The sequence below is a fragment of the Amia ocellicauda genome, chromosome 11, assembly GCF_036373705.1.
Source record: "Amia ocellicauda isolate fAmiCal2 chromosome 11, fAmiCal2.hap1, whole genome shotgun sequence".
Taxonomy (NCBI): Eukaryota; Metazoa; Chordata; class Actinopteri; order Amiiformes; family Amiidae; genus Amia; species Amia ocellicauda.
In genome coordinates, this window is record NC_089860.1 from 25,115,725 (window position 1) to 25,183,176 (window position 67,452).

Consider the following 67,452-nt stretch of genomic DNA (forward strand, 5'->3'; position numbering starts at 1 on the left):
AGTGAAGTATCATGGTATTAACACAGTAACGTGTTTTGTAGAATTCCCTACCTCTGCTTACAATTCCATAGAAACCACAATCTGTGTTGACCTCAAACTGCAAGAATACAACATTAATCGCAAATGGGTTTATTTTAAATATTGCACTTTACGATGATTTGACAATGTTTTACCATGTTTTACCACATTTTACCATAATCTTACTATGCTATTACCATGATTTTACCACATTTTTACAACAATTTTATCAACTTTTTACCTATGTTTTTATCATGCTACACCATGTTTTTATCCTGCTACTAATATATCATGGTGCACCACTATAAGGAATCCACATTACAGCAGTGAATCAATAAGATGTTTATTAGACAATGATAAGAATAAAATAATAGAGAAACAGGTGACAGAGATACAGAGGTAACTGAGAAAAACAGCTGCGGTCATTTACAAGTGACCTTGAGACAACAAGGAAAAAGTTATAATTTAAAACATTAAATGTTGATTAATATGCAAGTGTAACATATTATATTAGCTACTTAATCATTGAAATATGGTATATAGGTAATTCCACCAAACCACTTCTGTAACCTGGTGGACAACTCATAGAAACAATAGGATTTTTTTTTTTTTTTGGGGGGGGGGGGTGTTTATAAATGTAACCATATTTACCTCATCCCCTGAAAACATCAGGCCAGAAACATTAAATATCTGTCGGCTACAGACTTTTCTAGACACAAAAAAGAAAGGCATGTACACACAGGCCCTGAATAAACTCAATTATTTGGATAAGTTCTATATAATTGCTGATCAATACCAGCAATTCTCACAACACACTACACTTTACCATTTTTGCCCTTGATAAACTATACTTTATCACGTGTTTAGCATGCCTATACCTTACTGTATTTTTACCACAGTGCACCACACTACAGTCCTGTAGGAGACAAAAGTGCCACAGCCTCATATTTGGCCCATGGTCCAGGTTTGACATTTCCTATTGCTTTATGGCCAGCATATAGCACTCGCATTTTGACTGGTATTGACACATTAAAATAGGTATTAACAGCAGCGTGTCGCGACCAGGCAGGCAGACTAGTGAAGATGCTGTCTAATAATGGTCACAGAGGGATTTTGCTAACTGAGCCATGTCCTCCTCCCTGTTCGCTGATTGGACAGCGCCGCGCTGCCGCTGGCCAATCCCAGGCTGTGTTGGTCGGAAGCGCGGCGTTCAGAGACGGGCGGGGAGACGCGGCGCACTGGCGGCGCAGCGCTGTTGTTGTGTGGACGGGAAAATGGCGGCGCTCAGCAGCGAGTTTAGCGACTTGGTGGGAATCAAGAAGCAGCTCATCTCCATTACAGCCCTGTGTAAGGAGAGGGGGCTCGTCCACAGCGTGAAATGGTGAGACGCGCAGTCGCTGTTCCGCTTAGGGGCCTGTAGACAACGGCTGTAGTGCGTGTGTTTCTCTCTGCGTTCGCGCGTCTGTGGTTTGTATCCACACATAAACACAACCACCGGTCAGAAAGTCTGTAAAGTGAAGTGATTTTAAAGTATTGAATAGGACTCTTCTGGCTTCAGTGGCAGAGAAAGGACCTTTATCTGTGCGTGTCGTACGGGACATTTATAAGCCCCTCAGTGTCTATTCCCGTGTGCTGACATTTATATAGCGCCTTGTCTAAACACTCCCCGTGTGTGTCACACATCCAGAAAACAGCATCATTCATAACATTTATTTTGCACTTACTGTAACATGGCCTACCTTAATGAAAGTGTGTTTTTTGGGACCTATATCAGATATAAGTAATACTCATTCATTAATGAAAATGTGTCAACAAATGTTTGATACTTTCAATCTCTCTCCCTTCCTCCCCCTCTGTGTGTGTGGTGTGGTGTTGCAGGGCATCTGAGCTGGCGTTCTCCCTGAGCCCTCTCCCCATGAGTGAGCTGCCCCCGCCCCCCCCCTTCACAGAGGTAGGTGTGAGAGTGTGCGCCTCAGGCGTGTTTTTGGTGTGTGTCAGTTTGTGTGTGTGTCTCAGGTGTGTGTGTGTGTGTGCTTGCAGGAGGATGCCCAGGACTTGGATGCTGTGACTCTGGCTCAGTCCTACTTTGACCTGAAGGAGTATGACCGTGCCGCCTACTTCCTGCGGGACTGTTGCAGCCCGAAGGCCTACTTCCTGTACATGTACTCCCGCTACCTGGTGAGACTGGGCACCGCCACACCTGTCTGTCTTGGTTCATCTCTCTCTCTCTCTCTCAATCTATCTATCCGTCCATCTGTCATTTACTCCTTCCCTGTCTGCCCCCTCTCTTTCTCTCTGCCTGTCTGTCCCACACCCTTTCTCATTTAATCTGTAATTTTTCTCTCTGTTCACTCTTCCACTCTTGCTCTGTCATTAATGCCTTTATTCACTCAATTTTGCCCCCTTCTCCCCTGTTTACCACTTTTGATTAATAATTGTAAACTAATACTCATTCTTGTATATAGCAGATAGCTGATTTCTCTTGTCTCTGTCTTTCTCTCCCTCTCTCCCCCTCTCTCTGCAGTCTGGGGAGAAGAAGAAGGATGACGAGACAGTGGACAGTCTGGGTGAGACCCTGCCCCAAATTCAGATTCAACTGGTGCCTTATTTTTCATGGCAAACATTTGTAGTATTGCCAAAGCAATTACATATCTACACACGTCAACAGTAATGGACATCCCTGTGTTTGGATTGATGGAGCCCTCTGTCTTATGTGTATGCTGTGATTGGCTGACTGCACTATGGCCATGCTGTGATTGTCTGTAGGTTGTGTTTTTGTGGCCAGATTGGCCAGAGCCCAAGTATTCGAGCCCTGCTGATTGGCTGAGGCCTGTGTGTCTGTGCCGTGATTGCATGCAGGGCCGCTTGAGAAGGGACAGGTGCGGAACGAGGCTCTGAGGGAGCTGAGGGTGGAGCTGAGCAAGAAGCACAGAGCGGGAGAGCTGGACGGGTTCGCCCTGTACCTGTGAGTGTAATAACACTGGGATACACTACTACACTGTAATAACACTGGGATACACGGCACTCTAATGTAATAGTGTGTATTAACGTTGCGATACACTGATACAGTACTACACTACACTAATTGATTCCGTCTCCGAGGTATATTGTGTTTGGGTGTGTATTGACTATTGGTTATGTATTATTGATGTCTCTGAGGTATGGGGTTGTGCTGCGGAAGCTGGAGCTGCAGAGGGAGGCGGTGGAGGTGTTTGTGGAAGCGACACACTGCCTGCCACTGCACTGGGGCGCCTGGCTGGAGCTCTGCAACCTCATCACCAGCATAGACATGGTACTGCACACGCACTGCACAAAGACTGTGCCGCATTTACGCACTGCACAGCCACTGACCGCATTCTCCTTGCCCCGCTCTCCCAGCTGAAGTCCCTGTCCCTGCCGCAGTGCTGGCTGAAGGAGTTCTTCCTGGCCCACATGTACACCGAGCTGCAGATGATCAAGGAGGCGCTGCAGAAGTACCACAGCCTGATGGAGGCCGGCTTCTCCAAGAGCACCTACATCATCTCCCAGATCGCTGTGGCCTACCACAACATCCGCGGTGAGTGCCGGTGTGTCTGTGTGCGTGCGTGTTTCTCTGTCCATGTTTGTGTCCGTGTCATTCTGTATTTGTTTCTCTCTCTGTCTTGTTAGTATGGTGTAGCACCCTACCAGTTTGTGTATTTAATACACAACCCTTCTCTCCCCCTCCCAGACATTGACCAGGCTCTGTCAGTATTCAATGAGCTGAGGGAGCAGGACCCCTATCGCATAGAGAACATGGACACCTTCTCCAACCTCCTCTATGTCAGGGTGAGAGCGGTTGTGCACTCACACTGTAATGACACACACATACTGCACTACAATTACATGACAAACACACACATTGTAATACACACAGTACACACACTCGCATTGTAACGTTGCACTAATGCACACACATACTCACACACTGTAATACACACACACTTATACACACATGCACACATTGTAACACACATCCTGATACACACATGCACACAGGGAGCGGTGTTGAGGGTTTGAGTGCAGCTCATTGTTGTTATTGTGTGTGATTGTCATTGTTTGTTGTGTGTTTGTGTCAGAGCATGAAGCCTGAGCTGAGCTACCTGGCGCACAACCTGTGTGAGATCGACAAGTACCGAGTGGAGACCTGCTGCGTGATTGGTGAGTGTCTCCTTCTCTCTCTCCCTTTGCTGTCTCCATTTGCATCTCTCTCCCTCTCTCCCTGCCTGACCTCTCCCTGTGTGCTCAGGTAATTACTACAGCCTGCGCTCGCAGCATGAGAAGGCGGCGTTGTACTTCCAGAGAGCACTGAAGCTGAACCCGCGCTGCCTGGGCGCCTGGACACTCATGGGCCACGAGTACATGGAGATGAAGAATACGTCCGCGGCCATACAGGCCTACAGGTACCACACCTGCGCCGGGCACAGCGCACCTGGAGTATGGGCACTACACAGACACGCATGAACACTTCTGCTGCCCAGACTCTCTCTCTCTCTCTCTCTCTCTCACTCACTCTCAAACAGAAAACTGCATGTCATTTTGCCCACATTGTGTGTGTGCAGTAATGTGCTGTGTGTGTTGTGTGCAGGCACGCCATCGAGGTGAACAAGCGTGACTACAGAGCATGGTATGGGCTGGGCCAGACCTATGAGATCCTCAAGATGCCCTTCTACTGCCTGTACTACTACCGCAGAGCACACCAGCTCAGGTACCTGTGTGTTTGTCTGTCTCAATGTGTGTGTGTGTGGTAAATTGACAGAGTGGTTAATGGTGTGCAGCTAAAACTGTGTGTGTGTTTGTGTTAATGGGGTGTTGTCAATGGGTGTGTGGTTAAACGGCCCTCTCCCCTCAGACCCAATGACTCCCGGATGCTGGTGGCCCTGGGGGAATGCTATGAGAAACTGTCACAGCAGGTGGAGGCCAAGAAGGTATGGTAACTATTATTATTAATAGTAGTAATATAAGTAGATGTAGTATTGAATACTATTATTAAAGTATTTCTAGTAGTAGTAATCATATTAGATGCTTTTATTATTATTGTTTATGGTAGTACATGTAATAGTAGTGCTGTTGATATTGTGTAGTGGCAGTACTGTGCTGCTCAGTAGGAGCTCTGTGGTGGCACTGCTGTGAATGTCATGTACAGAGGTAAATGCTGCTGTTATTTCTAGTCTGTGAATATTGTCACTAGTGGGTAGGGCTGGTCAGTGCTGATCCCCCCGTCACTTGGCTAATGCCTCGTTCTACATTGCTATTATTATTGTTGTCTATTAATGTACTTATTAGCTAATAACCCAGCAGTCACAACATGTACACTGTGGAGTTCATGCTGCTTAGCTGTGATTGTGTGTTGGCAGTGTTACTGGAGGGCGTACTCTGTGGGAGACGTGGAAAGGATGGCTCTTCTCAAACTCGCAAAGTGAGTCTCTGTCTGTGGCCCAAACCTGCTCCTCTGTACCTCGAGTGTGAATTATCGGGGCAGTGGTGTAATCTCTCTCTCTCTCAGGTTACATGAGCAGTTGAATGAGTCAGACCAGGCCGCTCAGTGCTACATCATCTACATCCGGGACATTTACTCCTGTGGGGTGAGTCTGTGCTACAGTAACACTCTCACACTGTGCTGTGAGTGTGTGTGTGTGTGTGTGATCTCACGGTCATGTTGCTGTTCAGGAGCTGCTGGAGCAGGCGGAGCTGAGCACTGCATTCCGGTACCTGGGGCAGTATTACTTCAAGGGCAAACGATATGATGAGGCAGCACTGTGCGCCCAGCGCTGCTGTGACTACAACGACGTGAGTCTCTCCCTCCCTCAGAAACTTTTCTCTCACTCCCTCCCTCCTTCAGTACCTATCTCTCACTCACCCTCCAGCAGTACCTCTCTCTCTCTTCCTCCCTCTGTTCATTACTGTTATGAAGGTTGATGATATCTCCTCTCTCTCAGGCTCGTGAGGATGGGAAGGCTCTTCTGCGGCAGATCTCACAGGTCAGAGGGCAGGGGGAGGCTCCAGCCACGACCTCTGACCTCTCACTGCCCTTCGTGTTTGGGCCACTGTCCAACAATACCACGCCTGTGAGACACGTCTCTCCTCTCAACCTGTCCTCCGTCACGCCCTGACACGCCATCTCTCAAGTTTAATATTTTATTCCTCTCTCACCATGTCTCCTACCTTCCTCCATCATGCCTTGACACACTCTGCCTCTCCTCTCTCTCTCTATTCTTTGATAGTCCATCTTGTTTCCCTCCCTTCTTTATTTTACTGATGTGGCATGAGGGCAACAGGACATCTGAGGAAATGCCCAAGTTCTGTACAGACTCCAGCCCTGGTCCTGGACAGAGACAGTACAGCACAGAAGGGTCTCCAACCCTGAGGTGGGGGGGTATTAAGGTGCAGCCACAGGACCCAACTGTGCAGCCCTTGAATTCAAGTTTTGTTCTATTTTGTAATTATTGTATTATCTTATTGTATATTTGTAATTATTGTTGTAATGAATGATGGACAGCGTTGTGCTCAATAAACTGCATCTCTGTGACTGTGTTGTGATCAATAAACTGTCACGCTCAGCAGCTGCACAGATGTCATATGGCCACACTGCCCTCCTGTGTGGAGGATTTTATGTTTATACAACAGTGGAGTATAGACCAGTGTAGTGTAGTCTAGTCACTGTAGTAGACTGTGTAGTCCTGAGGCCAGGTGCATAAACTAAGTCTTTGCATTAATTATGTCATATTAAGGATAGACACTCACTTAAAACTGTTGCAATAAACCATCTTTCCTTAACTGGTCTTACTTTGTCAATCATGCAACACATTCTGGGAAGACACTTGGAGAAAACAAAACATGGCGGAAGCCTCTCTAAAACAGTGAAGATCCCAGTTCACCGTAGCTGAAAATGTATGCTAGTTATGAATAATATTGCATAAAAATATATAGTTTGGGTGGAATTTGGTGAACATTTGGTGAACACTCAAACACAAGGCATGGGATAAAATAAAGTTAATCGCATCAACCCACTTTGTATGCCGTCTGTAAAAGGTGAGAGGTGGTGCAGTTCAAATCCGTGTGTGGGCTCTGACTTGCACAGGCTACACACCAGTATGTGTATAGTCCAGTGTAGTGCAATAGCCCCGGTACAGTACAGTAGTGTAGTGTGGTAGCCTTGTAGAGTGTGGGCACTGTACACTGCTATATTTGTGGTGGCAGAACATTGTCCACAGAGGGAACGTCATTGGTCTTACTTTGTTCTTCAAATAAAATTATGTGAATAAGGCTTGTAAATCCAGTCCAACTCCTGCAGTCTGCAAGAACCAGGCCCGACAGCAGCGGTGAATAAAAGAAGGTATATTTCTGTACATGCCACACATACATATTGCACAGTGAAGGTAAACACAAAGACAGAGAAAGGGCCTCTGAAGCAAAACAGACAGGGCACACACTGCTGGAGATCAACATGCTTTTCCAGGATCAGTGTGATGGGCGGGATGTAGTCTGTTCACGGAGGCTGTAGCACAGGCTGCACCACCACCCTCCTGTGGGTGACCTGAGAAGCAGCAGCATCAACCCCCACTAGTCATTTTAGAATAGAGCTGGAGATAGGATTGACTCCATGGGAACTGGATATCAACTCTCGCGCCCTCTCTCCTCCATTTACACATCTCTCCCTCAGCCTTGCTTCAAGTCACTCTCACTCCCTCATTCTCCCACCCAGAACTGCAGTGAACAATTTCCCAAAATGACAGAAAAAAAAAAAATAACAGTAAGAAAATTAACATATATAGGATACTTTGCATAACACACCCACCCCTCACCTTCTCTCTTTAATATTGAGTGTATGAGAGTGAGTGTGTTCGTGTGTCCGCATTTGTAAACACACAATCTCTTTAACCCACCCCATCAATACAACCCACATGAACTGAGCTCATGGAAATCTGAACTCGTCTCTTTCAATACAGCAGGGTCTGTAGTGTCTCCTATAGTCTTCATCCATCCATCCATCCATCCATCCCACACACCTGCCACAACCACAACACATGGTCCAGTGCAGCCCCACCGGAGGGCAGGCGTCCGGCTCCGAGAGTCATGGCGAAGGTGTGGCGTCCCCGTGCCGGAGCCGGGGCTCACAGTAAGGCGGGGGGCTGTGGCTCGGGACTGGACTCAGAACTTGAGGGGGGCGGGGCCGGGCGAGCGCTGGCGGGATCTCAGGATGCGGCCGTAGGGGGTACTGCTGGGGGTGGCCGGGGCGGCGCGGGAGGGGAACAGCCCCCGTAGGAAGGGTTTCTTCTCGGGGTGCAGGTTCTCCGACTCGCCGCCTCCCCCGCAGCCCCTCTTCTTGCAGGAGCTGGAGGGGGGCAGGGGTGGCCGCTCGGGTCTCCTCTGCAGCTCCAAGCGCACCAGCAGCAGGTGGTTCTGCAGCTCTGACAGGGTCTGCTCCTGCAAGGGGGTGTGGACACGGCTCAGAACAGAGTGGTACGATACAGCACATTGGAGTGGAGTGGAGTACAGTAGTAGTGAAGTAATATGGTGCAGGGTAGTACAGTACATTGTGGTGAAATGCAGTAAAGTGGTATAGTACAGTGCAGCTCAGTACCTGCTTGGTCAGGATGTTGTGGCAGGTGCCCAGTGTGCCGCGCAGCCTCTCCCCCCCGGTGTTCCTGCAGCAGGCTCTCCCTGCAGCCTGCAGCCCCGCCCTCAGCCCAGACAGCTCGTCCCTCAGCAACCTGAGACTCTACACAACACCACACTGTCAGTACACACAGACACCCACATCAGCACCCCCTGACCCCTGACCCCACAGTGACCCTGTACTGACCTTCTGTCCCTCCTCCAGCTTGCGCTCAGCCCCGGTGATCAGTGTGCCCTCGGTCGGGGGGGGCCTCGCTAGCATGTGGCACTGTTCCAGCTCTGAGGGGGGGAGACAGTCAGTGTGCGTGTTTGTGTGCCTAAGTCTCTGCGTGTGCGTGTACGTGTGCGCATACATACATCTCTCATTCAGGTCTCTCCCTCCCACTCACCCTGAGTTTTCAGTCTCAGCTCCGCCCTGCAGCGCTCCAGCTCTGAGTGCACTCTGGCCAGCTCTTCTTCCAAAGAGAGAGAGATGGAAGTGGAAGAGGAAGAGGTGGAGGAGGAAGAGCAAGAGGAGGTGGACAAGGTGGCGAGGCGGTGAGAGCGACGAGGTCCTGAGGTGGAGGGGGCAGCAGTCTCGAGTGTCTCCGGGACTGAACTCTCTCTCTCCTTCCCTTCCTCTCTTTTTGGTTTCCCTCTCTCCTTCTCCTGTAGGGCAGCAGTCAGCTCCTCTATCTGTTCATCACGCTCCTGAGAGTGAGAGAGTGGGGGAGGGAAGAAGGATGTTAGGTACACAAAGACAACATCATGGCACTGACTGAAAGATACACATCCCAATCCTCTCTTCCACCCATCCCCCTCTTTACCTCAATCTCCTGGCTGTAGTATCTGCGGAGTGAGTTCTGCAGATTCTCGATCTTGTTCTCGTACCTCTCCTCCATCAGAGCTCTTTCACTCTCCAAGGTCTCACTGTGGGAGAGATGGAGGAATAAGTTTACTCTGGCTGCCCTTTATCCCCCCTTTCTACACTCCTCCCCCATCCCAGCTTCCTCCTTCAGCACCTGAAATCCTCCTCTCTCTGGGTGAGCAGCTCCATCATCTCTGTGCACACCTGCTCCCTCAGGGTGGCCTCCAGCTCCGCCCGCTCCCTCCTCTCCCTCACCACCATCTCCTTCAGCACCTCGATCGCCCGCAGGAGCGCCTGGGAGAAGTAAAAACAGAGAGCTTGTTAAAGAAGTGATTAAGAGAGAGAAAGAGGGAGATGTAGTTTAAACAGGAAGGGCAGACTGACCTCAGAGTCGAACATGGTGACATCACCCTCCTCATCGCTCTCGTCCCCCAGCTCGTCCTCCTGCACTTCACTCACGCTCTCATTGGTCTTCAGCCCGTGCTCCCTCAGCAGCGATTGGATGTAGGCCACTCTGGTCTTGGTGGGCGGGGCATGGACGAGCTGGGAGAGAGACCGACAGCATGGAGTCACGATGCGAGAGAGGACAGTGATGCAGTGACAGGGAGCGTGCTGGGCAACAGCTGTACCTGAGTGGCGATGGCAGAGAATTTGAGCGCCTGCAGCGTCTCGTCATAGGTGCCGGCACAGGGGCTGACGTTGACTATCATGCTGCAGTGGCCGCGCCCACAGAAGAAGGCCTGGAACACGCGTGTCAGCTTGCTGTCTCGGAAGGGCACCACCTGGGGGGGGCGGGACCTGGGGAGTGAGGAGGCGGAGTTACTACACCCGTACAGGACAGACAGTGGCGGTATTCCCTGCAGTCGTGTAATAGTGTGGTAGTGCAGCGTTGTGTAGTCTACTTGTGTATCTGTGCATGAGGCTATGCAGCAGTGTCGCTGGGTGGAGGCGTTTACCTGTGCGTCTGGTTGTGTCTCAGCGCACTGAGGCAGCGCCCCAGTGTGTGCAGAGAGGTGTTGATGCTGTTGGCCTCCTTCATGCGCTCCCCACAGCTCTGACCATTACTGCGCTCCGAGCCAGCCAGGTCACACAGGGACAGCCTGGGGGGAGGAGGCAGAGAGAGTTCAGGACTATGGCCTGCTGAGCTACTGAGCTCTACAACAAAGGGGCTGCTGCGCGGCACGCGATTGGGCGGGTCTGGGTGCGGCCGGCTTGCTCACTCACTCGCTGATCTTCACGCCCTGCCCGTCCCGCGCCTCGGGGTCGATGTGAAGAACCCGCATGGAGAATATACTGTGACTGCAGAGGGAGAGGGAGTGCGTCAGCGATAACGACAGTTACGATGTTTTAAATCGCTATATCTGAAGCATTACACCATTCGGCACTGTAGCCGTACCGCGCATCTGCAGTCTGAAGTGTGAGTTACCTGCGGCTGGAGGCCCGGTTCAGGTGAGTGCTGGCGAAGCTCTGGTTCCTGCGGCCCACCTGCAGCACACGCCATGCCTCCTCGGCACTGCGCACGTTCACCCACGTGAGGTCTGGCAGGGAGAGACGACAGCCAGTCAGAGAAGCAACGCGTACAGTGGGTGTGATGTGAATCAGTGCACTCAGGGTGCGTAGTATTGTGTACAGCCCATCAGTGCCATACCCTTGACGTAGGGATTGCCGTGCCGATCGTCGCACAGCCGCAGCGTGGCTCTCTTGTGTCCGTGGCCGGCGGGTGTGTCCAGCAGGTCGTACAGGAACTCGTTGTAGATCTCAAAGAACGACACCCAAACCGAGTAGGACTTGCCCCCGTCATCATGGACACTGCCCTGGGACAGCCCCTCCAGATCCACTGACACACTGTCGGAGTCTGAGGGAGAGAAAAGTGGGCAGAAATAGAGAGAGTGTTAAACTGTGAGACGGAGACAGAGAGACAAGTGCTCAGGGCTGGGCAGTTCCTCACCCTCCAGCTGGGTGGCACTGTAGCTGTGTGTGGACAGCCCCGCAATGCCGCTGTCGCTGCTTTGCCCCCAGCCCCCTCGAACCCGAGACCGCTGGGGCGTCTGGCACTCCTCCTGAGAGGCGGAGAAATATTTGTTAACGCTTATCTGTGAATATTTCCTGCTGCTCCCCCTCCCCCTCTCCGAGCAACGTCTCCTCTGGCCTCCCCCATCACTCACCTCTCTCAGCAGGGCCGCTCTCCGCAGCTCCTCGGCTCGGACCTCTCCACCGTCCAGCCAGCGCACCTCCTGGCTCAGCACAGGCTTGAGGTCAGGGGTGGGGTGCAGGTGCTCCCCCACCCCCCCGAACACTGCCACCAGCGCACGGGGCAGCAGCCCCCCCTCACTGCCCGAGCCTGGGGGGGAAGAGAGAGAGAGAGAGAGAGAGAGAGAGAGAAAAGTTATTGCTATAACTCTAAGCCACCCCACTCTCCTCACTCCTTCACCCTGTAGTGTCTGATAGACCGCCCCCTCACCCTGTATGGTGTATGTCTTGCCGGAATTGGTGACCCCGTAGGTGTAGAACAGTCTGCTGTGTCCCTGCAGCACCTCCCTGACCGCACCCCTCAGAGTGCGCTCGAAGAACTGGCTCTGAGATGTGTCCGGACCGCTGATCTGAGGGGAGAGGCAGGGGTTACTGTGCGTCCGTTACAGACATGAACAGGAATTACTAGTGCTGTGCCGAGAGAACAATTGCATGTAGAATTGTGATTATATTTCCCACAGTGTTGTATCGATACTGACATCTAGAATCAGTTTTACAATTTAGTTATTTATTATGCCCCTAATATGAGAAATAATAAGAAACATGAAGACAAAATAAATGCACACTTACAAATAAACAGAGGTAAAAACACATGAATTAAGTGAAAGAGAAAGAAGTGTCGATAATAGGATGGCTTGCCATTGGTGGAGGGACCATGAGTTGTGGGATCCTCTCTTGGCCAGATCAGCCCAGCGCTTCTCTGTATCCCAGGACTGACTGTTTCAGCTGAGAGTTCTCTCTGGAGCCAATACCGACCCCTAGCATGAACCTGTGCGCCCCGGTGAGGCAGCGCTTACCTGTGTGAAGGTGAACTTGTGCAGGCTCTGGCCCACGCCCCTCTCAGTGTTCCTCATGGTGAAGGAGTCCTTGGGAGCTCGGAGCAGCAGGGTGTCCTCACTCTCCACACACACACAACCCTGAGAGAGGGAGAGGGCGAGAGTTAACGACTGACAGGGGGAAAGAGACAACCAGCATAATTCCAGCTCGATTTCAATTTGTGGGTGAGACACTAGAGGAGAGAGAGAGAGGTCGACATGCAGACACTGACCTGGTCCTCTCCTTCTTCCTGCTCTTTCTTCGTCAGCGGACGAATGCGGAGGAACACCTGGACTCTCTCTGCCGCCTCCTGTGAGCATGATCGCCCCCCTGCACCCTGAGGGAGAGGGAGAGAGGGGTAAAAACAAAAAAACAAAAAAAATCAGTTCAACATTAGGAAAAGTATTCACTATCCATTCACTATCTCTTTCCCTTTCTCAGTCTGACAATGCCATTGCAGTGCTTCAATATCCATCCATCCCCTCTCACCAGTTTGGTGGTGTCCAAGGGGGGTGCGATGACAGACAGCTCGGGAATTTGGGGTCCGGCCCCCCCACGCTGCCCGCTCTCTGCAGCCGTAGACTCGAACACGCCAGCTTCCTCCTCGTCCGAGAAGATGCCCCCACGTGGCGAAAGCACACACGTTGCCATTGCCACACGCCCTGACACACAGGAGACAGCAAAGTGAGTCTCAGCACAGCACACTGCGCAACAACAGCACGCCAGAGTGAGTCTCTGTACAGCACAGCACAGCACAGCACAGCACAGCACACTACAAGCAATATGATTTAGATGTTCAGTGTACTCCACTCCAATGCAGGAGGCTACAGTGCAGGGCAGGTCCATACAGGGAGAACAACTGCCACCTGACTCACACTTACACAACAGACACACGAACTTGGAGACCTGCAGACAAACACATACCCGGCCATTTCTCACACTGACTTGTATCTGAATAACTAACACACACACACACACACACACCCCAGGTGAGAGGCGCTCGGGTATCTGCTCACACCTGGAGTGCAGGTTCCGAAACGCGGTCAAACCGGTCTGTGCGCACCCCCCCACCCCACCCCACCACACATCTCGATTTAAGTGTGAACCCTGTGTGCATCAGGGATATTTTAAAGACTTTGTTGTATAGGCTACTGCAGTCCGCGTGTAACCTATAAACACACATGTAACACACAAGACCGTGAGTATCTACTACCACACAGCTCGTATTGCAATAATAACCATCATAATATCAGACAGACGTTTAAGATTTTGTGTTTAAGAAATCGTTCTTACACAATTCTACATAATAATAATAATAATAATAATAATAATAATAATAATAATAATACATTGATATACACAGCAGAATCCTAATAAAGTTTAAAATGGCATTAACAACTCGCCCGGTGTCCTGTCCGGTATCCGTATCGCTTTTGGTCACAGTCACACAGGTCAAATGTTATGATCTGACCGGTGCTTTGGAAAGCACGTCTACGGGATTGTTGTGATCGCCTGCAGATTGAACTCGCTCACCTGAAAATGTATCTGCCGACGTCTCTGTAATCCTGAGCAGAGATCTGACGCTGTTCTTACACGGTATTACTATTATATGAACCGATATAGACGTATTTCGCCTGTCCAAGCTGGTTATACTGGGACCAGTTTAACCCCGTGATTCCTACAGAAACGAGCGCTATGACTATCTATGAGGAGCCTACTGTTCAAACCAACCAATTCAAACATCGCGCCCCACCTTGGCCAGCCAATCCCAGCCCAGGATTCTTTCCCCTGTCCAATAGCGACGCTCGGGGCGACTAAGAACCCCAGTGACAGCCAATCGCATCCGACGTTTACCCTAACCCCGCCCCCTAGCAGTCACAGGTTACTTCGCCTTTTCTCTGAAGGGGAACCAGGGAAAACGACCGCCATTTTGGATCGTATCACAGAAACCCTTGGTGCAGATTGAGCCAACATGGCGGAATGCTGCTCAAATATAGAAGAGTGAGATACAGCTGGTTTGCCTACCATTGGCTTTAACCTTCTTTCTCATTTTTAACAGATAGGGATGGAGGGATTTCGCAGATGCCATTAATGATGTATTGTTTATGTGAAGGCTTTTACAACGTCGTGGTTAGGGTTAACGCGTGGTAGGGACACGTCTAAACATTGACTACATGTGTTACAATCCAATCCAATGGCGTTATTTATCCAGTATTTATTATTGCATGGCTATGGTTTCCTAACCGTTTGATGGCCTGGTTTTGCACACAGAGGTGAAAATCGGCCAACTCTGTTTGTAGTGATTTAAGCCGCAAACAAGCACTATTATGATTATTATGCAAAAACTATTGCATTGAACGGAACCGGGACTGAATGGATGAGACATTTTACACGCAGCCCACCAGTGAGTCTCCATTCTCTGAATCCCTGTAATAAACTGCTGAGAAAGAAACGGGAAATGGCTGTGTAAACACTGCGCTGTGATAAGGCAGGCCTGTGTTTCTTGTGATATTTGCAGACAAGCGTGACGGGTCGGTTTGGACGTGTGTGATTTCAACCCCCCGGGATGCTGGAGTGAAACTGATGGCATTATTAATAAGTAATAATATTAATATAAATAATAACAGTGATAACAGACGTATTGAACTGTCATTTCTCGTTCCTCTCAATAGCTCCTCTGTTCCTCCCTGATGCGGCCGCAGGGCCACGAAACCAACACGGCAGCTGCCGGTGCCCAATGTGGCCACTAGGCCTCACTGTTGAGAGACACAATATTAAAAACATCCTTTTTGAGGATACAGTATTACACTCTTATTATATACATTATACATTCTTATTTTCTCAGTGTTGCTCGCTATACATAGTCTTTTATTTGACGCTCTTTTATTAAATAAAAAGTACATGCATAAAATATAAACGCTTAAAAGTGGAGGATGCGGGCATCGATCCCGCTACCTCTCGCATGCTAAGCGAGCGCTCTACCATTTGAGCTAATCCCCCGGACAAGTTTTGTGCCCCTGCGACTGCTTTTTGATGTTCATCTGCAATCCAAATGTCACTCCAAGTGTAGCAGGGATTTATTATATATAATTATTTTATGAATTCATTGGTCCACTTTTAAAGTGACTTAAGTATCTGTGTTTGAAACTACAATCCTCTAGTTGCAAGTCCAACACCTTAAACTCAAAATGTGTTAGACTGGTAGTTAGGTAGGTAGAGACTGACAGGCGATATCCAGGCCCAGCATACCAGCCCAGGCATGTGTGATTTTACTGTAATAGGGAGTACATTACAGTTGTAGGATACAATGGTTCCCAGGCCCAAGTCCTCTATCCTCACTGCATTTCCCAGGGTGCAATGGGGCGCCCCTCGCCGGACGCACTATGACCTGGAAGTAGACAGACAGAACCGGAAGAGTGAACGCAGCGGCAGAAAAGATGGCGACTACAGGGACGAGTGAGTTATTGTTTATGATTAAAATAAAATCCGAACAAAACAAGGAAAATGTAAAACAAAATAACAACATATTGTATATGTAATTCATAATATAAAATCAACATTTCAGAATTTTAGGGGACTATTACAATATCAATCGTGAAACGTGTACTGGGAGGGTCTGTTGTTGTTGCAGGCAGCAGAGAGATGTATATTTACTGTATGTGTTGTTCCCTTTGCCTGTGTGTCGCGGCTCTGGCAAGAGTGAAGGACTAAAGTCATGACAATAAAGTTTTTATGAACTGAAATGAGAGAGATCTGTGCCTGGGACTTTGATGATTAAAGACAGCCCGCTAGCGCACTGTCAGGCTGCCTCGGGCTCTGCGACTGCTGCTGATCTGTGATAATAACACAAGTGATGATGATGATGATGATGATGATAACAACAATAGTAAGGATAATGATTTAAGAATGATGCTGGTTGGTGAGAGCACAAAATTAAATGTTTATTCTCGCTCTTCCTCTGTCCAGAACACAAGCTGCTTGCTCTGGGCCCCACGGAGCCGTGGTCAGTGAAGGAGAAGTTGTGCCTGGCTTCTTCAGTCATGCGCAGTGGAGACCAGAACTGGTAACAACACAACACGCCGTGCCGCACCACAACACACAGCATTCCCTGCATTACTCTTTCTGCCTACCTCCCCGTTTATCTCCTGAGAGTTTGTGAGTGTTTATCGTGTGGGTGTGTGAGAGTGTTTCACTTCTGTCTCTCTCCCCTTTTGTGTGTTTTCATCTAATGTCTCTTAAATCTTCTATTTTCTTTGCTCACCTATCTCTTTCTCTCTCTCTCTCTCTCTCTCTCTCAGGGTGTCGGTCAGTCGTGCCATCAAGCCATTTTCAGAGCCAGGCCGCCCCCCTGACTGGTTCTCCCAGAAGGTAAGAGTGACTCTCTGACCCAACGCTGACTGACAGATGATCTGGATATCACAGCCACTGCGCTGAGGTCTACACTGACTACTGGACTTATCCACAGTGTCCACTCCACTGATTAATATGACAAAAACACCATTGAAAAGGTTCTAACTTAATATATAACTTTCCTTCTCCCTCTCTCTCTCTCTCTCTCTCTCTCAGCACTGTGCCTCTCAGTACTCAGAGCTGCTGGAGACAACAGAGACACCAAAGTGAGTGCTGCCCAGCGAGCCCCAGCAGGCCCGGAGTTTGTGCATAGGGTTTTGTAGTGAGTGGGTGGGATTGTGAGCACTGTGGTAGTGTGCGTGTGTCTCTGGGGTGGGGTGAGAAGGGGGTGGTGGTGGAGACGGGGCAGTTGTGTTGCACTGTGTTGTGTAACAGTGTGTTTGTTTCTCAGGCGTAAGCGCGGGGAGAAGGGCGAGGTGGTGGAGACGGTGGAGGACGTGATTGTGAGGAGACTGACGGCAGATCGGATAGAGGAGCTCAAGAGACTTATCAAAGACACACAAGAGAAACACAGGTACACACACACACTCACACACAACTTTACACTGACGAACTCACACACACACTTTGTTATACTATACAGTGTTTTATAACGTGTTGTTATAGACTGTACTGTGTAATACAATGCTTTAAAGCCTCTCTCTCACTTTCTCTACAGGAAGTTGAAGAAAGAGTCGGAGTTGATCCAGGCTGGACATCTGGACAGTAAATTGGAAGAGCTGTGGAATGATGCCCTACTGTAAGCCTGACTGACCACCACAACACATCGACTCGCCCCTGACCATTACATTGATTGAGCGACTGACCACTACACAGACTGGACCGTGTGATAGACAGTGTTATTGTCATGTGCAGTTGTGTAGGTGATGTGAGCGCACTGTTCTCCACCTCCTGCAGGAAAAAGAAGCAAGAAGAGGAAGAGGCGGAGCTAAAGAGGAAGGCCACAGATGCGGCCTATCAGGGTACAGCCTCCAGACACGCCCACTTACATGCCCTTTCACTAGACACGTTGATTGATACTCTCTTCTGGGCTCGTCTTACTCTCCCTCTCTCCTCCTCTCCCTCCCACCCACACTCTCTCTCCCCGTCTTGCCCATCCCCCTTTCTCCTTCTTTCCCTACCATTCTCCCAACCTATCTCTCCCTCTGCCTCTTCCCCCTCTCCTCTCTCTTTTCCACCCCTCTGTCTCTGCCTTCTACCCTCTACCCCCTTCCCCTCTCTCTCTCTCTCTCTCTCTTTCCCTCCCTCTCTCCCCTCACTTTCCCTCCCTCTCTGCAGCACGGCAGGCACTGAGGAATACCCCCAAGCGTGTGCCCAGTGTGACGGTGCGCTCCCCCCTGGGCTCCAGCTCCCCCAGCCTGGACTTTCCCCTGGCCGACGCTCCCCCCGCCCCTCCTGAGGAGCCGGGCAACAGCAGCAGCACTGTGAGCCTCTCCCTCTGCCCCTCCCAAGTCAAATTCAAATGCAGAAAAGCTTAACTAGCATGACTATGTCACACGAGCATCTGCAAAGCATTGGGGGTCAGGTCCAGCACCTCGCTCTCTCTTTCTCTGTTTTCCTCTATCTATGTCCAACTCTCCTACTCTCTGTCCTTCTCTTTCTGTCTCTGTCTTTTTCACTGTGTGTCTCTTTCATTGAGACTGTATTGACCTTTTCTCCCCTCTTTCTACCCCAGGCCCCTGCTCCTACAGTGTTCCTGCCTCTGTCTGAGGGGCCTGGGCCCAGCCCCCTGGAGCCCAGCCTGGGGACTCTCCTGGACGACTCCCCCCAGAAGAAGCTCCTGGGTCAAAAGGCTACTCCGCCACCCTCCCCCCTGCTCTCTGAGCTTCTGAAGAAAGGGAGCCTGCTGCCCACCAGCCCCAGACTGGTGAGGGAGGATTAAGAGAAGGGCAGAGGAGGATTGAGGGAGAGGGGCTTGAGAGAGAGAGATGGATGCAGACAGATGGGATGGGGGGTCGGTGATGTGGGAGAAGAGGAGGGAGAGATGGGGGGTGGAAGAAGGAGGGGAGATGAGGACAAAGAGGGAAGGGGAGGAGCAGGGCACTGAAGACAGATCTAGGCTGTATTACAGTAACAGACAGAGAGCCCTGCTCATTGTCGTTACCGTGATGCTGACACATTTGTGTTTGTCTCACAGGTGGGGGAGGGAGACGTGCCGGCGGGGCACATGGCTGGCGCACATGGGGTGGAGCTACAGCTCTCCGCCATCCCCGCATCACAGGCCACAGGTAACCTCGGCAGCGCTCCTCACACACACACACGCACACACACACACAGGCTACTGGTAAGCACTGCAACTTGCCTCACATAGACAAGCTACTGGTTAACATAAGACAGGCCATGCACACACACTCATTCATGTAAGGTCATTGGTGCTCACACACTGTCACACTCAATGACACACTTATTGTTTAGCTTGCTTCCTTGCTGTGCTGTGTGTGTGTGGAGCTGGCTTTCCTACTTGTGCTGGCTGTGTGCTTGTCAGTGTTAACGCTTCACTTTGTCTGTCAGTGAGTGTGTGTGTCTTCAGAATGTGTGTTGAGTTTGTGTGTGCACTCACGCCTCAGTGCCTCGCTGTGCTCTGTGTGTCAGGTGCTCCCACGCTGTCTCGGCTGCTGGAGGCTGGCCCCACCCACTTTGCCGCTCCCCTCGGCCCCGCCCTATCTGCCAGCACTGAGCCCCCTGCTGCCGCCACTGCTGCGCCAACGCTGGCCCCCACGGACGCCCCCCGCCGCGCTGACACCCCCGAGACTCACAACACAGGTTTCTCCTCTTCTCCCTCTCCCTCTCTCTTTCTCTCTCTCCTTCTCTCTGTGTGCTTCACACTCCTTCTGCCTCTCATTCCCTCCCTTTAGTGTTTAGTGTTTCCAATAAACTAATCTATTTGTGTGTGTAGGTGTGGACCCAGGTGCAAGTGCCCCAGGGCTGGGCAGTGCAGCCCCAACAGAGGTGAAGGGGGAGTTGGGGGAGGAGGAGGAGCTGGTGGCGGTGTCTTATATTGGGGACGAGCTGGACCTGGAGACTGTGGGGGACATCATTGCCATCATTGAGGAGAAGGTGAGAGAGTTCTACTGTGTGAGATGTGCTGTACTCACCTCACAGTTATATTCTCTATCTTACTCCCTCTCTTCTTCTCCGTCTCTCTCCCTCCACAGGTGGATGACAACGCGGAGGCCCTGGACGCAGCGGCCGTGGAGGCAGCTCTGTCCCTGTGTGAGGAAGCCACTGACCCCCACTCCCTGTCCGGCCCCTGGGAGCCCACCTCGTTCAAGCCCCCGGACACAGCCACAGCTCCCCCTCCTGGCCCTCCCGTGCACTGCAGTCTGGAAGTCAAGCAGGAGCAGCCCGAGGAGGAGCAGGCAGGGGCGAGGGAAGGGGCTGCAGCGCGGGAGCTAGGAACTGCCTCCTCCTCCTCCTCCTCCTCTGCTGCCCTGCCTGCTCCTGTCTCCAGGGACACAGCAGCCACACCCAGTAACCAACCCCCTGCCCCGTCCCTCCCTCCACACCCCCCTGTTGCCGGGAGTCACACGGCGCGCCCCACAACCGTCACACCCAGCAACGAGCAAGAGCATCTCCAGCCACTGCAGACAACCCCCACCAGATCCCACAGCCAGGAGAGCCAGGGAGAGAGGAACAGAGAGGAGGTACCTGAGAGAGAAATGCACACAGCACACCTGAGTGAGAGAGAGAGAGAGAGAGAGACACACACACACACACACACCTGAGAGAGAGAGAGACACACACACACACACAGCACACCTGAGAGAGAGACACACACACACACACAGCACACCTGAGAGAGAGGCACACACACAGCACACCTGAGAGAGAGAGAGAGACTCACACTCACACATCATAGGACATCACACCTGAGAGAGAGGGGGTGAAAGCTGATTTATTGTAACCCCTTTGTGTTTCTGTCTGTCTATCCCACAGGCCTCCCCCCATGGCCCCTCCCCCACAGTCACCATCAAGTGTGAGGGAGAGGACTGGACCCAGCCTGGCCCCGACACACACTGCACAGGTAACACACACGCACACACACACACTGCACAGGTAAGACACACACACACACACACGCACACTGCACAGGTTAGACACACACACTGCACAGGTAACACACACTCATTCTCTCTCATACAGATGCTGTGACGGAGGACAGTACTACTTCTGCGAAAGAGCACACACAGGTAACAAATCCGTCCCTCCCTCCATCTCTGCCTCCCTCTCTACCCATCTCTCCCTGCTCCTCTCTCTCTTCCCATCTCTCCCAATTCAGGGTTTGCCTACTGTTGTCTTTCCTTACCCTTACCCCTCGCTCTCTCTCCCTCTCTGCCCCCGCAGGAGGTGAAGGAGGAGGATGGAGGGAGTGAGGCAGAAGACAGCGTGTCAGAGATGAAGGAGTGCGAGGGGGGGGAAGGGGGAGAGGCGTACCTGTCGGAGGCGGAGCTCGAACCTGCAGCCAGTGAGAGCGAGGATGGCTACAGCGTCCACAACACCTCCCTGCAGCTGCACACCACCGCCGACTCCATCCCCAGCAGCCCCGCCTCCTCACAGTTGTGAGTCTGAGCCTCTGAGAATCCGACTCCCTGACGCACTGACTGAGTCGCTGACGTGCTGACTCTCTCTCCTTCTCCCTCTCTCCAGCTCTATGTGTAGTGAGGACCAGGAGGCCATTCAGGCGCAGAAGATCTGGAAGAAGGCCATCATGCTAGTGTGGAGGGCTGCGGCCAATCACAGGTGAGCCCCACCCACTCCTCTACTCCCACATCCTTCCCTCTGACCCTCTGATTGATTAATTGACTGAGTATCGATTAACTGATTATTGGTTGTATTGCCCAGGTATGCCAATGTGTTCCTGCAGCCGGTGACAGATGACATCGCACCAGGTTACCACAGCATCGTGCACAGGTGTGTCTGCCTGCCTCTCTCAGTTCAGTTCCCAGTGGCTCTGCTGGTCCACACCAGAAGCACAGATTCCAGAAACACCAGTTCATAAGTCGTGAAGAAATCAATACCATGAAAATAGGCTTAAGTGTAATCAACCCCTCCCCGCCAGACCCATGGACCTGTCGACCATTAAGAAGAACATCGAGACGGGCCTGATCAGGACCACGGCGGAGTTCCAGCGTGACATCATGCTGATGTTCCAGAACGCTGTGATGTATAACAGCTCGGACCACGACGTGTACCACATGGCCCTGGAGATGCAGAGGGACGTGCTGGAGCAGATACAGGTACGCAGGGCGGAGGGAGAGAGAGGGGCAGGGTGAGAGGGACGGGTACCAAGGGAAGCCTGCTGATTCTCTCTCCCTTTCCCCCCCGCCCTCTTCTCCTCCATTTCCCTCCCTCTCCCCCCCCTCCCCCCTTAGCAATTCCTGGCGACTCAGCTGATCATGCAGACGTCCGAGTCGGGGATCAGTGCCAAGAGCCTGAGGGGCAGAGACTCCACCCGCAAGCAGGACTGCAGTGAGAAGGTGAGGGAGTGGGAGGATGTGGGTAAGGGAGGCGGTATGGCAAAAGGTGGAGGAGAGAGCAGTGAGGAAGAGAGGGGTATTTGGAGAGTATCAAATCAATGAGTGTGTCACCATGTGCCAGTGTGCCAGTCAATGTGTGAGTGTGTGTGTCTGTCAGTGTGTGCGTGTGTGTGTGAATTGGCTTTGCATCATCATATGAATACATGACATACAATCTACGTCCTGTTTGTCCAGTGATGAGGAGCAACAGTCGACCCCTCTCTCTCTCCCTCTCCCTTACTGCACAGCACAGTCCGAATTACTACAGTACAATGTGCTGTGTCGGCTACAGTATAGTATAGTATGGTATAGTATAGGGGCCCAGACTGGAGCCAGCGCTGTGGGGACTATAGTATAACAGCAGTTCCCAAACTTTCTGGGTGGCGCCCCCCAAAAACATTTGAGTCACAGCTCACGCCCCCCCCATGTCTCACACGGTCTTATTTATATTTATATTTATATTTATTTTTTTGAAAGCCCTAGTGCTTAACAAGGATGAATACACTTTAATTTGGCCATTTACATTGGAATCTCTCTGCATGAACGTATTCTTACTCCATCTAGTGCTGCTCACTCGAATTAATGAGACGGATGAGCCTGAAGATACAGTAACACCCTCTTTCCATTTCATACGATTTGACCAATTTTATATATATTTTCGACTATTCGGTCTCATCCCTAATTATATATATATTTCTATGTTAATGCATTTCCACAATATTGTAGCAGAGTCCTGGTGAGCTCGTTTCCCACGACTCGTTGACATTTTGGAGCTGTAAGTTATTCTTATGTATTTATTTTACCGTCATTATCACCTCACATGCTGTGTATTTTGGTCTGAAACTACCAATTAGCGGCTTTCACAGATGCGGCTATCTGACAATCCACTATTCTCATTGGCCATGACTGGATATGGAATAATCCAATAACCGAGAACAGATTTACACTCTTATTATTCTGGACAGTAGTTTGTTTTTAATGTGTGCAAGTGTGGAAAAAGTCGTTTCATAGAAATCGTTGTCGTTGCAAAATAAATAAGATTATCCAATGCGATTTCAGTGGGGTGGCAATCAATGGTTGTCAGATCCCCTTCACGTTTTACCCTTTCAGCTCTTTCCCCGTGCCCCCCATAAAGGGTCTTGGGCCCAGACTGGAGCCAGCGCTGTGTAGACAGTGTCTCAGTGTGTCCCTCAGTTTGTGTGTCTGTGTTTCATTGTCTCTCTGTCTGTATATGTGTGTCTGTGTCTCAATGTACAGGTATGTCTTTGTGTGTCTTAGTGTCTGTATGTGTGTGTCTGTCTCAGTGTGTTTGTGTCTCACCATGTCTCAGCACATGTGTGTCTCAGTGTCTCCCAGTGTGTGTGCATGTATCTGCATCTCAGTTTGTCTCTGCGTGACACAGGGTATGTTTGAGTACGTGTCTCAGCGCGTCTTTGACTGTCCTGTCTGTCCTCTCACAGTGTGCATCTGCACGGCTCAATGTGCCTCTGGGTATGTCTCGGTGTGTCTCAGCCCCGCTGACTGTCCTGTTTGTCCTCTCACAGAGTGACTCCACACGCATCTCAGTGTGCCTCTGCGTGTGTCTCAGTCCCTCTGACTGTCCTGTTTGTCCTTTCACAATGTATCGCAGCATCTCTCTGCCTCTCTGACTGTCTTGTTTGTCCTCTCTCGGTGTGTCTCAGCGCGTGTCTCAGTGTGTCTCTGCCTCTCTGACTGTCTTGTTTGTCCTCTCACAGGACAGTGTTCCCATGGCCTCTCCTGCCTTCCTTCTCTCTCTCTTTGTAAGTATCGCACTGCAGCACTGCACTGCACTGGGCGACAAGCAAGTCTCACTCTCACTCTCACACTCTCTCTCACTCACTCTCACACTTTCACTCTCACATTCTCTCACTCGAACACACACACACACACAGACTTGTTGCTCTTTTCTCACTTGAAATGCAGTGTTTTTATCTGTCTGCCTGCCTGTGTCTGTGGTTTCTGTCTCTGTGTTGTGAAGATTGTTAATGACTGTGATGAATTGTGTATATATACAGTACAGTGTGTGTGCATGTGTACTTCAGGTGTATATATACAGTACAGTGTGTGTACTCCAGGTGTATATATACAGTACAGTGTGTGTACTCCAGATGTATATATACAGTACAGTGTGTGTACTCCAGATGTATATATACAGTACAGTGTGCGTGTGTGTAATCCAGGTGTATATATGTTGTACTGTGTATGTAGTACAGATGTGTATATATACAGTACAGTGTTTGTGTACTCCAGGTGTATACAGTTTTTCTGATGCTGGTATATTTCAGGTGGATATTTACAGTGTGTATATATTTATTAGGCAAATCGGTATTCTGATTATTATTTTCAAGCACAGTTTTCTAACTCCAAACCATGTCAACCTAGAACAATTTTCAGGTGATATTTGTTTCATGAAAGAGGGTGGGGCTTAAAGTGATAAATACCTCATATTCAGGTGTGCATAATTATTAGGCAGCTTTTTCACCACAGGTAAAATTGGCAGATGATCTAATTGATGCTGGAAAGAAAAACAAATTTCAAGAATTTTGCATCCTTCTGGCATTTTAGAAACTATTGATTTGTGATCACCACACAATCAAACCCTTTGTAAGTAATAGTTAGCTGGGTCGCAAAAACGTGTTGAGAAGAAAAGGCGCAAATGAACTGCAAAAGACTTGCGAAGAATGAAACATGAAGCCTCCAGGAACACTTTAGCCTCCAGTGCAACTATTTTGCAGAGCTGCAACCTTCCTGGAATCAGCCGAAGTACAAGGTGTCAAGTGCTTAAGGGCATTGCTAAGGTCAGGAAGGCAGAAACACAATCCCCACTGAAAAAAAAACATAACCTGAAGTATCAAGAATGGGCCAAGAAATACCTTAAGACTGATTTTTCAAAGGTTTTATGGACAGATTAGATGAGTGACTCTTGATGGACCAGGCGGGTGGGCCCGTGGTTGGATCAGTAATGGTCATGGCACCAGTTCGAGTCAGGCACCAGCAAGGTGGGGGTGGGGTAATGGTGTGGTCTGCTGTCATTAACGACGAGCTAGTAGGACCATTTCAGGTTGCAGATGGTCTGTAAATCAACTCCCAAAACTACTGTCAGTTTCTGGAAAACATGTTCATCAAACAGTGGTACAAAAATAAATCAGTAGCATTGAAGAGGACCATGATATTTATGCAGGACAACACTCCACTGCATGTGTCCAAGTACTCCATTGCTTGGTCATTAACAAATCAAGAAACTGACAAATTCTATGGATGGGAGGCTCATGGAAGTCATTGAAAAGAAGGGTGGCTTTATTGGCAAATGGATTGCATAGAATCAGAATGAAAGGCCCAAAACTGTTATTTGTTAAGGTTTATGTAATTATACTTATTATCTGTTAATTGTTTGCAAATTTATTAAGTTTTAAAGTAAGTGGAGAAATAATCATTTGTAATTTAGTTGCTTAATAATTATGCACATTGAGGAAATTCTGGTATTTCCTACTGAGAAAGAAAAAATGAGACTTTCTTAAACATTAACTTTTGATGCAAAATAAAGTTTTGGCTTCACTGACGGCATTCAATCTGTCCAGCTGTTGAAATTATCTTGAAAAATAATAACTGCCTAATTCTGCACATACTGTATGTAGAGCGAGAGAGAGACAGACAGAGTGTACACAACAGGTAATAACCACACTGCATGGGACAAGCGTGGGACAGGGCCTGTCACCTGAGACACAGACACAGACAGAGAGTGAGAGACAGGAGATCAAGCAATCAGACAGGTATGTACAGGCAGTCAGTCAATTAGAGAGCAATCACAGCTATGAAATGTTGTGTGTGAATTTGTGTGCCCAACTATAAAAGACCTCACTGATGATGCAAAGTATGTGTAATAACCAATATTGACTGACCTGAGTAAATGGCTGAATGTGACTGTTTAAACCAGCTGGTGGCACTTCACACTGCAGCTGTACTGAAATATACAGATATGAGAGGGTGGGCGTGAGTCCTGTGTGTGTGCTGATCGGAGTCTTTCTCCCCCCCACCCAGGACGGAGGCACCAGGGGCAGGAGGTGCGCCATCGAAGCTGACATGAAGATGAAGAAATGAGAGCGAAACATGATCAAAGGCAGGATGGAGAGAGCCAGAGATGGACCGTTCCAAAAGACAGCCCTTCACACTCGGCATGCGTGCGAGTGTGTGTCCCGTTCACAGTGAATGTGACAGACTGTCAGTGCTGGAGGGGTCTGCTGTGAATGCAGTCCCGCTGCAGAAGTGTCCATTGTAAACTTGGCGGGAGGGGGCTGTGCTTGGCTATGTGTGACTGTAGGTTACAGTTATGGACAAAACTGCAATAATGTCATGACAGTCTCCGTGTCTCAGTGTGTGAGTCCAGTGCTGGTGTGTACAGTGTCAGTCTCAATGTTCTGTTGTGTGTTCATTTTCCTTTTTTTGTGCTTCATATTAAATGTTTAATAAAGAACTAAATTAAAACACTGAAATGAGTATGGAGTCCTGTGTTTATGTGTGTGAGAGAGAGGTGGAGAGGGAAAGAGTTGATGGAGTGTGCCAGCAGTAGTTCCCACGCCTGAATGAAACCGCAATTGTGTATTAGTGGTTGTTTGGTTTTAGTGTGCATTATACTGCTGTGCAGATTTCAAAACTGATCATTACTGTACTGTACTGAGAGGTAAGGTTATAGGTAATATTTGTAAATAAAGGATTACCAACTCTCTCTCTCTCTCTCTCTCTCTCATAGGAGTCTGTCAGTGATGGAGAATGGGGCTCTGAGCTGTGGACTTTGTGGCTCAGTGGGGACAGTCCCTCGCACAGGGAGAGTGAGGGAGGCGGAGAGAGGGGAATAGAGGGACAAATAGAGGGAGAGTGGTTAGTGGAGGGAGGGAGTGAAGGAAAGGGAGAGGGACTGAAGGTGACAGAGATGGAGAGCAATAGAGGCGGAGTGAGAGAGGAGGTCACCACACAGATGTGTAGAGAGGGAGGAGAGAGAGGGGGCGAGGTCTGGCCCGTGAGCAAGGGAGACAGGCAGCCAGGGAGAGAGGAGAGAGAAACAGACAGGGGGCTCAGTGGAGCCAGACCTCGCAACACCATCAGGCAGTGGGGGAGTCCAGGGCAGGGAGAGCACAGGGCAGACACCTCCAACGCAGCCAGAGAGAGGTACAATCCACACAGAGCACCCTCATTCCTGCTGAGCTGAGCTGGGCCGGTCTGATACTGATCTCTCTCTTTCTCTCTTTCAGACACTCCTTTCACGATGAACGGAAGCTGCTGCGTCAAGTTTGGAACAACATTGCTACTCACAGGTCTGCATGACTGACAGATACACTGACTGACTGACTGACTGACTGACTGACTGACTGACAGGCTGACTAATACACTGGCAGATTAACTGATAAACTGTCTGTCCCCCTGCAGGTTTGCTGATCTGTTCCTGAAGCCAGTTAACCAGAGATTCGCTCCCCAGTACTACAGTGTAGTCAAGAGGTGTGTGTGTGTGAGAGAGCAAGTGTGTGTGTATGCCAGAGTATCATTGCAAGGCATTTAGTATGCACTGCCTCACCTTCCTCCACCCTTCCTTTCACACTTTCCCTCTCTCCCCCCCCAACAGACCCACAGATCTGCAGTGTATTCGCAGGCGTGTGGCGGGGGGGGGCGTGCAGGGGCTGGGGGGGCTGCAGTGGGAGCTGCTGCTCATGTTCCAGAATGCCATCATGTACAATCGCCATGACAGTGAGATCTGTCATCGTGCAACAGTGATGCAGAGAGACACACTGCAACACCTGCAGGTGAGGGAGAGAGAGAGAGGGAGGAGAGAGGGAGGGGAGGAGGGAGAGGGAGAGGGAGGGAGAGAAGGGGGTGGACAGGGAGTGAGAGTGTCAGTGTTGCTTTCTGTGTTTCAGATGCTGCTGGAGGAGGTGCAGACAGCCCTTCCCCACATACCCTCCCCACCCTAGACCCCCATCTGTCACCCTGCTGTCTGTGAGAGTGAGACAGTGTGTGCGAGTTTGATTGTAATTGAGTGCGATGGTGTGTGAGTGAGTGTGACTGTGTATATGTCAGTGTGTATGTGAGTGTGACTGTGTGTGTCTCAGAGTTTCTGTGAGAATGTGCGTGTCTGTCAGTCTGTCCTCCCTCCAGCCACAGTATTGACTATTGATTACTGATGAACACTGATACATTCCAAACTGGGAAGGTGCAGTTCTATACATCAGAAAAGTAAAGCACTGTATGTTTGCTCTCTTAGGACCACAGTTGTGTAGTTACTGTTGTTTCATGTTATGTTGTTACAATGTGTTGTGTTACTACTGTGTTGTTATTCCAAATGTTCTTGTTATTCATAATTTATTGATTCATAAAAATAAAAAGTGTTAAAAAAGATAATTTTAAAATGTGGAGTCATTGTATTCAATTTACATGTACGTTTTTTACTGGTCTACTTTAAGTATTGTAGCAGCACTGTACTGCACACCCCCCCTACTGTAAGAGCACTGTTCTACTGCACTGTTACTACAGCCCCTTATTGGAACAGCACTGTTTTACTACACTGTTACTACAGCACAGCCCCTATTGGAACAGCACATTGCCCCTGCACGGTACTGACTATTGCAGTATTCTGCGCTGTAGAAGCATGCAGCACTACATACATGTTAAGTGCTGTAGCAGTGGCCTATCACTATGAATAATTTAGCCCAGTGGTTCCCAACACTGGTCCCGGAGAACCCCCTGCCCCGCTGGTTTTTGTTCCAACCAAGCCCCCAATTACTTAAGGATCCAAGCGCTGGGCTGGTACAAAATCCAGCAGACACTGTGGCTCCCCAGGACTGGAGTCTGACACCCCTGGTCTGGATTGTACCTCATCAGACCTGAGAGAGAAGTACTTTTGTAATTATTAAATTGTACTTTTAATTAATGCTTAGACTGAATTTTGTAATGGGTTGTATTACTGCACTTGTAATGCTTGTGTAAACTGTAAGTGCCCTGGATTAGTGTGTTTGCCAATAAATAAATAATAAGTATGGACAGAACATCCACAAGATCAAATACCTGGCCAGTCAGAGGTTAAATGATGGTATGATAGTACATTATCTAATCTTTTATGGTTTTATGGAAGTTAAATACATTAAATCCCCCAAATGTTCCCTGTAACTGCATGTTAATATTTTTTACAGTTAATATGGTGGACTGAAATCTCAGGTAAAGACAAACATCCAAATAAAAATTAAAATGGTGCTTTATTGACATGACTAACATTTGAGGGTCTTTGGTAAAGACAGGAAAAAGCTAATCTATGTATTATGTGTCTATGGTTTTAAATAACAGACCGGAAGCGGATGAGGAAGTGACGCTGATTGCGACCCTGCAGGCAGTAACACGTGTTTCGGCAGGGTATATCTAGGCAGTGTGCGCGGTCTCCCTGTGTGAAATAAATATACAACCGAACTACTAAACAGATTGATAATTAAACCAGTGTGGAAAGGATGACCAAGGTGAAGAAGGAGGCGGCGGCGGCGGCGGCGGAGTCGGTGCCCGAGGAGGAGAAGGAGAGCGGCGGCACGGGCAAGAGCTACGGGGAGCTGGTCGCCAACGTTAACCCCATCGCGCAGCCGCTGGCCTCCCGGAAACTGACCAAGAAACTGTACAAGTGCGTCAAGAAAGGTGCGGGCTCCACGTGTGTGTTTACCTTTTATTTTGAGTTCAGGTTGTGTTACTTTCCTGTTTTCTGTGTGTACTAAGCCTGGCCTCGGTGCCCCCCTCCCCCTCTCCTTAAAACATCGTGCTGTGCTCCGTATTGTGAAGATAGTATTTATTAAGTAAATATCAACAAACATTCTGACCTTAAAATGTAAAATAATTATACCGCACCTGCCTGTCTAATGACCCGATCATGATTCTTCTCCTCCAGCCTCCAAACTGAAGCAGATTCGCAGAGGAGTGAAGGAGGTGCAGAAATTCATTAACAAAGGAGAGAAAGGGTGAGTGTGTGTCCATACCGACTGTTGTGTTTCCGGAGTGTGTTTTTATACTATTACCTGATTGTGTGTGGTTATACTCGCCTGTCGTATGACTCGTGTTTGTGTAATTGAGCTTACTAGTGTAGTAGCTGTACTGTCTGTTGTAGTAGTACCTGATTCAGTGTTTGTGTTGAGGGTGTGGTGTTGCAGTGGTACCCCAGTGTGTGTTGTGACTGCGGTGTTGTTGCAGGATTGTGGTGCTGGCGGGAGACACTCTGCCTATCGATGTGTACTGCCATCTGCCAGTGATGTGTGAGGACAGGAGCCTCCCCTACGCCTACATCCCCTCCAAAGTGGTGAGACATGCGCCCAGCCACACACAAGTGGTGTTTTACCTGTCTCGTATGTGTTGGTTTTGTGGTTTTTGCCATCTTTGTGTATTCTATCTTGGCTGCTTTGCGGTCTGTCTTGCTTGTGAGAGGTGTTTGTCACCGTTGGACTCCACTAGTGAACGCATGTGCATACAGCCTGCAGTGGAGACTTGCACTGATCCTCATCTCACTTTGTTCTCCTCTCCCTTTCCCTCACTTTTGCGCCCCCTACCCCCAGGACCTGGGTCTGTCTGCCGGTTCCAAGCGGCCCACCTGTGTGATCATGGTGAAGCCGCACTCCGAGTACCAGGAGGCATACGATGAGTGTGTGGAGGAGGTGTCTGCGCTACCCCTCCCCCTCTGAGCACACCTGCCACACGCCACTCACGTCTGTGCACCCGAGCTCTCCGTGTGTGTGTCTCGGAACTGTGTGTGTGTGTGTGTGTGTGTGTGTGTGTGTGTGTCTCGGAACTGTGTGTGTGTGTGTCTCGGAACTGTGTGTGTGTGTGTCTCGGAACTGTGTGTGTGTGTGTCTCGGAACTGTGTGTGTGTGTGTCTCGGAACTGTGTGTGTGTGTGTCTCGGAACTGTGTGTGTGTGTGTGTGTGTCTCGGAACTGTGTGTATGATGGTCTTTGTTTGGCCTGTGAATGAGATTGTTATTTTTAAATAAAATATAAACCAAGGAAAACTATTCTTGTCCTTTATGGGGGCTGAGCTGCTCTGTGTTTGGGGGGTACATCTGTGTTCTCTCCCACGTCTGCATTTTTATAAAATCACCGCGATGTTGCTGTTCCCAGTTTCCAGTAGAACTGATCTTGTGACTCGCAGAGCTCGGCATGGCAGCTGCCTGTGGAACGGCAAGGAATGATGCAGTACAGCGGAGGAAATTATCCTACTGTAACTACAGCACATCCTCTATTGTAAGAGCATGATTTTACTGTAGTTACTACAGCCACTGTATTTCTGTGGTGTGTTGTGTACGTTTGTGTTGCTGTGTGTGTGTGGTGTGGTTTTGTGCTATGTTGAGGTGTAGTGCCATGTCACTGTGTGTTTGTGTATCTTTCTGTTGCTCTGTGCATCTGTTTCTGTGCGTGGGTGTGTGATGTGGGTTTAGTAGTGCGTGTTATCTACTGAAAACTGTATCTAGTGCTTAAGTGCTCTTTGTGTATATTCCTACAGTGTTGAGCAGCTCCCTTCATGCAAATGCAGTCAGGTTTTGAAAGGCTCCCTGTCTATGAGTCCAGTGAAGTTTGGTGTATCTGACCCAGTCAAGTTGCCTTCCTACCTTCTGAATGTTCTGCTGCAAAGCTGTTGGGGAGGATGCAGGGATGCATGTTTAATATCGAGTGTACTCTTCATTGGGTGTTTGGTATCCCATTAAAGCTGAGACTTGCAGCTGTCTAATGGTTTCAGTCATTCTCTGATGTGAAAAAACATAAAACCCCACCTCCGCATTCTGAAAAAGGGCAGGGGGGTACCACAAAAAAAAAAAGTTATTTTTTGTGATGCATATTTGCAGAGTTATGGGCTTTTGAAATCGGACCAGTCCTTTTAGGAGGAAATTCTTTTTTTTTTTTTTTTTTTTTTTATATACTGTCAGCTTAAGAGGTTATAGCCCTGTATTTTTGATTTGCTTGGGCAGGATTGGGTTTAATTTCTCTGCTGAAATTTAGCTTATAAGCCCCAGAACATTAACACATGCTGGAAATACTTATTGTTATAGCTCTGTTCTCCCCACATTGGGGATGTATCTCAGATCAACACCTTACCAGTTACACTTTTAAAATGTCTAATGAAGTACATCCTGCATGATGTGTGTGTGTGTGTACTTCTGAGACTCTGAGTGCTTTTGTTTTTCTCTCTTGCGGTGTGTTTTTGTGTTGTGTGTGTGTGTGTGTGTGTGTGTGTCTACTGAAATGTTATCTAAGCTATGAATGTAAATTCCTACAGTTTTGGGCAGCTCTCTTCATGCAAATGCAGTTCAGGTTTTGAAAGGCTCCCTGTCTAGGAGTCCAGTGAATTTCAGGGTATCTGACCAATAAAATGTGTCACAGTGTTAATGAGCTACTTAACACCGTAATTGAACCCGACAGGTTTTCAGCAGGTGGTCCACAATCCACACATAACCCTGCATAAACACTAATTCCATGCCAAAATAAACAAATAAACTGCTAAATACAGGTTGAAATAAATAAATTGATGCATATATCTCAATGTTTTACTTTCCTTCTTCAGGTATTCGTTTTGCTTCAGAATGTTTTACTTCCTGTGTGTTTTTCTGTTACAACTAGGACATGCATTCAGATGCATTCAGGTAGTAGGTGGCAGGTGCTGGTTTGAGTGTCAAGAACTGCAGCACTGCTGGAATTTTCACAATCAACCATTTCCTGTGCGTATCAAGGATGGTCCACCACCCAAAGCACATCCAGCCAAAGGCAAGAAACAGCTCATTGATGAAAGAGGCCAAAGCAGGCTGATGGGAATAGATGGCTACAGTTAGTCCAACTGACAGTCCAACATTGATGCTGAAATACCTATAAAATAATGCACAACTTGTCGTACTTTGACAAATGGGGTATGGCTGCTGATGACCAAACAGAGATCCACTTCTTTCAGCAAAACACAAGAAACTGCTGTTGCATTGGGCTAAGGAACAAAAATACTGGACACTTGAGGATTGGAAAAACATTGCCCGATCAGATCATTGCTGCTATCCATCTGCTAATGGATGATTTCAGCAGGATAATGCCCCATGACACAAATCTAGGATTGTCCAGGAATGGATACACGAACAAGATAGAGTGGCAAAAGCGGCACCTACACAATATTAGGCAGGTGGTCATAATGTTATGGCTGATCGGTGTATATTAGTATATAACTAATATTCATGTTTGTTTTAGTTTTTTAATGAAACCTATCCCCATTAATTTAATGTAATTATGACCACATTATGACCTGATCGGTGTATATGTACACTCACCTGAAGGATTATTAGGAACACCTGTTCAATTTCTCATTAATGCAATTATCTAACCAACCAATCACATGGCAGTTGCTTCAATGCATTTAGGGGTGTGGTCCTGGTCAAGACAATCTCCTGAACTCCAAACTGAATGTCTGAATGGGAAAGAAAGGTGATTTAAGCAATTTTGAGCGTGGCATGGTTGTTGGTGCCAGACGGGCCGGTCTGAGTATTTCACAATCTGCTCAGTTACTGGGATTTTCACGCACAACCATTTCTAGGGTTTACAAAGAATGGTGTGAAAAGGGAAAAACATCCAGTATGCGGCAGTCCTGTGTGCGAAAATGCCTTGTTGATGCTAGAGGTCAGAGGAGAATGGGCCGACTGATTCAAGCTGATAGAAGAGCAACTTTGACTGAAATAACCACTCGTTACAACCGAGGTATGCAGCAAAGCATTTGTGAAGCCACAACACGTACAACCTTGAGGCGGATGGGCTACAACAGCAGAAGACCCCACCGGGTACCACTCATCTCCACTACAGATAGGAAAAAGAGGCTACAATTTGCACAAGCTCACCAAAATTGGACAGTTGAAGACTGGAAAAATGTTGCCTGGTCTGATGAGTCTCGATTTCTGTTGAGACATTCAGATGGTAGAGTCAGAATTTGGCGTAAACAGAATGAGAACATGGATCCATCATGCCTTGTTACCACTGTGCAGGCTGGTGGTGGTGGTGTAATGGTGTGGGGGATGTTTTCTTGGCACACTTTAGGCCCCTTAGTGCCAATTGGGCATCGTTTAAATGCCACGGCCTACCTGAGCATTGTTTCTGACCATATCCATCCCTTTATGACCACCATGTACCCATCCTGTGATGGCTACTTCCAGCAGGATAATGCACCATGTCACAAAGGTCGAATCATTTCAAATTGGTTTCTTGAACATGACAATGAACTGTACTAAACTGGCCCCCACAGTCACGAGATCTCAACCCAATAGAGCATCTTTGGGATGTGGTGGAACGGGAGCTTCGTGCCCTGGATGTGCATCCCACAAATCTCCATCAACTGCAAGATGCTATCCTATCAATATGGGCCAACATTTCTAAAGAATGCTTTCAGCACCTTGTTGAATCAATGCCACGTAGAATTAAGGCAGTTCTGAAGGCGAAAGGGGGTCAAACACAGTATTAGTATGGTGTTCCTAATAATCCTTTAGGTGAGTGTATATATAGACATAGATGTTTAGTTTAGCCAAGCAGCAACACAATTTGAGCTGCTTATACATGTAAATATATATGTATATATAGTTTGGTCAAATTTGCTCAGGCCTCAAATTTGTCATGACTGCTGTGTTTTGTGTTTCACTGTTAGATGAGAAAGTACCAGCCCCCAATGGTATTTTACATCTGTATCTAGATTAGGGCTTCCTGTCTTTTCTGTTTTTTTTAATTCTGGCTGCACTCTTAAATAGGCTGAGGTGGTGCACGCGTTGTGGAGCATAATCAGGAGTTGTGCATAATCGGCACCAAAGTGTTCAAACAGAAGCCCGCTCGTCTCACTGTCTTCCTGTGGAGATGTCCAGCAGTGCTCAGCCTCAAGTCCGCCAGTGCCACGCTGCCGCCTGGGTGCTGTTGCTGCTCCTGCAGCCATGCCTCTGCACCTTTCTGGAAACTCTTCATGAAACTGCGTTGTCCTACAGAGCAGAGGCTCGAGGCGGACATGAGGACTTAGATTTGCAGTTTGAAAACAATGCAGAAGCAAAAGAGGAAAACGTTCGTGCTGGTGGAGGAAATATGCAAAGAATATTACATTTTATTTGTCCTTGTTGTTGTCCTTGCACTGAAAACAGACAACCGTCGACACCCCCATTATCCAGTAGGAATTCTGTTCATGAGAGCACTACCAGGCCACACCAAGTGACTTCTGAAGAGCTCACAACACCATCAAACTCCCAGCCGGCTGAGACATCTCAACTCTCCCACACACAAGGGAGGGAAAACACCAAAGAAAGCTCAGTGCCTTGCGAAGAGCCCATCCCAGGACCATCACAATCAACAGTACAGAGGACGGAGTGGGACAAAGCCAAAGAAGCATTAGACTTCCTGAGAAAAAAACTTAATAACAGTGATTTAACATGGGGATATATATATAATCATTCTAAAGATTTTAATTCTGATTTGGAAACCAACTTGAAAAATCATCATAAACTTACTGAAGATAATAATGTAAAGGATAACTTTGTTAATTTTCTAAACTCAGATGCATATAAGAATCTTAATTTTAAATGTCAACATTCATTCCTATTTGAATTGGGAAAACAAAATGAATTTAAGAGCAGAGATCTGAATTCAGCAGGGAAAATAAATGGGCTACAAATCCACACAGAAGCAAAACTGATTGAAGATGTGCTTAATTTACAGCCTTCAAATGATATTTACTGGTACACGTTGAACTCTCCATGCCTCACTCCCTCCACCCCTTGGAACAAGTCATGTTTCAGCATTACTCTTGGCAAGTGTAAAGAATGGTTTGAATCTAAAGAAGGTAAATTCTGCTATGTGGCGTTTTCAAAATGGTGGGGTTTCATTGGATACGATTATACTGTACATATCTGTGATGATTATATTCTTAATAATAATGTGACTATACAATATCTAATTACAGAGTTTATGATTAATTTAGAAACAAAATTGACTGTTCCTTTTTTACAAAACATTGCTAGCAGTATGACATTAAATAAGGATGATGAAAATCTAAAATCTAAAATAATTGATAAAATTGGTGACAGTATAAAGTCGATCAGAACTTCAACAGAATTCCATAATTCGATTGAACATATTGACAAGCAATTATATAATCGTCTTAAGTCTGCTATTAACTCTTCCTGGCGAAAAATCTGTACTGCAGTTGTAAACAATCTAGAGGAAAAGCATCTACAATTAAGAAAAAATATTTTTCTCAGTATGTTAAGCAATAATTTGTTTCTGGGTAAAGATTTTGAAAACTTTCAGGAATATGTGAAATTTATTTTTGTACCGACCCCCCCTGGTCCAGGCTAGTCAATGAATCTCTGGGGGAGAGGCCATCATCATTGAGAACTTACCGCAAATTGAATTGAGAGCCCTGGTTACTACAATCACTACTACCACTACCTACTAATGTGTTTTACTACTGCTACTAACAGCCATAACGACTATAGCTTTGCATTTGCATTTAACTGAGCCTTTTTAAAGATAACTGATATTTCAGTGCTGGTGTGGGGTGCTACTAAATCAGCTGTGGAGTGACTCTTCTGAGTGCTCAGTGAATGAGAAGATTATTGTCCTGTTTGTTAATCCTTATTAGGAACCCACTGATGACACAGTAATGACTTCCACAGCCACAGCCTTCCCTATGTCTCTTCTCACTCGTTACATCACTGACCTGAGGGAAGGCTGTGGCGGGGGGTGTAGTGTTTGGATGGCCTGTTTCTCAGAGCAGGCAGTTGATATTTCTGTAATTAATTAACCGAGTTCAGCACAGCAGAGTACCAGTGCGTGTGACTGCAGCTCTATAGAGGTCAGTGGAGCTGGAGTCAGTCACACCAACAAGTGCAACCCGAGTTCCACACGCTATATATTGATGACTGACAACTTATAACACTGTCAGACAACACTGTCCAGTCTGAGGGTGTGCAGACTCTTGACTGCTGGTGTATCTTCTGTGTATAACAGGGTGTTTAATGGTCACTGTGCGTTTGCTGTTGTATTTTGAAGTGTCGGCTATTGAAGATTGTGTAGTTGCTAATGAATCTGCTCTTGGTGAAGGGAAGTCAAATACAAATAAACATGTTCTTGCAATATTTGTGTTTCTGTAGTAATTATATTAATCATCTCTGAGAAGCTCAGACTAAACACTACAGACACAACACACTATACAAACTGCACTACATATCACCAGGGGCAAGGCAGGGGGTACCAGGGGAATGGCTGTTAAAGTAAAAAAAAAAAAAAAAAGTTCTGCAGCGGAATTACCAAGCTTTAAAGGTTTAATATGTTTTTATGTGTAGGTTTTAACGCTAAGTGTATAAAATACAAGTCTGAAGTTGACACCTCTGACAATCCAACCCAATAGATAATACCCTTTTATACCTACATTTCAGATCAGTCCAGCTCTACACAGTCTTTTCAGCTTCACAATAACCTTCTCCTTATCTAGTTTGTGGCCAGGGGGGTCTTCTGCATACTTTCTGGGATATGTTACTTGAAACAACCTTGTAGAGGTAAAGGCAGAGGACACCCCAATGCAATTTAAGACAAAATTGTGGCATAGGGGACAACAATTTGGATGTGAAATCACAGATCCACAAATAGTTCCCCAGGATAACACTAGTTTACTTAAGAAGGGTACCCTTTCTACTATCAATTGGACTTAAAATGGTTCTCGGGACTTTCTTTTCAATAAGCAACTCTTGGAAAGCTAACAACCCAATCTAAGACACAAACTTGTGGCATGGGGGACACTAGTTTGGCTGTATATTCCCAGTCACACAAATAGCTCCCCAGCATAAAACTAGTGTACATTAAAAGGGGACCCTTTCTGCTATCAATAGGACCTAAAATGGTTTTCAGGACTTTCTTTTAATTAATAAAAAGCCAGCCTCAGAAAACTCACATTCCAATATAAGACACTACATTGAGGCAGGGGGGACACCTGTTTGGGTGTCTGTTCCCAGTTTCACAAATTGCTTATAAACTACTGTACTTTAGAAGGGGACTCTTTCTACTATCAAAGGGAGCAGGAATTGTGGCAGTGGGGTGGCCAAGCTTCATAGCGGGGTGGTCGTGCACAACATATGAAGCACTACACACTGTGGGTACACTAAAAAGTGTTACAAGACTTACAGATGTCTACAGATGTCCCCCCCACTGTATGAAAGACGCGATCATTCATAGATGTTATTTACGAGGTGTACAGGTTTAATCCCCCCCACTGTCTGACATTTATTAATTCCAACACCATGACTGTTTGTAAGTGTTTTGGTAACGGGGCCTGATCCTGAGCTGCCACCCTCTCCCACTACCTCCTTCAGTGCAGATGGTATTGCACTTGTGTCTTCTCACCACGGGGTGGCAGTGGCGCTTCATGTGTGAATCCCTGCGCTCAGCCTGAGTTCACAGACTCGGTCTCCAGCGCTACTGAAGCAGGCCGTACAGCTTGGGTTAATTGAGCTTGTGTCTGTTCAGAGGCCTCACTCGCTCCCTCCCTCCGCCTCTGTGGCCTTCTGGTCTCTCTCTCGCTTCCACTGTGCATCTCCCTCTCTCTCCTCTCCTCCTCCTCCTCCTCCTCCTCCACTCTCTGTCTGTGCTGTGCTGTGTACAGTGCGCAGTGAAAAGGATCTGCAAGAGTTTATTTGGTGGGGAAACAGACTCTATTAGCTGTTGACACTGATAAACAGCCCTGCCAGCATGCAGAGCAGAGGGAGAGGGAGAGTGTGTCCTGTCCCCAGCCCATGTGTGTGAATTTGCAGTCCCTGTACTCAGACTCCAGGGCTGCCTCTAATTTGTTTACTGGATGTTGACATCTCAAATATTTTATGGCCAAATACGACACAGAGACACACAGAGGGGATGTTTGTTGGTGTTATTGTCCTTAATCCAGTTGTATATAAGAGAGCGAGGGAGCTGGGCGTCTGGGCTCAGTGTGCGGCGGGGTGGCCAGGCTCTGCCGGAACTGCGTGGCGTGTTTCTCCCTGGGATTATGTTCTGTCTGCATTTCACAGTTTTTGCGGCCGTGCTCTCTGGGCGCTGGGCAGGGTGGGATTCCAGGCGTCTCCTTCGCATCAGCCACATTGCTTTTAGTTTAGTGTTTCCTCTGCCTTTTCTCTCTCTCTCTCTCTCTCTCTGTATGCTTCTGCCTTTTTATGCATTTCTTCCTTATTACTTTAATTGTGATTGATTGAGTCCTGCAGCGTCTCGTCCTGCCTGGATGGGCCTGCCTCACATGTCTCTCTCTGCTTCGCTGTCTTTTTCTCAGGTCTTCCTCTCCTCTCCTCTGGGGTTGGGGTCGTGTGTGACCTTGCTCTGCGTGTGGATTTGGAACGGGGGGGAATGGGGGCAGCTTGTGATCACGTGTGTGTGGGGTGGGGGTGAAGTTGTGTGTGCGTGTGGAGCTGGGTGCGGGGGGCAGGAATCTGAATGCTGAGGCAATGCGTTATTACTGTGATTTTATTTTCTTGGGACTCGGCTTTGTTGTGTGTGTGGCTGTGTGTTCTTGTGTGTTGTGTGTGGCTGCGTTGTTGTGTGAGTGAGTGTGTGTGTGTGAGAGAGTGTGTGTCTGCCTCTGCTCTTGTGCACATGTGGCCTACGTGCTTGTGGCGTGTGGCGGTGTTTACTGTCCACACTGTGCAGGACGGTGGGAGGGGACAGTGTGGCCTGAGCTCTCCTCAGCATTAAGTTTACTAAACACAGCCCAGTGAGGGAGGAGGGACCCCCCCACACAGCAGCTGTGTTGTGTAAATAGTGCATGTGTGCATGTCAGTGCATGTCTGTGTGTCTCAGTGTGTGTCAGAGCGTGTCCGTGTGTTTTTGGTTGTCACGGTCACCTCTACAAGAGTTTGTTTTCTTGACTGCTTTTAAGTTTCTGGTTCTGTGCTGAGTCACTACTGCAGTGCGGTCCAGTCCAGCAGGGTCTCCAGCCCTGGTCCTGGAGAGAGACAGTACAGTACAGCAGGGTCTGCAACCCCTGGGAGAAAAATAGTTACAGGTAGATAAGAAAAATTAGAGAAAGGTGGATAGATAGAGTTGGATCATAGAGAGAGAGAGATGGATAGATAGAAACTGGTAGAGAGACAGACAGAGAGAGAGACACCTGTTCGCTGTACATCTGCCTCAAAGGTCAGACCACAAGGTGGCAGCATTGTGCTTCATACAGCTCTCCACGTCTGTGGTGAGACCTTGAGCGGTGAGTGTGTGTCTGTGACAGTGTGTCTTTGTGTTTCTGTCGGGGTCTGTAAGACTGTGTGTCAGTGTCAGGCTATGAGCTGAATCAAATGATCCTTTAGATTGCTCTGGGTCTGTCTGTCTCTATGCATGAATATGTGTGTGAGTTTGTGTCTGAGTGTATGTGAGTGTGAGTGTCGACCCATTTCAGCTGCTTGTACACATCTCTCTAACCTCTGCGGTTTCAGAACTGAAATTTGATGAGACTTTAGGGACATGCGGTCAGTGGTGGACACTGGTAATCGCTCAGCAGGCGACTAGACAGAGGTGCCAGGGCGAGGGGTGTGTCCTGGCGCTGCCAGTCAGTCAGTCACCAGGTGCGTCCCGGTCATTGCTGTGGCCGAGCCCAAGTGGTCTTTCCTGCTCTCTGCACTCAACTCACCTCAACTCGAACTCGCCAGTCTGCCGCTCTCTGCTTCTGCATCTTACCTGTCGGCCGCTGATCCTCCGCTGAGATCAAAGCTCGTTGGCTATTCCAGTTGAAACCCCCCTGGCCCCGCCCCCCCACTCTGCCCCACCTGTCTCTGTGACCTCTGCTGGTGACCTTGCTTAACTCACCGCCTACCTCAACGTAAACAGAAACAGCCCAGGACAGACATGGCAGATAGGATCACTGGAACTGAGACTACAATTCACAGAAACATTACACCCCCACACCTCTCCCTATCACCCCCTGCCCCCCCGGCCTCCTGCTCCCTCCTTGCACTGACTGGTTTGAAGCAGAAAGTTGTGTAAGACAGGGAAGACTGATGACAAGCACTCGCACACTCACACCAACTGTTAAAAATAACGTGAAAAATCAGGACAGTTGCTGATTGAGTTTGTCTGCAGGGCTCAGCTATGCAAAGCAGTGAGAGATGACATCACAGCCCCATCCTGTTCACTCTCTTTCTCTCTCTCTCTCTCCCTCTCTCCCTCTCCCTCTCGTCCTCCCCTCACTCTCCCTGCATGCCCCCACTGTGGCCTGAGAGACACGCTGCCCTGCCGCTGCTGCCGTGCCCCAGACTCGCAGAGCCGGGGGTGCTGCTCACACAACTGGGCCCCCCGTCCTTTCGCCACAGACACGCTGGTCAACTTGCAAAGTGTCTGGTGGGGAAAGCCAGGCTGGCCATCCCGAGCAGCAGGAGAGCCAGACTGAGCACATGCGGCAGCAACTGACTTTATTCATTTGAGTCTTCTTACTGGCTGTGTCTTACTTTGTAGTTTTGTAGTTTCAGTTTTGTATTCGTGTTTGACTTGAACTGTGACCATCATGGCTTTGATGAAGTGGTTTCTGTAGGGGTGTCTTGGCCCGAAGTGTTTTTGCGGTGTGAATTGAGATGTTTTCGAGAGGGTAATATTTATTTACTTTTGTAGAGTTTTTGCAGGTGTTGAATTGCAGGCTACTTTGTTTCAGTGTAAGTCTAATGGTTTGTATGTTTTGGGGGGGGTGGTGACAGTTATCTCTGTACAGAACAGCTACATATATTTACCTTTTTATCTTATTTATTTTTTCTTACTTCAATAAAGGTGGTTAAAAACCCTCTCTATTTCCATTCCTCTCCCTCTCTCTCTCCCTGTCTCTCTGCTGTTAGACAGGTAGATAGATGTCAGATGGCCTTGACATTTTAACTTTTATTTGTTGATTTTTCCCTTTCCTATCTCCCAGTGTTGGGACAGGTCCAATTGCAGGTGTTTACCCCCCAAGTCCCATTCTACCTGCCCCCACCCACACCACTCTCTCTCTCAGTCTACGTGGACTCCTCACTTTCTCCATCCAAACAATGTGGGGAAGCAATAAAAAAGGCAAACAGAGTGTTAGGGTATATTGTCAGAAGTGTAGAATTGAGAACAAGGGCAGTGATGTTCAGACTGTACAATGCACTAGTTAGAGCTCATCTGGATACTGTGGACAGTTCTGGGCTCCACACTTCAAGAAAGATATCGCTGCTCTAGAGGCAGTTCAGAGGAGAGCAACCAGACTTATTCCAGGTCTGAAGGGAATGTCCTACTGAGAGACTGAGGAACTGAACCTTCTCACCCTGGAACAGAGGAGACTACGTGGGGACTTGATTCAAGTCTTCAAAATCATAAAAGGCATCGACCACATCAAACCAGAGGAGCTTTTCCAGATCAGCAGGGACACACGCACCCGGGGACACAAATGGAAATTGGGCTTCAAGGCATTCAAGACAGAAAACAGGAGACACTTCTTCACACAGAGAGGCGTCACAATCTGGAACAAACTCCCCAGCGATGTGGCTGAAGAGACAATTTGGGAACATTCAAAAACAGACTGGATAGGATCCTTGGATCACTTAGTTATTAATGGACACCAAACGAGCACGATGGGGCGAATGGTCTCCTCTCGTTTGTAAACTTTCTTATGTTCTTATGTTCTCTCTCTCCCTGTCTCATCTTGATTTTTTTTGTTATTATTTTTTCCAGGCACCTCTCCTTCTTTCTCTTTCTCCTTCTCCATCTCTCTCTCTCATTGTCTCTGTCTCTCATTCCCTCTCCCTCTCACTCCCTCTCTCTCCCTCTCTGTCTCATTCCCTCTACATCTCCCTCTCACTCTCTCTCTCGCTCTCTCTCTCTCCGGCAGCTTTTGCAAACTGTATCAAAAATTCTAGCCTAATGAAGAAAAACAAGAGAAAGAGAGAGAAAGATGAACAGGGGAAGACAAAATACACACTGTCACTGTGTGTGTACTGGGGGGGGGGGGGTGAGGCGTGCTCTCTGTGTTTACTGTTGGCTCAGTCTGTGTCTGTGTTTACCGTGTACACAAGGCTTCAGCACCACACGCCTCACACACGCCACACACACTCCACATACTCTGTCCCGTTACTCTGCAGCACCCACCTCACTCTGCCCAATCTGGAACTCAACCCCCCAACGACCCCCACCCCACTGTGACCACCCAACACACCTGCACTGTGCTCCTGCCCTGTCTCTGCAGCACAGACACACGCCACAGTGCAGTGCAGTGTGTGATCAGTGCAGTACACTAGAGAGAAGTGCAGGTCAGTACCTGTTTCAGTGCAGTAGTGTCTCTCTCCCTCTCATTCCTGTCCCACTGTCCTCCTTTGTCTCCCTGTCTCTCCTGGTGTCTGTCTCTCGATCCCTGTTCCCCCCTCTTTCTGCCAGCATGTAACAGGGTAAGAGTGCAGTTGAGGGGGAGGCTCAATGAGGCAGGTGTGTGAGTGAGGCACGGAGCAGGTGTACTGAGGACTGCGTGATTTTAATCAGCCACTGTTGAGCAATGTTCTTGAGTGCCTGAGGCCACACACCCTCACAACAGACACACAAATACTCACACACTCACACACGCACACACACAACACACACACACCCTCACAACACACACACACACTCACACACACTCTGGTTTCACAACACTTTTAAATTGTAGCCAATTTCTTATTGGTGGTTTATTTTTGTAGTGCCTATTTCTTAAACCCCTGCTATTTTATATCTCAACACATCAATAGCCAGGGTGAAGCTCCCAGACGCACTGACTAGCAGGCCCAGGTGGCAGGAGCTGCTGCAGTGCTCCAGGGTGAGGCGGTTCCTGTGGTGCCCCTGAGATCTGAGTGTCATAACTCTGGTCTTGTCCAGATTGACTGCCAGGGCCCAGGTCTGACAGTCCTGCTCTAGCAGTGCCAGTCATGTCCCTGGTCTCACCCCACACCCCTGACTGAAGAACTCTGGTCTCTGGTTTCCAGTCTTCGCTGCACACTGATGCTCTGTGTACATCAGCTTAATGATGTCACAGACCTTACCCCTATACAGGGTTCTGAGAAAAAAAATTAATCGAATGCTTTTTTAAACCTGTGAAACAGACAAATAATTTTCCATTGTCTTTCTGGTGGATGTGTTTGTTTATTAGGCTGTGTAGGGTGTAAATATGGTCAGTTTTAAAGAAGGCCAGCATCCGGGTACTGATGGTTTTGAAGAACACCTTCCCCAGGTTACTGCTGGTGGTGCTGTGTGTGTGTCTGTGTCTGTGTCTGTGTGGTTATGTCATTGTGTGTGTGTGTGGTACTATCAGTGTGTGTGTGGTGCTGTCATTGTGTGTGTGTGTGTGTGTGTGTGTGTGTGAGTGTGTGTGGTGCTGTCATTGTGTGTGTGGTGCTGTCAGTGTGAGTGTGTGTGGTGCTCTCACTGTGTGTATGGTGCTGTCATTGTTTGTGTGTGTGTGTGTGTGTGTGGTGCTGTCAGTGTGTGTGTGTGTGTGTGTGTGTGTGTGTGGTGCTGTCAGTGTGAGTGTGTGTGTGTGTGTGGTGCTGTCAGTGTGAGTGTGTGTGTGTATGTGTGTGTGTGGTGCTGTCAGTGTGTTTGTGTGTGTGTGTGTGTGTGTGGTGCTGTCAGTGTGTTTGTGTGTGTGTGTGTGTGTGGTGCTGTCATTGTGTGTGTAGTGCTGTCAGTGTGAGTGTGTGTGTGTGTGTGTGTGTGTGTATGTGTGGTGCTCTCACTGTGTGTATGGTGCTGTCATTGTGTGTGTGTGTGTGTGTGTGTGTGTGTGTGTGTGTGGTGCTGTCAGTGTGTTTGTGTGTGTGTGTGTGTGTGGTGCTGTCATTGTGTGTGTAGTGCTGTCAGTGTGAGTGTGTGTGTGTGTGTGTGTGTGTGTATGTGTGGTGCTGTCAGTGTGAGTGTGTGTGTGGTGCTGTCAGTGTGAGTGTGTGTGTGTGTGTGTGTATGTGTGGTGCTGTCAGTGTGAGTGTGTGTGTGGTGCTGTCAGTGTGAGTGTGTGTGTGTGTGTGTGTATGTGTGGTGCTGTCAGTGTGAGTGTGTGTGTGGTGCTGTCAGTGTGAGTGTGTGTGTGTGTGTGTGTGTGTGTGTGTGTGTCAGTGTGTCCGCTGTGATGGTCCCTAGGTTGTTAATCTCAGAGCTGCTGCTGCTCTCAGACTCAGACTATTTCACTGGCAGTTGGGAGGCCCTGTTCTGTCACCGTGCTCTATGCTTTCACTAGACAGCTTGTTATGAGTCATATTTAAACAATAATCACAATCACCTTCATTTTGTAACGCATCTTTCTCTGACTTCACTCTTTTCCTTTCTCTCTGTCTCCCTCCCCCTCTCTCAGTTTCCCTTTTCTTGGATAACTGACAAGAAAACGATAATATAAATAATATTGAAGGCAACAGAGAGATAAAGAGATGGAGACATAGTCATGGAGAGGAGAGAGTTGGGGACATAGAGGCACTCTGGGCAATCTGTTGGAAGGGCACTATACTGAATACAGACTGAACTGTTGATACGTTTGTTTGTTTGACGAGGAGAGATGAGTTAATAATGGGGATTGCAGGTGAGAGAGAGAGAGCTGGGCTTGTGTGTGTGTGTGTGTGTGTGTTTCAGTCCTGGTTGTGTGATTGACAGATACAGCTCTGCCCCAGGCTCTCTCTCCCCCTCCCTCTCTGTTGGGCCTGTGGTGACTTGTCTGGCCCAGCACTGAGAGATTATCTGCACAAACATAAACGTCTGCCCATCACTGCTGCTGCTCCCTGCACCAACACACAGACACAATCACTGACACACCGACACACACTGACACACAGACACTGACACACTGACACACCTGCACACTGACTCAAAGACATACGCAGAAAAATACAGACACAGAGACACACCGACACTGACACACTGACACACTGACTCATTCACATACACAGACAAAAACAGGCACAGAGACACATTGACTCAAAGATGCACACCGACACACCAACACACACGGACACACCGACAAATCGACACACACCAACACACTGACACACATATACACACACACAGATGCACTGACAGAAACCCACACATAAGAACGTTCACAAACGAGAGGAGGCCATTCAACCCATGTGCTCGTTTGGTGTCGATTAAGTGATCCAAGGATCCTATCCAGTCTGTTTTTGAATGTATCCAAATTTTCAGCTTCAGCCTCATCGCTCGGGAGTTTGTTCAGATTGTGACGCCTCTCTGTGTGATGAAGTGTCTCCTGTTTTCCATCTTGAATGCATTGAAGCCCAATTTCCATTTGTGTCCCCGGGTGCGTGTGTCCCTGCTGATCTGGAAAAGCTCCTCTGGTTTGATGTTGTCGATGCCTTTCATGATTTTGAAGACTTGAATCAAGTCCCCACGTAGTCTCCTCTGTTCCAGGGTGAGAAGGTTCAGTTCCTCAGTCTCTCAGTAGGACATTCCCTTCAGACCTGGAATAAGTCTGGTTGCTCTCCTCTGAACTGCCTCTAGAGCAGCGATATCTTTCTTGAAGTGTGGAGCCCAGAACTGCACACAGTATCCAGATGAGCTCTAACTAGTGCATTGTACAGTCTGAACATCACTGCCCTTGTTCTCAATTCTATACTTTTGACAATATACCCTAACACTCTGTTTGCCTTTTTATTGCTTCCCCACATTGTTTGGATGGAGAAAGTGAGGAGTCCACGTAGACTCCTAGGTCTTTCTCATGCGTTACTTCATCTAGTTCTATTCCCCCCATAGTGTAATTATAGTGGACATTTTTGTTACCTGCATGTAATACCTTGCACTTGTCTAGATTGTACATATAGATGTACAGATACACAGGCAGGGTGACTGACTGACTGACTGACACACTGCTGTGTGTCCTGATGGCTCTGGTCTTCCAGCCTGGCAGAGCTCTGATGCTCTGTTCCTGTGCTTTTGTGCTCCTGGGCTCTAGGGGTTTTGATGTTGTAAAATTGTTGTGTTTTTTTGTGGGGGTGGGGAGGGAGAGGCTGAAGTTCTCTACTTATTGTTTAAACTGTTAATTAACTGATAGAATTTAATTTTCAGACATGCAAGCAAACAAAAAACAGTCAGTTGGATTGTCTGTGAGAGTGTGTGTGTGTGTGTGTGTGTGTGTGTGAGTGTCCCAGCGTAGCTCTCTCAGTGACAGGTTGGGTGTTGTCATGCGGTGGCGCTGGGGCATAGGGGCTGTGCTGACAGGACAGATTACCTGCAACAGGTACGGACAGGACTGACACTCTGCCCCCCGGGCGCTGGGGACAGCTCAGAGGCAGCCAGCATGTCTGTCTGTCTCTCTGTTGGCATCTTTGACACTCTCTCCATTCAGTTCATTTCAAAAGCTTTACTGGCATTACACAGTTTCAGCAGGGTTGCCACAGCAGTGGCACAGAGTGGCACAGCTCAGGAACAGGACAGCAGGAACATCACACTTTCTCTTCCATTATCTATCTTCTGTGTGTCTCTCTTTTTCTTTATCTGTCTGCCTGTCACTCTCCCTCCCTCTCAGTCATATTAAAATGTCGTTAAAGGTATTTTATTTCTGTCATCCCATTAAACAGTTTGCCAAATCTCCCTCTGTGTGTGGCGAATGAGACGGGTAGCTGAGAACAGGTTTGGGATGAATTCAAACACTGTCTCTCACCCCCTTCCTCTAACTGAAAGATGAGGCGCTGCTCTCACATGGCGGACATGTCCAGCAGCCCCACTGTGTTCAAAACCATAGAGCCCAGGGGTCTCAGAGGGCCAGGAACTGTCTGCTGGAAACTCAGAACACAGCAAGCGTGTGTCTGTGTGTGTGTGTGCGGGGGGGGTGAGTGAGTCGCTCTGTGTGTGTGTGTGTGTGTGTATATGTCAGTATGTGTGTGTGTGTGCGGGGTAGGTGAGTGAGTTGCTGTGTGTGTGTGTGTGTGTGTGTGTGTGTATGTCAGTATGTGTATGTGTGTGCGGGGGGGGTGAGTGAGTCGCTCTGTGTGTGTGTGTGTGCGGGGGGGGTGAGTGAGTCGCTCTGTGTGTGTCTGTGTGTGTGTGTGTATGTCAGTATGTGTATGTGTGTGCAGGGGGGGTGAGTTAGTCGCTGTGTGTGTGTGTGTGTGTGTGTATGTCAGTATGTGTGTGTGTGTGCGGGGTAGGTGAGTGAGTCGCTGTGTGTGTGTGTGTGTGTGTGTGTGTGTATGTCAGTATGTGTATGTGTGTGCGGGGGGGGTGAGTGAGTCGCTCTGTGTGTGTGTGTGTGTGTATGTCAGTATGTGTATGTGTGTGCGGGGGGGGTGAGTGAGTCGCTCTGTGTGTGTGTGTGTGTATGTCAGTATGTGTATGTGTGTGCGGGGGGGGTGAGTGAGTCGCTCTGTGTGTGTGTGTGTGTGTGTGAGTATGTCGATGTGTTTGTGTACAAACAGACAGCAGCAGGCCAGCTCTGAGGGTAAACGATGGGCACACTTGTGATGTTGTCCTTGTTTACACTGCTGTCCTCTGATCTTTGTGCAACATTTACATATGAACTGAGCAGCACTTCTCACACACACAAAGATACTCAGCTTTAACCTCAGGGAGACCCCCTCCTGACTATCTCCTTAACTCAATGCCTGGAGCGGGTGGGGGGGGGGACACCTCCTTGAGCTCTAGAGGTGTGTTTCTGTACTGGGGAGGCTGGAATGTCTCTCTCCTCTATGCCTGATGCTGACACAGACCCTTATGTTTTAGGGAGAAATAGTACCTGCGGGGATTAGTGTGTCAGAGTTGTTGCTCAATATAAGGGCGTGGGGGGGCAGGGATTACACTGGCACAGGGAGCCACTGACTTTCAAAAGTGCTGACTAACTGCCTGCCTGCCTGATTGACTAACTGTCGCCCTGTCTGACTGATACACAACCCACAAACATCTCACTCACACACTGACTGACTGAGACAATAAAACTACTCTAAAATACAAATACTAATACTCATCATCATCATTAAATAATAATAATAATAATGACAGAGACCTTACAGAATTGGGAGGGTAGAAGACAGGAGAGGAAGAAAGGGAAAGAGGGAGGGAGAGTGGGAGAGAGAGGGAGAAAGGGAGAGAGAGGGGAAACTATCTCTCAATTCCATTCAATTCTCTCTCTCCTTCTCTCCATGGGAACTCTCTACCTCCCGCGCTCTCTCTGTTTGTGGTACTGGGTCACCAGTGAAGCTTGACTCTTCACTTCACTGAAAGATTAATGCACGTCCCTCCCTCTCTCCCCCCCATCTCCTAATCCTGTAATGAGAACTTTCCCCATGTCAACCTTTCTCTCGCTCTCTCAAGTGTGTGTGTGTGTAAAAGGGGTGAACCGGTAGAGCCAGAGGGGGGGGAGGCTTAGAGGGAGAGGGTCTTGGAGGGGGAAATAGGGGCAGAAGAGTTGGAATGTGCTGAAGAAGGGATGTGGAAAGAGAGGAGTGTGTGAGGGGTACCGGTAGAGCAGGCTGAGCTGGAGAGAGGGACTATGAGAAAGAGGTATAGAGAGAGGGATAAGGGAGGTAATGAGAGTTGGAGCCACTGAAGTGATAACTGTTCCCACACTCTCTCCCTCTGTTTCTCTCTCTCTCTGTCTCTCTCTCTCTCTCTCTCTCAATTTTCAATTCAATTCAATTCAATTCAAGGGTGCTTTATTGGCATGACAAACAGTTTCGTAGTGTTGCCAAAGCAGTTGATATTATATACATACATTGAAAAATAATAAAAGGTAAGAAAAAAAATGAAACTGTAACATTATAATTTATAACTAAAATCTTAATAGACATGTACATTTACTTTATTTATAGTTATCAGGTCACAGCTGGTGCTCATGTATGTTTTCACAGTGAGCCCCTCAGGCTGTGGCAGGCGGCTACATATTGGGCGGCCAGGGGGGCTGTATGTCCCTCCCCCAGGAGGATAGCTATTTTTTTTTCATTTATCAATTCAGAGAATGATTTTGTAATATTTATGAATTTATTAAAGAATGTGTCCCTTAATTTGGCATATTTATTGCAGTGGAGGAGGAAGTGCATCTCTCTCTCTCTCTCTCTCTGCCCCTGTCTTTTCTCTGTGTGAGTTTGTTTCTTACACTGTGTTTGTGTATTACGTGTGATTGGATACAGTAGCTGTCAGTGTCCTCAGTGACCCCTGAGCCCCTATCAGGAGGATAGAGGGAGTGTTGGAAGAGGAAGCATATCAGCACTGTGGGAAAGGGAGGCAGAGAGCAGTGAAAAACAGAGGATGTGTATAAAAACACAACCAGTCCAGCCTGATTGAGCCATACACTCTCTCCCTCTCTCCGCTGCTCCCACCCTCTCTCTCTATCTCCGACTCTCCCTCTCAGGTCCCTTTCAAACACCAAACACCAATACAATAGTTTCCTTTTCTTTTTAAAAAACACTTTTATTAAAAAATATTATACCTTGCCCAGAATAAAATTATAATAACAACAACAACAACAACAACAACAACACAATACATTAATAATAATAACCTTGATATTTACAAACACACAACAATGTCCTTGAACAGGCAGTCATGTTAAAGTTCAGGGGTCGGAGGTCAAAGGGTGGGTCAGCTATTATCTCACTGTCACTGTCTGCAGTAATGGTCTGTCCTGCTCGGTCGATGGTGCGTTTCCCATCTCACTGGGAAGCCAGATGGTATGGAAGAACATTAAACAAGCAAAGCAATACACCCCTACCAGAAAACACTCCCTTCTGTCTATTTCTTTCTCTCTGTAATTTACAACATGAAGGAGACTTGAGAAGTGGCCTGAGTGACCCTGCAGCTCTCTGCTGTTGCTGTTGTACAGTACAGTGCAGTGCAGTGCAGTGCAGTACAGAAGATGAACTTCAGAACAAAAGATTGGAAAGAGAGAAAGATGCAACACAAAACACAGAAACAAGTAACAATCCAACAACAACACAACAGACAAGAAGGAAGTGTTAGTCATCATCCTGGACATGGGTTTGGGCGTCCACAGTGTTTCCATCTGTCTGTCTGTTGGTTTGTTTGTCAGTGCTGTAATGGCCTGACTGTGAAAAGAGTGGGGGTGCAGGCAGAGAGGGCTGGGAGAGGGGGCAGTCTTTCTGTCTCTACCACACTCTTAGTGTTGGGGGACAGCTCCTTCTCCTCTCTCTCTGTCTCTCTCTGTGTCTCTGTCTCTGTCTCTCCCTCTCCTACACCTCGGTGCCCTCGCGTGGGTACAGCAGGCTCCCCGTGCCCAGGCCAACTCCCCCTCCGCTGCTGCTCCCCCCCAGGCTGGGGTAGAAGTGGCTGCTGAACTGACTGAGCAGGGAGCTGCTGTAGCCCAATGAGGAGGAGGAGGAAGAGGTGGAGGAGGAGGAAGAGGGTGGCGGGGGGGAGGAGGTGGAGGAAAGCGAGTGAACAGGGTGGAGGTGGTGGAGGTGCTGGGGGGGGTGTGGTGGGGGCGGCAAGGGGGCATTCCAGTCCGGCAGGGAGGACAGGGGGCTGGGGGAGTAGGGGCTGTAGCCGCTGGGGGTCAGGGCAGTGCGAGGGGGCCCCTCTCCAGTCAGCCCCAGGGACAACGCACGGCTCAGGGCCTCCCCTCCTGCTCCTGCTCCGCCTTCTCCTCCTCCTCCTCCTCCTCCCGCTACGCTGCTCATCCCCAACAGGAAGCTGCTGAGGCAGGGGGAGGGGCCTCCAGGGGAAGGGGAGGGGCCTCTCTCAGGAGTCATACTGGGGTCACTCATGTCAAGCAGGGAGTTGGGTGCCTTAGGGCTGCCACCCTCCCCCCCTCCTCCTCCTGCCACCGCCACACCCCCGCCACTGCTGCTGCCATTTGTGCTCTCCCTGGACTCCGAGCTGAGCGCCACCCCCGTCCCCGCCTCGCTGGGGCCGCAGTCAGACTTCCTCTTCCTCTTACGGCGGAAGTTGCCGTTGTCGAACATCTTCTCACAGTTGGGGTCCAGAGTCCAGTAGTTGCCCTTACCTACAAATAGAGGGAGGGCGAGGGAATGGGAGAGAGAGAAAGTAGTGTTAGTTTTTTTTATCCTGAATGAAACAGTGGGCAGAACTGGCTGCAGTTTTCGATGTGTCCTCGCTGCAATCCATGACAGAACCGGTGGTCAGCGTACTTGGCAGACCAGGCAGGACATCCTCTTACAGATCACGGAGTTAACAATTAACACTTCTGCAGTGAGACTGTATTCACAGCAGACCCCACCAGCATTGATACAATTTTATTTAGTTCAATCCACTGAAACTCTGTCACATATTCACTGCCAATGGGAAACGCACTTCCTGAAGGGCTGACTAGGACGTTTCCCATGCTGTTTACAAACAAACCTGATTATATCTCTCTGGAGCTTTAAATAATTACATATTTATTTTGTTAATCTTCATGTGAAAAGTGAAGTATTCTCTCACAGAGGATGTACACTTGCAGGCCTGCTGTCAACGGTCACTCTCCCTCTCTCTCTCTCTCTCTCTCTCTCTCTCCTTGTGGAAAGAATGCCTGACACACTAGATCTGATAAGAATACGCTTCTGCAGGCATTTGGTGACTCTGCCCTTTGAGACGGACAATTGAGTGTGTGAGTTTGTCTGTGATTGTGTGAATGTAAGAGCGTCAGAGTGTATATGTGTGCTTGTATGCGTGTGTGTGTGTGAGTGTGCCTGTGTGCTTCCCTGTGTGCATGTGTGTGTGTGTGTGTGTGTGTGACAGTGTACGTAATGTTGCGTGTCTCACCGGGGTCGTCCTCGTCGCGTGGCACCTTCTTGAAGCAGTCATTGAGGGACAGGTTGTGTCGGATGGAGTTCTGCCAGCCTGCTTTGCTCTTGTTGTAGAAGGGGAAGTTGTCGGCGACGTACTGGTAGATCTGACTCAGGGTCAGCCTCCGTTCCGGGGCCCCGTGGATCGCCATGGCAATGAGGGCCGAGTACGAGTAGGGGGGGCGCACCAGCTTCATCAGGTCCTCCTGGGAGGGCAGCGAGAACCAGCCCAGGTCACCCCCCGCCACCGGTCCCCCTCCCAGGTACGATCTCTGAACCCCGTAGTGCTGGGGCATGAAGGGCGAAGAGGGGTTGGCCCCTGGCAGGTAGGGGGCGCCACTGAGCCCAGGGCTGTTGAACCACAGATAGGGGTTGGCAGAGCCGGCACTGTAGTCAGGTCCCAGGTCGTAGGGGGGAGCGGGGGCAGGGGGCCCGCGGGGGGGGCTGGGCAGCCCAGGGGGGTGGTAATAGCTGTCGCTGTACAGGCCCAGCTCGGGCGGCTCCTGGCCCAGGCTGGGGAACTGGGGGCTGCAGCGGGGGGGAGACAGGCCCTGAGGGGGGTCCGCAAACGAGGTCATGGCTGTGGCTCTTGAGTCAGTCCAGCTCAGTCCTCTCCACTCTTCTCTCCTGTCCTCACTCGGTGTCCCTGCGTCTCTTCAAGTGGAATTTTGTAGTGTCTCTCTCTTTCTCTCTCTCCCTGTCTCTTCCTTTTCTGTCTCTCTCGTACTTTCTGTCTCTGTCTTTGTCCCTCTCTGTCTCTCTGTCCAGCACAGCTCTATCAGGTACAGGTGTGTCACTTAACCTGCCACTCTCTACCTGGGCCATTTATACACACCTGGCCACGCCCCTGCCCATCCTGATTGGCTGGCAATGTCACAGTACGTTTCTTTGAAGATAGTTCCAGTACTGCCAGTCTCCCAGGCTTCCCTAAGGGGGGAGGGGGGGATTTTCCATTTGGAATCTCGGTTTTTTTCACTCTGTCAGCACTGACAGCACTGTATACTGTCCTACTGCACTGTATACTGACAGTACAGCACTTTATACTGCACACACACACTGTAGAGCACTGTCCATATAGAACCTGCACACTGTCTATATACAGTCTCTATACTGTACTCTACTGTATACTTTCTCTTTCTGTACTGTATACTGTCTGAATTGCATATGTACTGAGTCTATACAGTCTCTTGTCCTGTGCTCTACTGTCCTCTGTGTGAGTCAGTGCTGGGGACAATATCAGCGTCCGCCACATTAAAATGAACAGACTCTTACCAAGTTAACAGCGCCCTGTACAGAACAGGGTACTCACTAACACAGGCATCTATTAGTCCTCTGTCCCTGCTAGATAGCACTTCAGCTTATTATGCTCCTCGCGTCCTTGATTGTTTTCCTCTTTGCTCCCTTTCCCGTAGCCCTCGTCTGTAACCCTACATCTTGACAGCACTTAGCTTTCACCGTCTAGGATGTAGGACCTCACTTACTGTACTTGTGTAAATTGGAATTGGAATTTGTCAGATGTATTATTTTGAATTGCTATGTTTTAGCTAAGTTGAATTTGTAATGATTGATGCCTTGTACTTCTCTGTATTTTTGCACTTATGTTGTAAGTCGCCCTGGATAAGGGCGTCTGCCAAGAAAAATAAAATAAAATAAAATAATAATAATAATAATAATAATAATAATAATAATAATAATAATAATAATAATAATAATAATAATCAATGTAGGTAATATGTACCGCGTCCCTTTATAATGCTTCTGAATTTATAGAAGCCACTGACTAATCTAACTAGCTAATACTCTGACTGACTGACTGACTGATACAGAATGACTGACTGAGAGGGGGAGACAGAGGAAGAGACCCGAAACCCTCATGATGAAAAATGAAAAAGCAATAAACAGATAAAAATAGCGCACCTCTACGTTTTCACAGGTCTCTCTCACCCGCTCGAAGGAATTTTGGAATTCTGTTATTATTATTATTATTATTATTATTATTATTATTATTATTATTATTATTATTATTATACCTGGTTCTTTCGGTACAGCGCAATAATGTATTATTCATATTATTAATATTGTTATTATTATGCGTGTGCTGTTTGTTCCTACTGTTTGTTTAATGACACCCGTGGTCATTTCCCATTTTAATGACTTGGCTACCACCAACCTTAAAGTCAACAATAATAACTGATCAATTAACTCTTCGTTTTCGTCGTCCTCCTTTTTTTATCAGCAGACACAGAAGTATGAGAAAGTAAAGCTTTTATTAGTGGACTGATAACATTTACATTTTTATTTATTCAATATGTATTATTATTGTTGTTGTCCACGGAAGAAGGTAAGATTTTTTTTTTTGGGGACTGACGGCAGTACATTTTTGGTTTTTATTGTATTATTTCAAAAGAAGGCAGCAGAATGAGACAAAAAAAATCGAAATTAAGATTAATTGATTATTGACAGCAGTGTAAATATTTCCTCCGATCATTTTAAAAGTTTGTGTACATGTTCTCTCGGTCGGTTTTGACGGATATACATGATTTTGTCTCGGATATTTAAAAATAACTAAACTTTCTCCTGTTGGACCCAACGACGTACAAATCATCGCTGCCGCTGAAACACTTCATGTACCTGAATGGTGCGCCTCTGTCTCTGGAAAGGGGGTTCGTGTTATACGCGCACTTGCGTCACATGCTTGGTTGCAAGAGAGAAATTGGACAGTTTAATGATAAAATCAAATCATTATGATATAATTCCAATACGCGCCCTTCGGCACAAAGACGTCAGATTTTAAAGTGTGAAAATGAAAGTCAGGTAGACGTCTGTAATGTTGGTCAAACTTGCATATACTGACGTACCGCGATTTGTATTAATTTATTTTTTTAGTAGTGGTATTTGCAATACGACACGTGGACAACACAGATGTAGTACAACTTACAAGAAGCTGAACAGAACGGGAATTACACGGGCAAGTGTAATCATTGTATTTGTATTGATTCGGGCCTTTTATTTCCAAGCCACTGCAAATAACTGCCTTGCCACCTGTCCCGTGTTGTGCCGGACCTGCGTGTCTTGCTCTGTCCAGTGAGTTGCAGTCTAACCCGACAGAACTGGAGCAAAGCTGGAGCAGGGTGGTCAGGTAAGGGTCGCAGCGCCCCGCCGCGGACTCAGGCGGCCATTGCAGGTAGATAGTGCCGTATTGCATTGCATACTATTAAAGACTGGTAATAAAACTGGAACAAAATACATATACACATAAAAAAGTGCGCTCAAAACACAGATCAGGCACAAAATGCAACAAAGCAGTTGATACTTCCACTTCTACAACTACTGTGTATACATGAATCCTACTTATAGTAACATTACTACTATGAACACTAATAATATTTAGACATGCTCCTTCTTCGAAAACAGATGATTATATTAATGCCGACCCTGCCAATATTGCCGGTGCCAGGATGACTGCAGCAGCTTTGATCAGCACCGCCATCGCGCACCGCCGCCTCGAGGCACCGCGACCCCCCGCCTCGCGCGCTCGGACGGCAGCTGCGGGGAGCGCGAGCCGCTTCGGTTGAGCGGAGACGGACGGACGGACGGACGGACGGAGAGACAGAGGTAAAGCTACAGCACACACTTTAATTAAGTAGTAATCACGCATATATAAAACAATTCCCACCGAATAACCGTGTATTAGCACTACTATGGACGGAGCGGTTTGTTTCTGGAGGACAGACTTGGCGCAACGAACACATTCAAGAGCTCTGGGTTTATGTTTACTTGTAACTCACGGATCTTGGTGTATAACTTTAAGTATATATACAACGTAAACGTCTTGATTTATAACGTGTTTGACCACGAAAGTGTCGTATTGTGTTTGTTTTACCGGCTCAGTTTCCTTCATCCCCAGTTGCAGGTAAATGTCCTTCTCACGGCTTTATGGTTCGTGAGGTAAATTAAGTACGAAATGAAGAATCTGGTGAATCAATATCAGTATGCAATAGATTTGTACATGATTTGTGTGTGTATTTATTTATTTATTTATTTATTATAATTCATATAAACCAACATCGTGTTCCCTGCGCAGTTTATCAGTGAAGCCCCCTGTGTTCTCCTCACCCACAATGCCCTTCATCTTGGAGAGCAGATAGTGCTGACCAAAGTGAGAGGTCAGAGGTGGACTGGACCTGGTGTGTGTACAAGCGTCTGTGTGTGCGCATGTGTGTGCAACACTGTCCAGAATTGTGTGCTGAACATGATTTACTGCAAAACTTTATTTGATTACAATGTTTTAATATATAACCTAGTGCAATGAGCCTGTGTGTTTCTTTACTATTCAGAGTATCTGGAACGTTTCCCCTCCAAATTCCTGAACATTGCCAGAGCGCAGCCACAGGGATAGTGTGTAGTTGTGCAGCAGCTGTCTGGGGGGGTGGAGTGTGCACGAGCTGCGTGTGCTCATTTCTCCATGGTGTGTTTGCAGATGGCAGAGCCCCCGTGCCTGAGCTCCGTTGAAGAAGCCATGCAGATGCTGAAGCAGTTAGACAAGGAGCTGGAGAGAATGATCGAGGATGTGGAGAATATATCAGGTAGATAAGCATCTCTCAGTGTCTGGGGGCAACGAGAGAGAGCCAGCGCCGCTTGTTTAGTAAATATTTACCTCATTAACACGGCTGGAAACTGTGCCTGAGCGAGGTGCTCTACTGCCCTGATCGCTTTAATCCCTCTCCTGATCTTGGCCCAGATTAGCCGTACTGAGACCGCTGCTCCCCTCAGGTCCTGCAGCTCTGATCTTTTATCTGCTTAAAAAAAACATTTTTAAAGCAGGTGCACTTGCTCGCTCACTTGTGCTCTCTCTCTCTTGCTCTCTCTCTCTCTCGCTCTCTCACCCCCTCCCTCTCCCCCTTCAGAAACCCAGTAATGACTGATGAGACATCAGCACTGTAGGGTGTGTGTCTTCGTGTTGCAGCGGGTGAAAGCTGTGCACATGGCTATGCTGTGAGAGGTTTCTGTGCTGGCTGGCGTGTGCGTGTGTGGAGCGGATCTCCTCAGAGCACCAGCAGGAGGTCACCTTGACATCTCCTATCTGTTGTGTGAAAACAATGTCGACGGAACTGTGCCATCAAGTGCATAACGTGTGTTGTCTGTTGGCAGCCAGGTGCACGACTCTGTAACCCAGGAATAGCTTTATGAAGCTTTCACCACCGTTTCCAGTTTGTCCCCATTGTTTCCCCCGAGGCATTCCCACACGGGCACTTTGTGGTTTGCCATGGGTTGTATGTTAGATGACTGAGCTGTGCCTCTCCATGCTTTAACTTGGGGCTATACCATCCTGATACTACATTCAACATTTTAGAGGGTATCTGTGCTTGCACTCTACCCCCCTCCCCCCTGGAGAATCTGACAGTGTCTCCCCTATATGTTGTGCTGTGTCGTCATGTGTTATACTGTGTTAAACTGTGCTGTGTTATACTGTCCTGTGTGCTTTGTACTGTGTGTGCTTTTCGCTGTAGTGCAGATGACCTGGATGGCCTATGACATGGTGGTGTTGCGCACTGACCCTGAGCTGGTTGAGTCTCTCAGGAGGCTGGAGGAGGAGGTGCTGCGGTGCAGGGCTGTTTTTGAGCAGGACCAGCAGGATGCTGGGTCGCACTCTCACATGCCGGGGGGTCCGGCCCAGGTCACGGCCTGACTGACTGACTGTGGAGTTCAGCTCCCCATTACCATGGTTATACCTCAGAAGCCTCAGACGTGCTCCTTCCAGTCAGTCCCAGTCAGTCCTCTGAGCAGAGCAGTGCTGTAACTTGCTTTGCTTGTTCTAATAAATAGACTATATAACCCTCTGCCTCTTTCATTTTCCAGTTTATTTACCTGGGCAAAGCAGTGTGTGAGTGTACGTATGTATGTATGTACATACAGTATGTAAGTATGTGTATGTATTTATATGTGTTTATGTATGTATGTGTGTGTATATGTACACTCACCTAAAGGATTATTAGGAACACCATACTAATACTGTGTTTGACCCCCTTTCGCCTTCAGAACTGCCTTAATTCTATGTGGCATTGATTCAACAAGGTGCTGAAAGCATTCTTTAGAAATGTTGGCCCATATTGATAGGATAGCATCTTGCAGTTGATGGAGATTTGTGGGATGCACATCCAGGGCACGAAGCTCCCGTTCCACCACATCCCAAAGATGCTCTATTGGGTTGAGATCTGGTGACTGTGGGGGCCAGTTTAGTACAGTGAACTCATTGTCATGTTCAAGAAACCAATTTGAAATGATTCGACCTTTGTGACATAGTGCATTATCCTGCTGGAAGTAGCCATCAGAGGATGGGTACATGGTGGTCATAAAGGGATGGACATGGTCAGAAACAATGCTCAGGTAGGCCGTGGCATTTAAACGATGCCCAATTGGCACTAAGGGGCCTAAAGTGTGCCAAGAAAACATCCCCCACACCTTTACACCACCACCACCAGCCTGCACAGTGGTAACAAGGCATGATGGATCCATGTTCTCATTCTGTTTACGCCAAATTCTGACTCTACCGTCTGAATGTCTCAACAGAAATCGAGACTCATCAGACCAGGCAACATTTTTCCAGTCTTCAACTGTCCAATTTTGGTGAGCTTGTGCAAATTGTAGCCTCTTTTTCCTATTTGTAGTGGAGATGAGTGGTACCCGGTGGGGTCTTCTGCTGTTGTAGCCCATCCGCCTCAAGGTTGTACGTGTTGTGGCTTCACAAATGCTTTGCTGCATACCTCGGTTGTAACGAGTGGTTATTTCAGTCAAAGTTGCTCTTCTATCAGCTTGAATCAGTCGGCCCATTCTCCTCTGACCTCTAGCATCAACAAGGCATTTTCGCCCACAGGACTGCCGCATACTGGATGTTTTTCCCTTTTCACACCATTCTTTGTAAACCCTAGAAATGGTTGTGCGTGAAAATCCCAGTAACTGAGCAGATTGTGAAATACTCAGACCGGCCCGTCTGGCACCAACAACCATGCCACGCTCAAAATTGCTTAAATCACCTTTCTTTCCCATTCAGACATTCAGTTTGGAGTTCAGGAGATTGTCTTGACCAGGACCACACCCCTAAATGCATTGAAGCAACTGCCATGTGATTGGTTGATTAGATAATTGCATTAATGAGAAATTGAACAGGTGTTCCTAATAATCCTTTAGGTGAGTGTATAATTAAGTTTAAAACTGAAGTTCGGGAGGAGAACATCCCCTAATCATGCTTTCCTGTGCTCCGAGCTCAACCAATCAGATGCACACACACACACACACACACACACACAGCAGGGTCTGCAGCCATGCTCCCTCTTGCAAAACTCAGAATCATCCCTCCACCCCACGGTCTCTGCCTTTGCAGCAGCTCCTTGACACCACCCACCGTCGTTCCCTCAGCCAAGCGGGTTCAGGCCAATATAACTTTACTTCCATCACTACTTCTTCCACTTACTTCTATAGGGGGTTGTCTGAACTGAATGTGTGTGTGGTGATGCACGAGTGTGATGATGCTGGTATCTCTGCTTCATGGTAACTGACCTCTGACCCTGGGAACACTAGCAGTCGATAAGTAAGCCCCCTTTGTGGATGCTGGCACCAAGGCATCTCAAACACAGCACACACAGACAGCTACCTGTCAGTCTGATGGACGCAGCCCAGCTCCTCCACAATGACACCCTCTGCCTCACCACAGCTTCACCCAGAAAAGCATAACATGACATGGGTAACAGATAATGGGCAGCTGATCACTATCTGACCCTCAGCTTTCACCAGGCTAGGGTCCAAGGCTGCCCTTCTGTCTCAGTCCCCTGGCTTGGCTGGGTATCTCGTATCAAAACCAAGCACCCCTCTGTTTTAAAAGCTCTGCCCCTGACCTGCCTGAATGATGGCCTGAAATGAGGTGTTACACAGAACTGAATGTGGTTGGTGACTGGGGTTGGTGATGCTGCATTAATTGATTTGTGTCCACTGACTTAAATGCCCCACCCCCCTTGCTTCTGCCCAACAGTACAGTGTCAGGATTGGGGTGGCAGTGTTGTGTGGTAGATGAAGAGAGCTGACAGAGGCCCTATGAGGGACGATAGCCCCACAGACACGGCCAGCCTGGGCAGGGTCACCCTGCGGCCGGGCACTCTCGCAGCCTGTGTGGATGAGCTGGCAGGTGCTGATCCCTGTGTGTGTTTAATGGTGCCCTGTGCATTGTTTTTCCATATCTTTATTCTTGATCCCAAGATAGTTCTATCTTAATTATTCCATTTGTCTTTTTTTCTGTTTAAAAAACAAAACAATACAATCTTCCTGTGTCTTGCTTTGAGCTTTTCTCTGTCTTGACTTGTGTGCTGGGCTGCGGTGTTGACAGGCTGGCGGTTAACCTGTAATTCTATCCCATTCCCTCTCCGGGCTCTTGGCATGAGACGAGCGATATTCGTTTGATAGCTGCAGCTCAGACACTGCTGCTCCAGGTAGGCCTAAAGCGTGCATGTCACTGGTCTCATTTTAGTATTTAGTCACTCAAGATGTGATTACATATTCCATGATTCATATAAATATTAGTGTATCACCTGTGTTGGCAGATTTGTGGTTTTTCATTATATATTTTTATATATATTGAAAAACCACAAATCTGCCAAGACAGGCGATTAATAAGCTCTCAGTGTCATGACTGGAATGTCTGTCTCTATGGCGGATGAGAAACAAGACCAGCACGTACCCCTGCTCTGACTGACTGACACCGGGCAAAACTCAGTTTATTTTTTAATGAACAGAGGTCTCTGAACCAAGTGCTTATGTGCGAGGTGCCACAGCAACCGCGTTGTGTGACGCTGGTTTCTTCTGGTGTGGAGCTCTCAGCACAGAGCCATGGAGCAGCTTACCAGAACACTGCGCTGTGGGTGGGCTGTACCTGACTGACACCAATGGAGTACACTCTGAAACTGAAAACTGGTGTAGAGATAGGCAGAGACATAGAGTGAGAAAGTGAGAAAGAAAGACACACAGAGACAGTGTCCAAATTCTGCACTGCTCCCCCCCTCCATTAATTGGCGCTGTCAGTGTGTGTGAGAGAGTGTGGGTATGTGGGTGTATTTGTGGGTGTGCAGCACTGACCTGCTCTCTCTCGGCTGGCTGCAGTGAGGACCCAGCTGTTGCAGTGTGACCTCACCGTATGCTTTGGACGCCCAGACGGGAGGGAGGCGCTACAGGGGGCAGCCTGGGCTAGGTCACCGCCCCCCCACCCCCAGTCAGAGGAGTGAGGATCTGTTAGGAGTGAGAAGCCAGGTAATTGTCCGCAGTGACGCCTGCACTTTCAGAGCGTGTACACTCTCACTCTCATTCTCACACTCAAAGACAGGTACTCCCACTGATGAGTGATAAGCTTTGAGAAGCATGGACAGCAAGGAGCTCACCAGCTTTCACAGCACAGACACAGCAACGCAGACTTGGAGTCCTGCTATCAAAGAGACTGAGAGTGAGAGTTTGTGTGTGAGAGCACCACCTACAGCCTGCTGGACAGGCACGTCCGCAACACCAGGCAGGGGAAAATTCTCACCTGCTTTGTTGACTTCATAAAGCCTTCGACTCCATTTGGCCCCCAGCCTGCTGCTCAGATTGCTGGAGAGCGCCATAGGGGGGGAAACCTATGACATCATCAAGAGCATGTACGAAAGCTACAGAGTGAGACAGGGCTGCAGCCTGTGCCCCATGCTTTTTGATATCTACATCAACCAGCTGGCCACAACGCTGTGTGTGAGAGAGAGTATGTCAGTGAGTGTGTGTGAGACTGTAAGAGTGAGTGTGTGAGAGTGTCTCTGCTGCCTGTGCTGTGCTTTGTTGTGTGTACTGTGCTGTGCGCTGTGTGGCTGTGCTGTGTCTGGCTGTCCTGTGCAGTGTGTGTGACTGTGCTGTACTATATGTGGGTGTGCTGTGCTGTATGAGAGAGCCCCCTTCACTGCTTTTCAATCTGTCTCTCAATCTTTCTCTCTCTATCTACCCCCCCATGTCTTTGTGTGGGTTTCAGTAAAAGAGGAAGGCAACAGAAACATGACCACATGTTAAAAAAGAGTATTTGAATTAAGTTATTTATATTAAAAAAAAAACAATAACATCATAGTTTGCAATACAGGATGTCTGGGGATGGGACGGGACTGCAGGGTGACAACAGAACACAGGCAGTGGGGACTGAGCTCTACACAACAGATACCCGAAGCTGAGCTGCAGTCTTTATCTCTCTCTCTATCTATCTATCTATCTATCTATCTATCTATCTATTGTCCTGTGTTTAACACTTGAATTGGTTCAGTTTACGACAGGTTTGGATGACTGGATCTCTGAGAGGAACACACACTCACACTGACACACAGACACATGCACGCGCACACACACACACACACACACACACACACACACACACACACACACACACACACACACACTCACAAACTCACCACCACACTAGCACACAGGACACAGTGTTGTGTGTGTGTGGGGGGGCTCCCACTGCAGGGGCAGCCAAAGTCTCTGGTTTGCAGGGGTCACAGGAATGCTGGAATGAATGGTAATGTTCTGATTTTAACAATCTCTGTTTACTTTACAGGTTCATATATAAAAAACACAGTAATAATAATAAAAAATAAATCAGGCAGTAGAGGTGTGTCCTCTTCTGTCCTTTCCCATCCTGTCCCCTGGTGGTGGCTTGTGTTCTGGTGCCAGCTGTGGCTTGTCAAACAGCTTCGCCATTGTGTGGCTCGTGTCCCTCCCTGGGGCAGCGCTGGTTTGTGGCTCTGGGAGAGGGGTATGGCATGATGGGGGGGGGGGCGGTCAGTACCCAGCGGGGTATGTGAGCAGACACTGGCGCTGCTGCCCCGAGCTGCGGTCCTTCCCGTCGATCAGCAACAGTGGCGCCTGCATGTGGTGCTGGATGATCTCGCTCACCGAGGTGAAGTTCTGCAGTGAAAACAACAACGCAGCAATGATGAAAATACTGCTGCCACCTCTCATTAAAATATTACCCCTGTGTGTGTTTATCACAACAAATCACAGTCATACATCTCAATCTAAAAACAAACACAGCACAGCCCCACATTCCCTCAGCACTCCAGTCCCTCAGCCCCTCATGAGCAGACAGCCTGGCAGCCTCACCTCCTTGCCCTTTAGGCCGGTGCCCAGCAGGAAGACGTCCTGCTCGCTCTGGTAGCGGATCTGGATGTTGTAGACCTTGTTGTGGTACAGCACCATCAGCACGTAGGGCTGGGCCGCCGACCGCTTAGAGCTGTCTCTCACCAGGAATGTCCCGTCCTGCAACAGCACGCACAGTCACCCACACAGTCCCCCACACAAACACACAGTCACTCACACAGGGACACACATCCACACACAGTCACTCACACAGGGACACACATCCACACACACAGTCACTCACACAGGGACACACATCCACACACACAGTCACTCACACAGGGACGCACGTCCACACACAGTCACTCACACAGGGACACTCATCCACACACAGTCACTCACACAGGGACACACATCCACACACAGTCACTCACACAGGGACACACATCCACACACACAGTCACTCACACAGGGACACACATCCACACACACAGTCACTCACACAGGGACACACATCCACACACAGTCCCCCACACAAACACACAGTCACTCACACAGGGACACACATCCACACACTCACTCACACAGAGACACACAGTCACTCACTCACAGAGGGACACACATACACAATCAGTCACTAACACAGGGACACACAGTCACCCACACAGTCCCCCACACAAACACACAGTCACATACACAGGCACTCACACAGGGACACACATCCACACACAGTCCCCCACACAAACACACAGTCACTCACACAGGGACACACATCCACACACTCACTCACACAGAGACACACAGTCACTCACTCACAGACACACATCCACACAGTCACTCACAGAGGGACACACATACACAATCAGTCACTAACACATAGACACACAGTCACTCACACAGGTACACACTTCCACATACACAGTCACTCACACAGGCACACACGTCCACACACAGTCATTGTGTGTTGCTTACATGGTTCACCCTCCTCAGGCAGCCCTCTGCCTCAGGCCGGGTCACCTGTGCCACGTACCACTGAGGGTCCAGGTCCTAGAGAGAGATGTGCAGAGTCACACAGTCACACAGACAGAGAGACACAGACACACACCAGATGGTGCTTCCCAGCAGACTGCTGTAGTGCTGTAGTGTTGTAGTGCTGTAGTGCTGTAGTGTTGTAGTGCTGTGCTGTAGTGTTGTTGTGTGTTGTAGTGTGCTGTAGTGTTGTAGTGCTGTGCTGTAGTGTACTGCAGTGTTGTAGTGCTGTGCTGTATTTTGCTGTAGTGCTGTGTTATTGTGCTGTAGTGTGCTATAGTGCTGTGCTAAAGTGTGCTTTAGTGCCGTGCTGTAATGCTGTAGTGTGTGATTGTCTTTCTTTCTGCTTGTGTTTCAGATGACCAACTGTCCCCGGTTCCTCTGCAGTTATAATGGTGCTGTTCTACATTAGCTGGGCCTGGTTCTGCCCTGTTTGAGCTGTGGCCCGGCAGAGCCAGAGCTCCTGTGACAGAGCCAGAGCCTCCTTGCTGCTGCTGAGCCAGACTCCGCTGAGACGCAGCCAGGAGCCTGGGCACTAATCAGACATTTAGCAGATCGAAGAGGAGCAGAATACAGTTCTGATTAATTGACTTGCATTCTGTCCAGTCAATGAAAACAAACCAACCCCCCCACACACAAAATGAGCAGTTTAGCAATTTTGTGTCTTTATTGATCCCATTTTGTGTGGCTAAAGGTTATGTGGTTGCCTGTGTTGAAGTTGCACAGATTTATGGTTGCCATTAAAAAGCAATTTTGGAAACAGCGCATTATTGTCCTGTTCCTGAGTGCTGGATGACAGGCCGGTCTCACAGAGCATCTCTCCGGGGGGCAGCCAGCCTCAGCCTGGGCCTGTGCTGGCACTTAGCTACTGGCACTGCGGTGTGGGCGGCTCTGCTGGTACCAGTACCAGATACCAGTGAAGGTAGAACTGCTCTCGTGGTTAGGGTCTTTATGGTTTTAGAGTGAATTATAAGATCAATCTGACCTTAAAATGAAGTGGAGTGATGAAATGTCTGTGTGTGTCAGTGTGTTCGTGTGAGAGAGTGTCCAGGCTTTGTTACCTGCTCATCCTCAGGCTCAGGGACAATGGCCGGTCGCTGGGGCTGTGGTGGGGGCAGTGGCGGCCTGATGTCTCCTGACCCACGGGAGTGAGAGCGGTGGATATCCACAGCTGCACCCAGTAAAAGACACGTTAGATACAAACACAGAGAGACACAGCTAGAGACAAACAGATAGGCAGGCAGACAGAGACACAGACAGACACAGAGAGACATAGATAGAGACAGAGAGACAGGCAGACACAGAGACACAGACAGGCAGAGAGACACAGACAGTCACGTGCTGCAGTCTAGCGGTGTGACTGTCTCACACCCTGTGGAGAGCCCTCAGCTCATCTCTGGTGTCTGTCAGTCTCAATCAGACCTCCCCCGAATCTCTACTGAAGAGATATTGCAAGCTGTACAGAGCCTACAAGCTTTAGAGAAACAGCAAGCTGTATAGCCCCTACAGTCTAGCCCAGTTCTCTCTTGGCATCCCAGTGGAAGAGAGCCCAGCTGTGTGTCTGTGTCTGTCTTTGTGTTAGAGCTCAGTACTCACCTGACTGCAGACGAGAGGGCAGGGAGCCACCAGGGGGTAAACTAGAGAGAGAAAGAGAGACGACTCACAATCACAGAAGACCAGCCTACAGTTTCTCACTTAGACATCAGAGGGCGCCACACCATTAAAAATATGAAATGATGCTGACAAAAGAACAACATTTATAATAATAAAACCTGCAGAGTAAAAAACAACATTAGGAACCAATTTAATTTTAGGGGTGATGGACTCTAATTAGAACAGAAAAGCAGAAGCTCAAGGGAGTGTGGCGCCATGGTACTTTCTATTAAAGTCAGTGCTGTCTGACTTGCCTGGTGTGTGAGTGTGTCTGTGTGTGTGTGTGTGTGTGTGTGTTACCTGTCAGAGTGGCTGGGCAGCCCGGGCAGGCCTCCTCGGGGCAGGGGTGCCTTGGAGCGCAGGGGGAAAGTGTTGGAGCTGAAGGGGGCTCCCCCT

The 67,452-nt window shown here is 48.4% G+C and overlaps 7 protein-coding genes and 1 non-coding gene across 12 annotated transcripts in view; 4 read left to right on the top strand and 4 right to left on the bottom strand.

Annotated features, from left to right (window-relative positions):
* Positions 1-1,223: 1,223 nt before the first annotated feature.
* On the top strand, positions 1,224-6,565 carry cdc23 (CDC23 (cell division cycle 23, yeast, homolog)). Its single transcript, XM_066717110.1, has 16 exons — positions 1,224-1,399; positions 1,897-1,969; positions 2,059-2,196; positions 2,543-2,585; positions 2,878-2,983; positions 3,178-3,310; positions 3,397-3,574; positions 3,728-3,825; positions 4,116-4,197; positions 4,286-4,439; positions 4,625-4,744; positions 4,889-4,964; positions 5,394-5,455; positions 5,543-5,621; positions 5,707-5,826; positions 5,976-6,565. The coding sequence occupies exons 1-16, from the start codon at positions 1,293-1,295 to the stop codon at positions 6,147-6,149; spliced, it is 1,743 nt and encodes a 580-aa protein (XP_066573207.1). The 5' UTR covers positions 1,224-1,292; the 3' UTR covers positions 6,150-6,565.
* Positions 6,566-7,359: 794 nt separating this feature from the next.
* Positions 7,360-14,296, bottom strand: kif20a (kinesin family member 20A). The gene is made up of 19 exons (XM_066717111.1): positions 14,102-14,296; positions 13,058-13,230; positions 12,801-12,905; positions 12,550-12,669; positions 11,964-12,102; positions 11,668-11,843; positions 11,451-11,562; positions 11,151-11,357; positions 10,929-11,040; positions 10,727-10,801; positions 10,459-10,602; positions 10,132-10,300; positions 9,887-10,045; positions 9,657-9,796; positions 9,462-9,564; positions 9,045-9,345; positions 8,843-8,934; positions 8,621-8,758; positions 7,360-8,463 (listed from the first exon to the last, which is right to left on the bottom strand). The coding sequence occupies exons 2-19, from the start codon at positions 13,217-13,219 to the stop codon at positions 8,188-8,190; spliced, it is 2,730 nt and encodes a 909-aa protein (XP_066573208.1). The 5' UTR covers positions 13,220-13,230; positions 14,102-14,296; the 3' UTR covers positions 7,360-8,187.
* Positions 14,297-15,495: 1,199 nt separating this feature from the next.
* Positions 15,496-15,568, bottom strand: trnaa-agc (transfer RNA alanine (anticodon AGC)). Its single transcript has one exon. It is a non-coding gene; the product is annotated as a tRNA-Ala (tRNA).
* Positions 15,569-15,928: 360 nt separating this feature from the next.
* Positions 15,929-27,005, top strand: LOC136763253 (bromodomain-containing protein 8). Of its 3 annotated transcripts, XM_066717112.1 has the most exons (22): positions 15,929-16,024; positions 16,535-16,631; positions 16,867-16,936; positions 17,135-17,184; positions 17,370-17,492; positions 17,637-17,717; positions 17,876-17,940; positions 18,257-18,402; positions 18,654-18,845; positions 19,116-19,206; positions 19,571-19,741; positions 19,875-20,035; positions 20,134-20,622; positions 20,915-21,002; positions 21,122-21,168; positions 21,323-21,537; positions 21,626-21,718; positions 21,821-21,889; positions 22,038-22,215; positions 22,351-22,455; positions 24,231-24,275; positions 26,554-27,005. In XM_066717112.1, the coding sequence occupies exons 1-22, from the start codon at positions 16,006-16,008 to the stop codon at positions 26,611-26,613; spliced, it is 2,655 nt and encodes an 884-aa protein (XP_066573209.1). In that variant the 5' UTR covers positions 15,929-16,005; the 3' UTR covers positions 26,614-27,005. The 3 variants fall into 3 exon arrangements, with proteins under 3 accessions (XP_066573209.1, XP_066573210.1, XP_066573211.1); XM_066717113.1 differs by lacking the exon at positions 24,231-24,275; XM_066717114.1 differs by lacking the exon at positions 19,571-19,741.
* Positions 27,006-29,862: 2,857 nt separating this feature from the next.
* Positions 29,863-31,533, top strand: nhp2 (NHP2 ribonucleoprotein homolog (yeast)). Its single transcript, XM_066717115.1, has 4 exons — positions 29,863-30,177; positions 30,425-30,494; positions 30,724-30,829; positions 31,083-31,533. Exons 1-4 carry the CDS (start codon positions 30,000-30,002, stop codon positions 31,206-31,208), a joined length of 480 nt encoding a protein of 159 aa, XP_066573212.1. The 5' UTR covers positions 29,863-29,999; the 3' UTR covers positions 31,209-31,533.
* Positions 31,534-50,885: 19,352 nt separating this feature from the next.
* On the bottom strand, positions 50,886-54,061 carry foxi3a (forkhead box I3a). The gene is made up of 2 exons (XM_066717116.1): positions 53,222-54,061; positions 50,886-52,463 (listed from the first exon to the last, which is right to left on the bottom strand). The coding sequence occupies exons 1-2, from the start codon at positions 53,820-53,822 to the stop codon at positions 51,691-51,693; spliced, it is 1,374 nt and encodes a 457-aa protein (XP_066573213.1). The 5' UTR covers positions 53,823-54,061; the 3' UTR covers positions 50,886-51,690.
* Positions 54,062-56,739: 2,678 nt separating this feature from the next.
* On the top strand, positions 56,740-59,084 carry syce3 (synaptonemal complex central element protein 3). The gene is made up of 3 exons (XM_066717121.1): positions 56,740-56,859; positions 57,725-57,830; positions 58,755-59,084. The coding sequence occupies exons 2-3, from the start codon at positions 57,725-57,727 to the stop codon at positions 58,931-58,933; spliced, it is 285 nt and encodes a 94-aa protein (XP_066573218.1). The 5' UTR covers positions 56,740-56,859; the 3' UTR covers positions 58,934-59,084.
* A 4,227-nt stretch (positions 59,085-63,311) lies between these two features.
* The window catches only part of lcp2a (lymphocyte cytosolic protein 2a), a 12,744-nt gene continuing 8,603 nt past the window's right edge, over positions 63,312-67,452 (bottom strand). For all 3 annotated transcript variants that reach the window (XM_066717120.1, XM_066717119.1, XM_066717118.1), the window contains exons 16-21: positions 67,357-67,452; positions 67,000-67,040; positions 66,465-66,574; positions 65,347-65,421; positions 64,399-64,554; positions 63,312-64,203 (exon numbers count right to left, since the gene is read on the bottom strand). The exon at positions 67,357-67,452 is cut by the window's right edge and continues 34 nt beyond it. In XM_066717120.1, the coding sequence (XP_066573217.1) occupies positions 64,078-64,203; positions 64,399-64,554; positions 65,347-65,421; positions 66,465-66,574; positions 67,000-67,040; positions 67,357-67,452 (604 nt within the window). In that variant the 3' untranslated portion in view covers positions 63,312-64,077. The remainder of the gene's footprint in view (positions 64,204-64,398; positions 64,555-65,346; positions 65,422-66,464; positions 66,575-66,999; positions 67,041-67,356) is intronic.

Excerpts from the sequence above, each read along its gene's own strand:
- cdc23 (XM_066717110.1), top strand. The coding sequence starts at position 1,293 with ATGGCGGCGCTCAGCAGCGAGTTTAGCGACTTGGTGGGAATCAAGAAG. Across the intron at positions 4,745-4,888 it reads CGCAGAGCACACCAGCTCAG|ACCCAATGACTCCCGGATGC; the intron begins GTACCTGTGTGT and ends CTCTCCCCTCAG. Across the intron at positions 5,456-5,542 it reads GCTCTTCTCAAACTCGCAAA|GTTACATGAGCAGTTGAATG; the intron begins GTGAGTCTCTGT and ends TCTCTCTCTCAG.
- foxi3a (XM_066717116.1), bottom strand. The coding sequence starts at position 53,822 with ATGACCTCGTTTGCGGACCCCCCTCAGGGCCTGTCTCCCCCCCGCTGC. Across the intron at positions 52,464-53,221 it reads ACGCGACGAGGACGACCCCG|GTAAGGGCAACTACTGGACT; the intron begins GTGAGACACGCA and ends CTCTATTTGTAG.
- nhp2 (XM_066717115.1), top strand. The coding sequence starts at position 30,000 with ATGACCAAGGTGAAGAAGGAGGCGGCGGCGGCGGCGGCGGAGTCGGTG. Across the intron at positions 30,495-30,723 it reads ATTAACAAAGGAGAGAAAGG|GATTGTGGTGCTGGCGGGAG; the intron begins GTGAGTGTGTGT and ends GTGTTGTTGCAG. Across the intron at positions 30,830-31,082 it reads CCTACATCCCCTCCAAAGTG|GACCTGGGTCTGTCTGCCGG; the intron begins GTGAGACATGCG and ends CCCTACCCCCAG.
- kif20a (XM_066717111.1), bottom strand. The coding sequence starts at position 13,219 with ATGGCAACGTGTGTGCTTTCGCCACGTGGGGGCATCTTCTCGGACGAG. Across the intron at positions 9,565-9,656 it reads CAGAGAGAGGAGGATTTCAG|TGAGACCTTGGAGAGTGAAA; the intron begins GTGCTGAAGGAG and ends TCTCTCCCACAG. Across the intron at positions 8,759-8,842 it reads AGCTGGAGGAGGGACAGAAG|AGTCTCAGGTTGCTGAGGGA; the intron begins GTCAGTACAGGG and ends GGTGTTGTGTAG.
- syce3 (XM_066717121.1), top strand. The coding sequence starts at position 57,725 with ATGGCAGAGCCCCCGTGCCTGAGCTCCGTTGAAGAAGCCATGCAGATG. Across the intron at positions 57,831-58,754 it reads GGATGTGGAGAATATATCAG|TGCAGATGACCTGGATGGCC; the intron begins GTAGATAAGCAT and ends TTTTCGCTGTAG.
- LOC136763253 (XM_066717112.1), top strand. Across the intron at positions 16,937-17,134 it reads CTGACTGGTTCTCCCAGAAG|CACTGTGCCTCTCAGTACTC; the intron begins GTAAGAGTGACT and ends TCTCTCTCTCAG. Across the intron at positions 17,718-17,875 it reads CTGTGGAATGATGCCCTACT|GAAAAAGAAGCAAGAAGAGG; the intron begins GTAAGCCTGACT and ends CACCTCCTGCAG.